Genomic DNA, 72089 nt, shown 5'->3' on the forward strand with positions numbered 1-72089 from the left:
ATTCTTTGTTATAAGTTAAATAAGATGCAGGGAGATGCTAGAGACGATACAGAGTACATGGTTATATTCAAAAGCCCTCAGCAGCTGAGCATAGAAATAGAAAAAAGGTGCTGTTGTTTAGACGGGTACTAGCATTTCCTATCTTTTAGCAAATAAGCAACACATTTCCTTCATTGTACTGTCGAAATGTCTGACTTGGTTTTTGAAATTTGCTGTTTTGTTCATCACCCACAAGGAGTGATGACCTGTGCTCTTCCACCCATACCCTTCCCCGGCCCCTGTGCTAGCCTCCAATACTAGTTGATAGAGCATTGTAAAAAATGAGGGATTGTAGCAGTAAACACTCACTGGGATATTTGCAGACCCACAATACTTTGCAAGCAAGGCTTATTGAGTGGCATTATGTGCATTTTAAGAATGTCATGACTCTGCATGTATGCAATTCTTTTGCAGTGCATACACGATTGCTTGCAACATACCCCACCCTAATATCTTTTTGTAGGATTACACAGTGCTCAGTGAAACAGTTTTTGCATAGCAGCGAGTTACCATATAATGTAAAATGGTCTATGCCCAAAGGAACTCTGAACACTTGTAAACAAGGGAGATTGTGTGAAAAGCATTCTCTTGTCTGAATATCCGGTGCCCTGATACTATGGTACTATGGACGAGTAATCCAGGCATAGTCCATATTCATTATCCCTTGTAGTTAAAATAAATTATATTGCAATGTTGCTCTACACTTCTGGGGTAATGTTAGTAATGCTAAAGTAGGAGATACTGAGCATAACATTTATCTTCTCAAAATCCTTACAGGGCAAATTAATATTTGAGTTTTATAATTCGTTAACTTGCAAGGGGGCCGCTTCAAAGCACTTGCGTGATATATGTACAAAGAAGAGGAAGAATGGGATAAGGTTACACATCCAGGTAGCCAGCTTACTTACAGTCAGTATCCGATATTTCGATTGTATTGTGTGGGTGACGCTTTTGGTGAGGTACAATGAGTAACAGAAATTCTGGCACGTGAACTCTATTCATATTATTCATATTACAACAAACATAAAACAAGTGGATGTAGGTACACGTCTGCTAACCTTTCGCAAAGCCAAGAGTGTTGGAGTCAAGGTTGTCGGTTACTATCTTAATGTGTTCTGGGACAGAAGTTAGAGTCATAAGGTCAAAGTGTGGTAGAATCAAGCTTAGGGTTCATGGATGGGAAGGGGATATTATTTGGTTAATGTGTGCAGGCATATCTTGGTTAGAGTCTTCTGTTCATGGAGTCAGTTTCTTATATTAGTTTTTAACCTCATGTGTGTATTTTGATGTTAGGGATTTTAGGTGTTTACGGTCATCCTTGCATAGTAGTGTAATGCAAATCAGCAGAATATCAAGACTAGTTGCTTATTTTAAGAGAAATCGAATTCCAATTATTTGCTTTGGCTTGTGCCTTATTAAATATTTTGAATAGGTGAGAATTGTCTGTGTGCGCTGCTAAAAATCTTCTGAGCGGCACCCAGACGGAAGCTGGGCAAGCGCACATGCGCACAGCTTAGAGGGAACACTGATTGTGACCCTCGAAAGGAAAGGGTCAACAGCATTCTGTATGGCCTGTGAGGCAGATGGGGTAGAGGTTGTCACCCTGCTTCTCTCTGAAAAAGGTACCTCCTTTTTCAGAGAACCCTGGTGGCTGAATCTGGTGTGGTGGTGCATGGAAGTTGTCCCAAAGGAATACAGCCCATTTATCCGACGACTGAGTACAACTTTGCACTCCGGATGGGGATGGGTAGGAGGGAGGGCCATGAGTGATGCCATTTCTAGCAAGATTGCATCTCCCCCCAATAGCTCTCCAATGCAGGTGCTGTCTGCTGGATTGCCAAATTGAGAATGACTGAAAGTAATGGGTGGGTCTCTTTAGAGGAGTCATCCACCGTCCGCATGACTGTCCGCGGACAACCAAGTTGAAAATAGGCCTTGAAAAGTTGTAAAAAGTTACCAGATCAACTAATAATTGGTCTAGGATTTCTGGAAGAGTAATCGTTCAACTTCAAAACCATAGAGTTTTGGAAAAAGCACTTTTAGACTGTCCGCAGTGCATAGACACCGTCCGCAGTCAGGCCGTCATGCTGCACAGATGCAGTCATATGATGATTTCCGGGGACGTCCAAGGACATCCGCAGCACTGATGGTCATCCGTGGACACCCATTGGGCAGGAGGCACAGGGCACATGCACGTGGGTGTCCGTAGAACTGGCATGCTATCCGCGGACCGTGGCCTATTAATTGGGCTTTTATAAAACAATTATGAGAGAATACTATACAAAATATTTATATTATATAAAATACATGTATTTAAGAAGGGGATGAGGTAACGAAATGGGATTCATAAATGGGAGAATTTGGAATTTCTCTTCAATAATTATCAGGGGAGGAAGGCATAGAAGTTTCATTGAAGCGTCGCTTTCATTTATATTTTGGGAATTTGATTGAGATAATTGCTGGTGACAAGGGGGGCAGGTGCAAGAAGGACAGTGATAATCAACATGTTTAATAACATGATTTTTAACATCATTTAAAAGTTCCTTAACTCCATTACTAAGTTTATCCAATTTTGCAGACAACATCATTATTTAATTGAGTACATTTTGGGGATACAGATTGTCTTTGTGATTCTTGGGATTCTCCTTAATTGAATTGGGGATGCTGTTTCTTCATGTAAACTATGTACTTGTATTATTTCTCTGAGGTCTGTAGAAATTAACTTGTTTGTTTGTAATAAAGATGTATTGTTTACCATAAGAAATATCATCATCACTTCTGCTGGAAAGTTTTCTTTCAACCATTGAAGTGTGTTTGCCATTTCTGCTAAAATAAAAAATAGTAATATTTGCTTATAAGAAATGCTTACATAATGAATGGTAATAATGCATAAATAAATAAATAAATAAATAAATAAAACAGTGTACTTACTGTTTATTGAGAGATTGTTTAGGAGTAAGTGGGTCTCTATATGAGGTGTACAGTTATGGTGTATGCTTGGTTCATTCCATTATATTGTGTTATACATAAAACTTTATTAGTACGTTTTAAAGTAATAGTTTGTACAAAAAGGTATATTTGGGTACAGTACATTTAATTGATGTTGTTTTATGTATATCTGTTTGTTGGTTGATGGGTAGAACATTTTGTGTTATCCACTGTGCTTCTGAGATTTGTGAATGCTGCTTTCAGACCACCACATTGTCCAATGACTCTACAGCTGCTACATAAGAGTTGAGTACAATATGAGGAACTTGTAGCAACTTAAGGGTGCACTGGTAAAAACCTATGAAATTCAGTGAAAAAACGTAACAAGGACGTTATGGTTAAGTTGCACTAATTAAAAGTTATGAAATTCTGTGAAAAAACGTTGTTAAAGGGATGTAATAGTTACAAGTAAATCCAAAAAAACTCTAGCAATTCGCCAGTTATGGTAAGCTAAGCGATGTGAATTTTTGGTGTTTGTTGGTTTTACTTGTAACTATAACGTCCCTTTAACAACGTTTTTTCACTGAATTTAATAGTTTTTTATTAGTACAACTTAACCATAACATCCCTTTTCCACTTTTTTTCACTGAATATATCACACAGCCTGTGGTAGCGGACGTGTAGTTAATGTTAAGCTTCTCAACTCATAGGAAGAGCATTTTTTGGGTGGTTTATAACTTCGCTCCCTCTGTACGAATCCTTACCAAACTTTGCAAAAAAAGTACATGGCCCACTCTGAATTCTTCTGGCATGTTTGGTGAGGTTTTGTCAAGGGGGGGGGGGCAAATTTATAGTGGGGGACCCACATTTCTTTTTTCCATAAATGCAACGGAAATACATTTTCTCACGCCTACAGCCCAAACCTCTGGACGGATTTTAAACAAATTCACGCCAGTAGCAGGGCTGGGTCCCAAAAGCATGCTTTTGTAAATTTGGAGTAAATCGGTCCCATTTTTTTTTAAACCACCAAAAAGTAGTTCAAAAGAATTAGTGATATCTGGGTTTGGTACTCTGACACATATCCCTGTTCGGTCCGTCGACAGGCAACCAATTGGCCTAGAGGGTGATGTGATGTTCGCGGACATCGGATGCACCCACTGATTGGATGATGAAAAGCGTGAAGTGAGTTAGATTTTTGGAAATGCCCACCATGTTGGATTCACGGACATTCGCCGGTGTCCGAGGACACTACGGTAAAAACATATAAAGAAACACACTATTGCACTTGTCAAACTAATAAAACAATCTCCAGGAAGGTGGGGGGTGATGAGGAAGGGATGTGATGTGGGTGTAAGACGCCAAAAAAACTGTGTTTTTCATCCCCCAAGTACGCAAACATTCTGGATGTTCAGGTACAGTCCTGTGATGTTTGTGAACACTTCAAATGTTCGGGGTCATCTGTGCCTATTTCTGCATTACAAGGTTGATGAAAATCAGTTCATTGATGGCTTATTACTTTGATACCACTCAATGAAACTGCATGACATTTTGGAATGTTATGCTAAACTTGATTTTGCATACTTTTGGAAAGTGTGGATCTGTTTTGTTAAGAGGAAACAAATTTAGCGTGGGGTCCCAAAACATTGTAAAGGCTTATACATGTGGTGCCATTTGACGAATCTAAACACAAGTTTGCAAAGTGATTTTAAATCTAGATATACATGTTTTTTGTAAATATTGGTGGGATTTTCTCAAGAGGGGGCTAAATTAGAGGGGGTCTCAACATTTTTTTGTTGGCTTATAACTTTGTTGCTTGTTGCTTCTTTTGGATTGTTTCTTGCTGGTTACTGAATTTCTCAAGCATTATTGCCCCTTTGTTTAAGTGTTTATTCAGTGTGTAATAGTGTCATGTTTGTTTCCATGTTTAAAAAATAGAGACACATACATGCTTTTTCCTTGTGCATGCTTCCCCTTTTTGTCATCATTGAACATGCTAAAAACAATTAAAACTATTTGTAGTCTTAAAAAATGTAAAAACACTAAAGACGACACCTTTCTCCATGTGTGTTTGTCGTGTACTGTTTTTTAATGTATTGAAATAGTAGTTAGTATTACACTTTATTCCGAGACTAAAATCCATAAAAGTACAAAACACAGATATGAAACACAATCATGTAAAAATACATACATAAAACATTAAAGTTAAAATTAGAATAAAAATTCAGCCACCCCCTTCAGATTACGCAATAACACAAACACATCCAAACTCTGAAATAGTAGTAATAGTGTAATTATATTAGTTGTAGTTTTGGTTGCAATTGTAGTTGAAATATTAGGGCTGCTCTGTTTATCAGATTGCATCACATTTGGGTTATGCTCTCCGCATCTCAAGATACACATAATGATCGTGTACGGCAACGTAGCAGTGGGCAAAGACATACAAAGTTCTCAGAGTTTCTATTAGTGGCAGTCAAGGTTCACCTGCAATGCTAGGAGGGGAAGGAGATGAAGGTGGGGAGAGGAGGAGGAGTTTATTGATAAGGTGGCGATGAAGCTATGTGTTGTGGCCCAGTACTTAGACCCGGGTCAGAGACCATTGTCAAACCTCTAGTTTATTGGAGGAGGCGAAGGCATTGGGGAAGTTTCCATTAGTAGGCGAAGTGTTGGGCCATTACATTTAAGTGACAAACACAGAAGCAGTGAATGCACGGCCCCATGTAGACATCGCCACAGAAGAAGTGGCAGAGTAGGTAGGCATGTCCTTTGTGCTGGAGGAGGGGATGCCCAGAGAAAGAAACATGGAGGAGGTGTTTGGGATGGGTCCCGACTGGGTGGAGCATATACGAGGAAGTTGCCTCCACCAAGTATGGTGAGGGTTCTGATGTATGTGAAGGGGAGGACTGTCAGAAAAGCACAAAGGTGAATTAACAGCTTGTGGAGGTGCTGACATAGGGTAATTGTTGCAGGATTATTTTGCCCTGACAAAGTAAAGAACATCAGGGGGACAAGCCTACGGACTTCTGCACAATAAAGGGCTGTGGGAAGTGGGCCAAGCAGGAACTGAAGGCAAGCAGTGTTGGGGACCAACCCTAGATCTGGACCAGTGGAACAGCAGGGTATACAGGGTCACCTGTCCTTAGAGGGTAGTGAGCAAACAGCACACATTCCCTCTCCAGTGGTGTGAGGAGGAGGGGCCTAGTACATCCCAGAGACAGGGTTCAGCATAGGAGACACATTAGGCATACCATGGGCATGCCCAGGTAACTCTCCAACCTATCCAAATGGCATTAAAGGCACCATAGAGTGTGATATGCAGCAGCCCCTTTTGCTGGTGCCACCGCCTCTACCACCTTTTCCCCCTTTTTGTTATTGCACATTTATCATTTATGTAATTGTTTGCACCACAGTATAATCCTATGCCACTTTTAAGTGTCTGACATTCGGACAAATTGTATTCTGCACAGATGAATAGGGGTAAAATGGCCCACTCAGCCCTCATACTTCTACAAATGAAAACCCAACACAATCATAAAGGTAACACAGGGACAAATAAGAGATATACCTCCTTCACCTTTTGTGGTAATGAGGTCTAAGGGAAGGCTATGCTCTCAAGAGTGGTGTTAAGGTGAACCAGTATTGACCCAAACAACAGGTATCATAGTCCAAAATAAAGGCAATGTCCAATCAAGGTTCTATAGAAATATACATACCTTAATCAAACACACAATCTGCAATAGAACAAATGCAGAATACTGTACAAAAGCCCTCCCTGAACAGAGAAGATGCAACAGACTGAGGAACATAGCACCCTGAGATGTGTTCCAGGGGCAGTAGGTAATTTACTAGCCACAAAAAGGATGTTTCTTTTATGAAACCAGCATTGATCATGACCTAACCAGTCTCTAGGGCCTAAGTGCACTGAGGGGGCAGTTCAGGGTCAACAGTACCTGAATTCAGTTCTTGGTGGGTTGACAGAATCAGACCTGCTCTCAAACGTATATGTGAGTGCATCAAACTCAGCTCAGGCACATTGGATCTTGTAGGCCCAATCAGCAAGCAGGCATCGAGCAGAGCTGCATGCGGTCTCTCAGAGCATTAGAAAGATATCTTTCAAGCATGCAGGTCAGGGCTGTCCCAGGTTTGCTTTGGAGGTAGGCCAGACTGAGTCAGGCTTTAGCCGCCTGGAAGGGTGGATGAGAGATGCTCCAGCAGTTTGAGTCAGCGGGTGGCAGTCATCGAAGTGGTAATCTTGAGTGCACCAATATGCAGTTTTATGCGGTTCGATGAATGTAATCCCTGGTCGGAGTTGGTTTGTTACTCACCATTGATTCGGATTGTGTCCTTGGATTGAGCAGTCGATTTGGGCTTAGTATGTGACACAATTTGTTATGGCACAATGCAGCATTGAGCTGGTTCAAAGTGCAAGCAATAGCTCCAAATTGTGGAAGAAAGCAAAGCCAGAGCTGGCGCCTTCCCTCTCAATCAAGGTACAGTGAACATGGAGCGATAATTCTGGTGTAGTAGAACAGGGAGATTGAGCAGGTCTGGCACTCTGGTTGCTGTGAATCCCACTCAAGAGAACTCGAGCACATGATGGTTCCATTCAGTGTCTGCTCTCCCAGCTCATGGAGTGTCTGGTGCAGAGTGGTAGATCCTGGTCCACAGCAAAGATAACACCAGACGTCCCTGGGAGATGGTAGGGGCAAGAACTTCCTTCTACCTTGGGTGGCACCTTCTTAAACTCAGGCCGAGGGCTTTGAAAGGTACAATTTTCCCAAAGGTGGTCCAGTGAGTTCTTCCAGAGCAAATCTGCAGGTCTTAAGAGGAACCGGAAGGATCTGGAATCTGGAGGGAATCTGTGCCCTTAAACGAAGGGGGAGACTCCTTCGTTTAAGGGCACATTACCTCAGGTGATTAGCCAAAAGCTAGCCTGCCTTAGAGGTCCAATCCTTGCTCCAGGATGGAGTGGACTTTGCCCTTCTGATGTCACTTCCAAAGTGCTTTGCTTCAGAGGAAGTGGAGAGCACAGGAAAGGGAAAGAGAGACAGGGACAAACAACATGGTGGCAGTCTTCTTCCAGCTACTAGAGCCCTCTTGTCTATCCCAGTCCCACCCACTCCCCTTTTTGTTAACAACAAAGGCCTTTGGAGATGAAGCACTCTGGTGTCAGGCTACTCCTTTTGAATGGGTGTGCTCTTTTGATGCCTGCGTACAGGGTAGCTGTCCTGTCCTCTCTGGAGGTTGTTGTTACCGGCCCTCACAAAGGGATCAAAGAAGATGCTTGGTACTCTGGGTTTGGATCTGCCATTTGGCAGTTTCAATCCGTCTGACCAGAATACACATCACCTTCTACAGCAGAGCAGACTCACAGGAGCTGACACAGGTGGGATGTCTATTGGGATGTGGCAAACATGATCATAAGTAGTACCATGCACCATGCCTAAACTCAGGCATAGCTATTTAGATTTTACTCTGCCACCAGCATGTGATGTTTATGATCATCATAGTTTTTGTATAAGGGGCATATTTTAAATGGTGTCCTTGGGCTGAAGCGACTTGGCTGTCACTGCAGCTGTCAAGTGGGCACTGTGTGAACTTTGAATCTGCTCTACACCACGACAGAGCGGGCACTGTGGATCAGGTTGCTGATGCAGCAGGGCACTATGCTTTTGGCATGGAGTGGTTAGCAAAGGACCCCTTTGGAGATGGAATTACCTGCCTCATTTTATGTATCAATAAAAATAAAAAAAGCCAGAACTTTCCTCCCTTGTCAGGTGGTAGTGCCTCACAAAACATATACTGGGTAATAACCAGTGTCAATATGATCCAAGTAGATGAGTTGGCCATGGGTAGATGTTGTTTCACAGTCTTCTGGAAGGCAATGCTGGTTCATTTTTATGAATATCAATTGTTCAACATACAATATTGTAATGCTTCACAAATGGTTAGAAACAATAGTCCCTGGAGCATTAAACCTCTTTTGGATTGTACAATTGCAGGGGACATGTTGGTGAATCTACAGGAACTCCCACAGATTGACCATTTAGGATAGCAATTTTGTAGTTGTTCCACCTATCTCACCTAGTTGTCTAATAGCTATGCATCGAGCATCTATGTGGATGGCGACCTATTGTCTATTGTTTTTGATTGTGTGCCCTCAAAAGTTAGATAGCTTTCCACAGGAGTCATTGATTTAATGTCAGTTGATGCCACCATCATATGTGAGTTTACCATATTTGGTTTAGTGTGCAACGTTTGGGCTAGATTGGTGTTGTTCTTAATGCCTGCTCCCTTTTATCACTTAATGTTTCACGTGCTGCAGCAAAGCATTCTTGCACATTTTCACAAAGCCATCCTTGCTGCGAGACTGAAACATATAGTTGAAAAGCAGCTAAGCCTCTTTGAAAGCATGGGTCTGAAATTGAAGCCAATAGGTACTCAATTGTAACTTTAAATCCAATTACCTGCAGACACCATTCAATCTTAACAGCAGGTCTCACACGAGGTGTGCTACATCGGTATCACCTGCCATACCCTGGGCCCTTGCCATGTTAGCTAGTTTGGGGTCAAGCAGGTATACCAGAGGGAGAACTTCATTCAGGGTGCCTTCTAATGCGTAATCCTGTTGGTGGCCTCCTCAAAAGGTTGCACAGAAATGACATTAGACAGCAATTGCCACAGTGTTCAAAATGTCCTAGCTGAAGCAATGTTGTTAGTGGTGTAGTAGTCTGTTCAGGCATTTCACTGTTAAGGTAGATGCCCTGCATTGGCAAAGTAGATTTATGATGAGTGGCAACTGAGGTATTTAGGTTATGCAGTTGCAAAATATGGTATTGTATTGTATTGTATTGTATTGTAAAGATATTGCATAGAGTACAAACACGCTAGTGTCTTTCAAATGCATAATGCAGAAAGGACATTTGCTTAACTGTGTGCTGCAACAAAGCCCAAATCCATACTACAAGGCATTAGCTGTTTTGCTGACATCATCTACAACACCGTTGAAAGATATCAACACCCCTGTGGGTTTTTACCTGAAACCTTTCTCAAACTGCATAGACCTTTTATTCCCTTGAATTACTGTGGGACCTCTCTTGGCTGTTGGAAGAAGGAAAACCAGTGTGCTGTGACTGCCATGCAGTCAATGCTCTTACCACTGGTCCACATGTACCTGGTGAAGTGGACATTTTTGGGTATACACTGCTGTAGTTCACCTAAACCCCCATTTTAGCCATTGTGCTATTGTACAATTCTGGCATGTCTTTGCGAGAAAAATAAATGTCAGCCAGGAACTTCTCAGCAGTGATCGGCTTTTCCAAATACCAGAAAACAACTTCCACAAATAACTAATGCAAGAGATCTATTGCCAAAATTATAGCCGGGTTAGCCTTGAACAGGCTCTGTCAACATGGGACTGTTGATATTTGTGGCCACCATCAGATGCTTCAAAAACACTGCCCTAAAGCACTATGGAATCAACGCTAAGTGTTCCTGGGTGAAAATGGTAAAATTGGTGCCCTACTTCCAAAGATAATCACTATTACAGCTGAAGTATCTTCATGGGTATGGCATATCATATCCTATCAGGGGTAGTTGTGTTGACTGGTGGACATAGGTGCATTTATTGCTTCCCCAGAGCACACAGCATGCTCTGGTGCTGGAATTAAAAGATTACAAGGAACATTTTCAACCCTGTCTTTCACTTGGTTAGTTTCTGATACATGTTCTACATAAGGGTAGCTCTGAGTCACCCACCATCTCCCCAAATATTGGCTAACCTCTCCCAGCAAAGTCATGAGACCATGACCCACCCACAATCCCAATCCCCTTCCCAGGTGTCACCCAATGGCACTTAACGTGTGCACTTATTTTAAGAGATGTGCAGTGGCTGTTATGTCACATGCAATTTGAATCTCTGTTTCTCCCTCCTAACTACCCATCTGCCCTCAGGGATACCATGCTCCTTCTGGTCTTCCTTCAAGTGTTCACACTATGGCATGCGTCTTGTCCAAGCACTTCAAAATGAGTGTCACTCCACACCTCAAAACTCTCTTCTCCAAACCATCACAATCAGGTTAGAATGACTCTCACAAAAGCAGCAATCATGGATACATCCTCTCACTTCTCCTCCCAGTTGTCACCAGATGGTGTGTGGCTCACCTGATTACTTAAAGTAACTGATATGGACGTGTGTGTCACCAGCCTAACAAAATATCTGCTGTCTTTCCCGGATGCTTCACTTAAGGGTGCCCAAGTCCTCCTGCTCCTACTCCTAGGTGTCACATGATGGAACTTGTCTTGAACACTCACTCCAAGAGATGGAAACTAACTGTCGTTTGTGCCACCTGCCACCCTGAAACTGCTCACTCCCAGTGAAATCAGGCCAATGTGACTCTCCTACAAGATGCCCCCTCGGAAGCCCTGCTTCTTCCACTACTCCTCTGTCTCGCATGAACATACATTTCTTTTACACCTGCTAAGAGACAGACACTGACTCGACAGCCACTTGCCTACCTGAATATCTGCTGCTCCCAACTTGCTTAATCAGACATGTGGGACTCCCTGACAAGCTATCCTCAGGGATTCCTTGGTGCTCCCACTTCTCCTCCCAGGTCTCACCCTAAGTCAGATGCCTAATCCACTTGCTTCAAAAGATGGACACTGATGGGTGTGTCAGTTGCCTCCCTAAACCTTTGCTGCTCCCTCCCCGCAACTTGTGTGCCTTTTTCCCATGCACTGCCCTCAGGGATTCCAGGTTCCTCTTGCTCCTCTTCCAGTTTTCAAACATGGGCAAGTGTCTCATCCACTCACATCTGGAGACAAGCACTGACTGGCATGTCACCAATCATGCTCAATATGTGATGCTCACTCCCAAGCAAAATGAAGGGTGCTTGACTCTCCCACAATCTGCCTCATGGATTCCTGATTCCTGCTGCTCTTCGTCCAGCTGGAGTCTCATAAATGTGACTAGACATACTCTCACAGGGCGAGGGATCCTGGAAGAATAATAGGAAAAACAATCAAGTAGTTTTTTTAAAAGGATATTGTAATCATAGAGAGTAATAATATTAGCTCTATCACTTGCCGGTGAGTTACTCAACATAATTGAATAATCACAGTAAGATTGTACCTTTCAATCCACTGCGGTTCACAGACATGACATTTGGATGCACTCAAGTGAGGGAATTATTAAAGGTTGTAATGCTATAAAAAGATGAATAATGTCTTGTTACAGAAACTATTGTTTATAATGTATACACGATACATAATTAGAACGTTTCAGATAATTCAGTGATTAAGGAGAGTACCTAAATAGAGTAAAGTCATATGTATATAAATGATGGGTACTGATAGATACCATATTCAATATAATTCTCATTAGTCTGGAGCGTGATCACGATACTTCTCACCTGTGAGTGGCAAAGTTAATGCAGTCTATGTCGGACTCGGTCTGTCTGCCATTTGTGTGCTAGAAGTCACCATGACAGTTAAATAAGTATACATACAGAACTTAATGGCGTAAGCCACCAGTAATTACATAACCAACTTCATGGAAGCAGGCCTGAGAAGCAGGCCTGAAGCATAATCATATATATCTACCACTATGCTCATTCGCAACTTTACACCAACAAACAATAGAGTGCAGCTATACCCCTCGATCAATTTTGGCCTAGCTGCACACATAAAAACAATTCTCCACAAATACCTCAACAACCTGTTAGAACGCAGCCATACCCAATGAATGAATCGGACTAGATGCATACATAACCATCCTGCACAGGCCTAATGCCACCAGAATGAAGTCACGGAGACCTATCACCTGACTGCACACATTCGACTGATCTCTCACTACCACCACACCTAGTGTTTGGATGCAGCCACCATCACACAAATCACACTGGCTGCACACATAGTGAGTGCACCCAAGCACTGTATTCTACCCTACTCTCTCGACAGACCTGGACTACGGTCCCCAAGGTGTTCAACCGTCAAGCGCTTTGAGATCATATCAATGATATATAGGGCACTATATAAATGTCAAATAACATAACATAACATAACATATGCACTGATTGATTGACTTCTTTGTAATGTGCAGGCTGAGCACACTAAACTGCATAAAGGTACAGATGGAAAAGTAGGATACTCCTTATATGCATAATTCAACCATTATCAGTCGAACTTGGGTTATTTAAATACCATCTTTGGAACCATATACACATCCCCTCCACAGTATCTCATTAGGTCAGTGGTTGAAGTGAGCGGGAGCGGTCAGGAGCGGTGCTCCTATACTTATTAAAATTACCTTGTACAGCTCCTATACTTTTATTTTAAAAGAAACCGTTCCGGAATGGTTTCGTTTTTAAAATAAAAGTGTAGGAAGAAGTTGAAACCTTCACTTTCAGTGCACTGCACTGGACGTTCCCTCAAACAGCAGGTGCAAGTGTTTGGGGGGTGTATTGTGTATGGCAGGGGTTGTGGCAATGGGGTTTGTGCAGAGCACGGGCAGACCTGCAGGGAACATAGTTCCACTACTTCTTTTCGTACACTTGTGTGCCCAGTAGAGCCTGACCTGCCTGTGTTTTTGCACTTTATATGGGTTCCGTGTTCAGAGATCTGCTGACTTACCTGTCTGGTAGATTTTCAAATGTGGCTAGGGCCGCATGGACCTTAAACACAATACATCACACCATAGATTTTACAATTGGAGAAATGGGCAATGGTCAATTTATAATTTTCTATTTTGATGTTCTCAGTGAAGTTACTTACAATGCATGAATTGCAGGGGTGGTGTTCATAGTGAGGACTCAATTCCAAAATGTGCCTTTGGTTATTTATGTGCGTTGGCCAATTCTCCTTATAGTGCACCAACTTGCCCCTTAAGATCTGGTTTCTTTTCAATGCAAACAAAGGCACTTGTAGATTAGGAAATTACATGTGGATAAGGGGCCAATGTTGCTTTATAACTTGTTTGATTTGGCCATATTGGTCATATTGAAACTGAAGGTACTGGCACATACTAAGTGGTCTTCATTTGGACACATGATTTTTTCCAAGAAGAGAGTTGCTCATTGCAAATATCTGGCTCACTTGCTGCATTGTTTAACTAGTTTGATCGGGTAACCTTGGTCTATCAGTGTATCAGTAGTATTTTGATCAGTGGAGCCTTGTAAAAAACTGCAGTTTCTGCAGATGCATAGAAATGGCCCATAGAAACATTGGGGGTCATTACAAGATTTGCGGTAATGGAAAAACTATGCCGTTAAGGAAATACCGGCACCACATACCGCTCCAGCCTATTACGAGTCAACAACCTGGTATCAGCGTCACCGCTGAGACCGTGCACCCCCTCCGGCATGCGCGCGGGCCCCCGACCCTTTGATCCTGCAATACAGGGATGGTGCTAACAGGAGGACATCACTAGTCATGCGGACATGCAAATACTGCCGGCACCACACCCCTTTCCACGCCAAAATGATTTCACTTGCAGTTGCAATATTGGGGCTGCACCAGCAACAACAACAACAGGCACCACAGAGGAGATGCAGGAGGAGCAGGAGGGTGAGAAAGGCCCAGCAAGCCCCAGCAGTGAATCCAGTGCTACCACGCAGGCAGCCCCCAATCCCTCGCATCAGAGCCAGTCCATTCAACCTAACCCCTGAGCACATCCACACCCTGTACCGCCTGGACTGGGACACCATCACCACCATTGTGGACATGATACACAACAACATTGTCAGCCTGATTGAAATCTCCACTGCCATCGCCCCTCTACTGAAGGTAGTGTCTGTGCTCCACTTCCTGGCCACAGGCACCTACCAGCACACAGTGGGGCAGATGCATGGCATATCACAATCCTTATTTTCACGCATGCTGAACCAACTGCTGGATGCCCTCCTGAAACACTCAAGCGACTACATATCCCTACCACGGACTGCCCAGGAGATCTTTGACACAAAAGTTGGCTTCCATGCACTGGCAGGCATGCCAAATTGTATTGTTTCCCTTGACTGCAACCATGTGAAATTGGTGGTCCCGCATGCCACGGAGGTGGTGTACCGCAATTGTAAGCTAAATCACTCCATCAATGTACCGATGGTATGTGACTCCAGCAAGATCATCACACATTATTGTGCCCGATTTCCCCGATCAACTCATGACTCAATGGTCCTCAATGGTCCTTCGGAACTCCACGCTAACATGCTACATGTAGCTACATGCAGGATGACGTGCCTGGCTGCTTGGTAAGTTGCATGACAGAACACTGTGCCCCAAAGCACCCCAAACTGAACATGGCAACCAAACCCCATAGTAGTGATGGAAGCTGCACACAAGTGACAATATGCCTGACTTTCAACCAGCCCACATCACACAACACGTATCATCAGACCTCACCCTCTGTAACACAATCCAGCAACATGCTGTGAGTATGCACAATGTAAATGTCTGTAGCAAAGCACAACACAGGACAAGCATCCATGAGTGCGCACAAATCAATCCCACCAAGGGAATACACTGCTTGTCACTGGGCCACCACCACAGTAGCGCTCTATGTCACCATGTTAATAAAAAGCGCTGAATGAGAAATCATGCTGAGACTTGTGCCAATGCCGCTAGTAATACAATCATACCTATCACTGCACATCACATTATGATATCAAACACAGTGGCATGCATCCACAATGTATGAACACCAATAAAGGAAGTGAACACCCTGTATCATCTGGACGACGCAACCCACACCATTAGACCATGGGACAGCACAAATTGTGGCAAGGTAAAATGTATGCATACATCCAGGGGCATGTGCATGTGAACAACAAATATCTGCATGCAGGTGTGATAAGTCCAGGTGTCTTGCAGCAATTGACTTACACATATCTGATTTTGCACCCATGCAGGTGATAGTGGCTATCCCTTGAAGTTGTGGCTCCTCACCCATGCCTGGAACCCGCAGAACAGGCATGAAGGGGACTACAATCGTGCCCATACCCGTACCCGTGTGGTGATCGAGCAGACCTTCGGCCTGTTGAAGGTACGTTTTCGCTGCCTTAGCAGGTCGGGTGGGGCACTCCATGAGAAGGTGGCCAAGATCATCATGGCATGTGTCATGCTGCACAACATGTGCATCTGACGGACTGTGCATCTGCCCCCTGACATTGAACACAACCACCAGGTGAGGATGAAGAAGATGAAGAAGATGGGGTTGCACATCATCCAGGTGGCGATGCACAGGAGGGACGTGTTGTGCGCCAGTCTGTGATAGGCCAATATTTCTAAGACACATGGATGCAGAGGGTGCCATGAATGTGGGACTCAGGGCACTGGGTGTGGGGGTACATGGACACTATGCACTGTAAACCAATAAATCACACATACACAATAAGGAATGTCCAGTCATGTGATTTGTTGGTACACAACGGGTGTATTTAACAGGAAATAAGTAACAAGTGCTCAGACCCTCGACCTCACACACACCCCCTCCCCGCATCTCCTCCCCAACAACTCCCCCACACACCCCTCCGCCTCCCCCATGCCCACAACGCCCCCACACACCTCCGCCTCCTTCCCCTCCCCCTCACAACTCCCCACACATGGTGTGCAATCTTATGCCACTGGAGTCTGCACATGCAGGCTGACCCTGCTACTAATGTCCTGTGTCTGACTCTGGGGGTGGCATGTTGGGCCACCGCATGGTGCGCACAGACCTGCGCAGGGGGCTCATCTGTGTGGAGCTTGACGATGACCCTGTGGGCGCATGCTCTACTGTCGGGGCAGGACACTGAGCCTCCAAGGCATCTGCAATCCTGGCAAGGACCTGCCTCATTGCCAACAGCTCCTCGCAGATCTTTAAGGTGCTCGACTCTATGGCCCCTTTCATGGCCGCAGTGTTCTCTCGGGCCTCCTTCCTCGTCACATCACATCAGAGACATATTGTTTAACAAGCCCGGTCAGCTCCTGCTACCGCGCCTCCATTTGTGCCATCCTGAACACCCCATCCCGGACCCCTGTGGAAGTGGATGGTACGTCTGACAAGGGTCCCATTTCAGGTGGGTCCTGTGTGGGGCTCCAAGCCTCTGGTTCTGCCTCTCCTCCAGACTGGACATGCAAGGTGCCATCAGGTGTGCTAATTGGGGTGGACTGGGGTGTTTGGGCGGGGCAGGGTGTGCCACCAACTTCCATGGAGCAGTTGTCCTCCCAGGGACACATAAATCACCTTGGCATTGTTCATCATCGCCACTCTGTGGCGCTGGTGCACAGAGTGGCTGCCTCCCCTACCAAGCTGTTAGCTGCAGACAGGGTCCCATCTGCCACTGGCTCGACTGCAGTGGATTCCACAGGTGTTGGCACTGTTGGTGTAGTGGCTGTCCTTTGACGCCCCTGTTCCCTGCAATCCTGTGTTGCCTTTGCCCTCGGTGGCTGATGTGCCTTGCCTGTGCCCTTGGACGTGCAAGGCCTGTTAGTGTCTTCCCTGGACCTAGCCCTCTTCGATGGAGTGGTGGCCTGTGCTGCAGAGCCCTGTGCATTGCTGTCGGTATCATGGCCTGTGGGGGACCGAAAGAGGGGCGGCATCAGTGATGGTTGTACATGCATCATGCATACAATGGTATTAGTGCAGTTGTACACATTTGCTGACGTACTTTCTTACAGTTATGGCATACAGGTTGCATGCCATTTGTGAGGTTGTTCAGGCATATGTTAGGTTCACACACTTGTGAGGTGGTATATGCTGTGTGACATGCCTTTGTGTAGTGGACTGCGTGCAGTGTGACACATGTCGTTTCCTTGTTTGTGGTGTGCGTCTCAGGTATGGCATTGGCATGCTGCATGCATGTGAATGTGATGGTGCTGGGGACAGCATCTAGGCCAGGATGTGTCCATGTGTGTGTGTGATGGCCCATGCATTGCCTCATGGCACGGTCACATTGGTGGAAATCATCATACTTTGCATTACTGTGTTTTTTTTGGACACTCACCTCCATCTGCCGATGACGACGATCCACATTCCATATATCACACTCCTTCTATGGACTCCATTCCAATGGTGCTGGCACACATTTCTTCCCAGTGGGTGAGTTTAATGGGTGAGGTAGACCCACCGCCAGTATCCAGACCCTGGCTCCGATTAGAAGACAAGATATTGCGCACTCGCAGGCGCAGGTCATCCCAGCGTTTTTTAACATCCTTTACATTAATATTAACATATCTTCAGAATATTTTCTTAGATGCGAAGCTGTAGATCCTGTACTACACAGTTTTACGAGTGTGAAAAGTCAGCTTGTGTTACAGTAGCCTCTGATTAACAGCACAAATAGACTTTTAGAGTTGAAGGATTCATCTGAACCATTGAGCTGAACTGAGTTGTTCACAAATGGATTGCACTTCACATCTTGCTGCTCTGCCATGCCTTTTTCACACCCGCCAGTAAAAAACGACTGCTGGCGGGCACTTGCATCTTTCAGTGGCAACGGGAACATCAAGCACATGCTCCATTACTGGAGGAGAAGTTTAACTTGAAATGAAAAAAGCAAAGGTTTAACCTATCCCTGACATCTTCATCCAGCACTGAAATTGTCCATTGGGGCACGCATGTACATTGAATGGAATATTTCCACACATATTCCACAACATCTTCAACTCCCCTCATCTCCCCACACACTGCTTCATAAATAAAACAATTGTAATGCAGTATTATTTAAGGGACCGAACATTTCATTTGGTTTAATGTCTGCAAACATTATTACCTCCAAGCTCTCAAACATTTCACAACCATGCATTTATTCCTCCCCATCATTGCCATCCTTGAGCTCCCCAGATATTGTTTCATATGTACAAGTGTAACATTGTCTTTTCAATCATTGTCTCACTGTCCTGTTTGTGGACCATGGGCCTAAGGTGCAGATCCAACAAGGCATCTGTTTAAAAATGTTTAAGGCGCATGTCATTTCTATTGAACAATCAGCACCTTTGTGTGTTGTCCACATCTGATAAGCAATTTACTGATTGGACCAGATGCATCCTGGGACACCGATCAAGCACCGAGTCCACGGGCCAGAACAAGATATAACTTTTGTTAATTAATTTTGGGGAATTAAAAACAAAATCTGGGCACATTAACAGCACATTTGCAAACACACACTTCGAGGATTAGGGTGTTGCTCTTTCTGCAAGTTTGCAAAAATCCTTCCAGCGGTTATGATATGATATGGCATTCATAACGCGTCTATACTCACATGTTTCAAGGCGCAACGAGGCAAGGGAGTGGGAACAGTGGGAATACAAAGACAACGATCTCACTAGGCCAGGTGACATTGAGATTGCAGAAGTGCAGGGGAGGGGGGAAAGGGAAAGTGCAGGGGAAGGGGGGGACAGTGCAATACATAGGATAAACAGTAAATAAATAATAAATAAATAAAAACAATAGGTAAAAAGTGCAGCCAGCTTGTGGCAAGTGCAGGGGTAAGTGCACACATCAAGTGTCAAGAGCTGGATGGGATTGTAGAAACACAGAAACATCGCCCAAGTGCAAGGGTTGCCCGGGAGGCAGTGCAGGTGTGCAGCTGGTGGGGGAGGAGACCTGGGCCCGAGGTCAGAGGGTAGCCAAGTGACCAGGGCAGTTTCAGTCAGGAGTTCAACAGGTGAGAGGAGAAGAGAACGCAGAAGCAAAGAGGAAGGTCTTGAGGTGCTTCTGGAACTGGAGATGGTTCTCCTCAAGTTTCAGGGAGGCAGGGAGGCTGTCCCAGAGGAAGGCCCTAGCTGAAGAAAGAGATCTACCACCAATGCGTTTCTTGGAGAAGCGACTAACCCTGAGGAAGTTGGAGGCGGATGAGTGAAGAGCTTGAGAAAGAAGATATTTAGGAAGAGAGATTTGAAGGTAATGAGGCCCTCAGGCCCCAGAAGGCCTTGTGGACAATGCAGAGGGTTTTGAACGTTATCCCTGCAGCCCCTGGGAGCCAGTGCAGAGATTTCAGTCCTAGAGAGATACAATCCCTGGACTTGAGGCCAAGGACAAGTCTTGCAATCCTGTTCGGGATGAGTTGTAGAGGGTGGAGAGTAGAAGCAGGCAGATTCAGAAAGAGGCTGTTGCAGAAATACATCTTAGAGACCACCAGAGCTCTGAAGACAGTGAGCTTCTAGGGGGAAGGAGATGAAATGAAGAATACCTCTGAGGAGGTGCAGCTGGTAGTGTGACTTCTCAGAGACGTCAGAGATGTGAGGAGAGAAGGAGAGAGTAGAGTTGAAGATGACCCCAAGGTTTTTAGCCTCACAGATGAGAGAAGGAAGAGGGCTCAGAGAGGCGGGCCAGAGAGCGACAGGAAATGAGGGAGTATGTGTGCGATGAGGAGAATATCAGTGTTACTGGCATTAAGGCAGAGATCATTGGTGGCACACCATTCTTGTATAGCGGACAGACAGTCAGAAATGAGAGAAGGAGAAGAGGTGGACGAAGGGAGCCTGAAAATGAGCTGGGTGTTATCGGCATCGCACTGAAAGTTGGGGCAGAGAGCGGCAATGCGGTGGGCAAGAAGTGTCAGGTATTGATTGAACAGCCGGGGAGAGAGGTTAGACCCCTTGGGAATTCCACAGGCACAGATACAGATAGAGGAGAGGAAGGACCCAAGTTGGACCAGGGAGGGTTGATCGGTGAGGAAAGAGGTCAGCCAATCCAGGGCCTGAGCGGTGATACCCTGTTTATCACTGAGACGGTTGAGCAGGATGGCATGGTTGACCGTGTCAAAGCCAGAAGAGAGATCAAGTAAGATGAGGACACAGTGGGTTTTGGAGTCAAAGTTGGAGAGCAGGTCTTCACAGATGTTTAGAAGAGCAGTTTCCATGCTTCTGGCTGCTCTGAAGCCAGGCTGATGGTCATGGAGACGATCAACTGATCCAGTGTGAAGAAAAAAGCTGGGAGATGGCCAGCTTTTCCAGGAGTTAGTCCAGGAAAGGAGTGATGGAGATTGGGTGGCAGTTAGCAGGACAGAGGGGTCAGCTGAAGGTTTTGTAAGAAGAGGGTGCACAAGGGAGTGCTTCAGGGGGGGAGGGAAGTCTCCAGTGACGATGGAGTGGTTGCAGAAGTCAGCCAAGGTAGGAACCAGGGTGTCAATGCGATCCTTGATGGTTTTAGAGGAACAGGGGAGAACCTGTTTTGAAAGGCAGCGAAGGAGGGAGGAGAGGTGGCCACACAAGGGCTAGAGGAAGAGCAGGGCGAAGAGCGAGGAAGAGGAGAGTAAGAGAGAGAGAGAGGACAGGATGTCCTGATTTTTAGAGATGAAATGAGAAGTCGGGGCCGTACAGTGGGCCTGGGAGGGTACCAGAGAGGTAGAGACTGAGTTTGGCCAAGTTGTTGGATGCCGCAGAGACGCAGGCTTGGATGAGGGCTCTCTTCTTGGTGTGGACAGAGAGCCAATATTGCCTTTGGAGCAGGGGGCAGGCCAGTTTGTCAGAGGATGTACAGGAAGCACTCCATTTCCTCTCAGCAACCCTGCACTTGCATTTAAGCGTGATGAGGTATGAGTCATGTCAGGAGTTACACTTGGCTTTGGGCTTCAAGCAGATCCTCATGACAGGGCCAAGAACATCAAGAATATCTGATATAGCAGAGTGAAGCATAGAAATGGCTGTGTCAGGGAGATAGTTTGCCGAAGGTGGATGAGGTGTGAGAAAGTGGCGGTGAAAGACTCAACTGACGCAGGTTGGACAACCGAGTAGGTAGGTGATAGTGATGGAGTTGGCTTGACCTGAGAGGTGAAGAGAGTGAGCTGGGAGGAATGGAGAAAGTAATCATTCCAGGAGAGAGGATTGGTGAGAGGGATATAAAGGGGAAGGGCATTAGAGATTAGAACATCCAGAGTGTGCCCTGCAGTCTGGGTCAGGCCAGAGGGGAAGTTAGAGTGTGAGAGACAGTTGGATAGTTTGCAAAAGAGTACAGAGGAAGGACAGGAAGCATCCAGGTCGATGTTAAAGTCTCCAAGAAGGAGGAGTTGAGTGGTCGAGACCAGGAGGGAAGCGTAGCGGTTTGCCCACTCAGAGAGGAAGGAGGAGATCTGACCAGGTGGCCGATAGATGGTAGCCACAGTAAGGCAATGTCTAAGAGAAAGAGAGAGAGCCTGCAGACGAGGCATTCAAAAGAGGACATTCACTCAGGGAAGATAAGGGGTACACCCCCTCCAGAACTATTGGACGCGGGCGCAGAGAGGATCTTGTAGCCATCAGGGAGGAGAATGTCAAAGCTTGTGACAGAGCCGGCTGTCAACCATGTCCCAGTGAGAGCGATGACATCCAGGTCAAGCTCCTCAAGGAGTCGGCAGATGTCAGAGGAGTGTTTTTCAGCTGAGCAAGAGTTTAGAGTGGCAAAATGGAGGAGGTTGCCATCTTTGAAGGACTTCCGGGGAATGGTATATGCCCTGCGAGGTCTAGAAGAAGCCAGAGGGGGGTAGAGGAGGAAGGAGGAGAGGGCAGGGTAGCCAAGGAGGATTCTGCAGGGGGAGTCAAGGAAACCGTGGAGGGAAGAGAGGGGACAGCAGGAGAAGAAAGGAAATTGATGAGGCGTGAGAACCATCTATCAAAGAGGAGGTGGTTGGCCTGAGGGCCTTGGACCAAGACAGTACCATTCAGGTGAACATTAATGATGACTTTCGAGGAGTGGAAGGAGACCATTAGGGCCTCCCACCGGGTGCCACCATTAATGGGGGAAGAAGAGAAAGGAGAAAGCAGAGAGACCATATGGAGAGTCCACAGGTTAGGTCAGGGAACGAAAAAGAGGATGTCGGTGAGGGTTTGCCTAGAGGAAGCACTGGTATAGTTGTCAGTGATAGGGAGGCCTGGGTTGGAGACCAGGATGTCCTTTTTAAACTTCTTTTTACCAGATTTAGTGAGGAGAGCAGGGTAGTCAAGAGAGAAGCAGTTAGAAAAGATAGGAGGGACAGAGAGCACCATTGAGTAGATAGGGAGAGGAGAGAAGAGGAAGAGGGTGGCATGGGGGGTGGGGATTGGGTGAACACAAGGGAAGGACACAGGGAGGGGCACAAGCAAGCAAGACAAAGAGACACGAGACAAGAGTAGACAATTGAACAAAACAACAATAGCTCAGACAATAGTAGAACAGTTTGCTAGATGAACGGTTGGGCCATAGTTGCAAAATTATTATTTGGCCCAGGAAACAGGAATCAAAGTGCACACCCTACACTAAAGGACTACCCTCAACCATGGTTTTGCATACCAAGTGGCCTTTGGTGCCATGATTCAGGGAAGGGGGCAAAGTTACAGTAGCCAGAAAGAGACCCGCATGGTTGGAAAAAGCTTCAACCATCTTATTTCTCCATATATCTCCTTCCTTCCTGTCTCCTCCACCTCTTTAGCACAAACCACCTTGGGTATGATGCAAGAAGGCAGAGATTGTTACGCTCACCTGGCTCCCACAGGGGTGTCGGTCGGACCCGGACTGCTGCGGCCTCCACCCACGTGATGCGTAGTGCAGCGGTGACTGACTGGATCTGCCCTCCTAATCCTGTCTGCTTCACCCGTAGAAATATTCTCTTTATATTCTTGAATGATGAGCCCTCCATCCTGCGAAGCACGCAGGGGCGCGTTGATGACCAGTTACTTCACTGGCCTGAAGATATTGGAAGAGTTGTAGACGAATCCTGACTCCAAAAGGTCCTGGCGAAGAGCCGTAAGTATATAGTTCGTAAGAGTTCAAAATGTCTGGAATTCACTCCTGTCCAATTCCTCTTTTTATCTTGCAGCTTTGACCCAATAAGAAGATTCACAGCTGAAAGCGCTCCAGTAAAAGTCTTTGTTACCCAACACTGTCCGGTAAATAATGCCAAGGGTTAAACTTACTGCTTTCTCCTTATCTTACAGGTGCGGCATGAGAAGATGTGGCGTGCTGATGAATAATACCTCTGGCGGTAAAATCAGGTAAGCATATGGCGGCTAAAGAGATTGTCTCTGTCTGTTCTCCCTGCTCACCTTGTTGTTTCTTGTCCCCCTTAGGTGCCGGGATTTGGCGATGTTAAGATGGAGACAGCGCCGGATCGAAGAGATGCTGCATGGAATGGTGAGTATGGCGCGGCGCTGTTGCTGGCGATGCGACGCGTTTAAAACAAAGTCCTTCCTCTAGTTTGAAGATGCAATGAATCTGGAATCAGGTAAGAAATCAGGTAATACTCTTGTTCTAACCTTTGCTTCTTTCCTTCTTTCTAGGTGCTCCAGGTTCGAGGCGGGCGTGGCAGAAGGCTGGATGCTGCTGCTGGCATGGTGAACGTTACGCTGCTGGATGCAGAATAACGCAAAGCGTGTGCTGCTCTTCGGGCGTGGTTTAAATAGCCTCCAAAGTAGTCCCAGGTAAGTATTCCTCCCCGACCACACCAGAGTAACAAAATAGTCCCTAAGGTAAAGTAGTCCCTTCCAGGCCTCACATGGGCATGGATCTTCTTGCAGCATGGTCTGCATCAGGTAAGTGTGCACCTATGAGCCTGGCACCTATGACGCCAGGACTGATGTCCCATATGAGCCTGGCGCCATAGACGCCAGGACTGAACCCAGACAGCCCCTAGCAGGGGTTGCTGGCTTTTCTCAAGGCAACATGATGCCTGCTCCCGGGGCTGATGGACGTGGTCTGGATGCCTGGGGGTATGCATCATGACAGCACTCCCCCTCAAGGCCCCTCCTAAAGTCGTTCCTCCCCTTGGTCCTGGTTTGTCTGGGAAGTCCCGATGGAATCTCTTCACTAATCGTGGTGCATGCACGTGGTCACTAGGCTCCCATGACCTTTCCTGTGGCCCGTAACCTTTCCAATCGATTAAGTAAAAAAGTTTTGATTTAACCACCTTGGAGTCCAGGATGTTTTTCACCTCGAATTCAGGTTCTCCATCTATCAAGATAGGATCTGGTGGTTTGGTTAATCTTGTTCCTGGTTGAACTGGTTTCAAAAGTGAAACATGAAAGACAGGATGTATTCGCATATTGGAGGGTAATTCCAGTTTGACGGCCATCGGGTTGATAATGGTCTTGATGGTGTAAGGTCCCAAATATCTAGGATTTAAAGTCTGAGTTCCTTTCAGAGGTATGTGTTTTGTAGCTAGCCAAACCTGATCTCCAATTTGGTACTGTGGAGTTTCACTTCTATTTAGACCAGCATTTTTCTTGTATTTCTCTTTTGCTTGCTTCAAATGTTCTTTTGCTTCCTTGAAGGCTTGTGTAATAGTAGAATGTAAATGACTAGCTGCAGGCATTTCTAAGTGCTGAGGCGAATCGAGTTCTGAAGTTCGAGGGTGGTGTCCATAAATGGTATAAAAGGGGCTTTGTCCGGTTCCTGAATGTACAGAGTTATTGTATGCATATTCGGAAATCCATAAAATATCTTTCCAATTACTTTTGGTCTGGTGAAGCATGCAACAAAGGTACTGTTCAAGGGTCTGGTTGGTCCTCTCCGTCTGACCATCAGTCTGGGGATGGTGACTGGTTGATAACCTTACATTGATTTGCGCCGATTGGCAACATTTCTTCCAAAAATGTGAAATGAATTGACTACCTCGGTCAGAGACCAATACAGAAGGAAACCTGTGTATTCGAACGATGTTTTCAAGGAATTCCTTGGACAGAATTGAAGCAGAAGGTAATCCCTTCAAAGGAATTAAGTGGGCCATCTTGGAAAAAAAATCCACGATAACTAGAATGGTGTTAAATCCATTACATGGAGGTAGATCAGTAATAAAGTCTAAAGATAAAGTGTGCCATGGTGTAGGTGGAATATCCAAAGGTTGTAAAATGCCAGCTGTTTTTTTCTTCTGACTCTTGTTTTGGGCGCAAATGCAGCAAGACATCACAAAATGACTTTATATCTTTTCTCCAGGTGGGCCACCAGAATTGCCTCTTAATTTTAGCTTCGGTTTTTGCGATACCTGGGTGACCTTCCATTAGGGTATTATGATAATTGGAGATGACAAGTTCCTGTATTTCCTTGTGTGGTAGAAATAGTCGTCCTTGATAGTAGGGTAGGTCATTGATGACTGAGTAATCCGGGCCTTTCTTTACCCATTCCTGCAGGGCTGCTGGATTGAAGAGTTGTTGGATTTTTAAATGAATTTCTTATAGTGTCTGTAAAGTAGTTATGCCAAGAATTCTTTGTTCAGAAATTATAGGCACCGGCTCCGGGTTTGCATATGCTTCTTCCATTCCTATTCGGGATAAGGCATCTGCCTTGCCATTTTTACAGCCTGGTCGATAAGTGATCACAAAATCGAATTCGGCAAAGAACAATGCCCATCGAAGTTGGCGCGATGATGTTTTTAGATACTGCAAGTTCCGGTGATCAGTGATTACAGTAGTGGCATGCCTGGCACCGAGAAGATAGTGTTGCCAAGCCTTAAAGGCGGATTTGATGGCTAATAACTCTTTATCGGAAGCCGCATAGTTTAACTCAGGTGCCGAGAACTTTCTGGACCAAAATGCCACTGAGTGAAGTTGACCAGTTTCAGGATTCTTCTGGGACAGGACAGCTCCCATGGCAAAACTGGATGCATCAGTTTCCACTACGTAAGGAAGCTCTGGGTGTGGATGCTTTAAGACAGGTGCAGACGTGAATTTCGCTTTTAGCTCTTGGAAGGCCTTTTCAGTTTCTTCGGTCCACAAGAAATGTTTGTTCTTTCGCAAAAGTGCTGTGATGGGATGTACAACATGTGAGAAGTCCGGAATGAATCTGCGGTAGAAATTGGCAAATCCGAGCATGCTTTGTACCCCTTTAACTGAACTAGGTGATCGCCACTTGAGAATTGCGTCCACCTTTCGTGAGTCCATTCAGACTCCTTTTGGAGTCAAGATAAATCCAAGGAATTCAACTTCCGTAACATGAAAAACACATTTTTCCAATTTTGCATATAACTTGTGCTGGCGTAGTTTCTCAAGGACTGCACGTACGTGCTTAACATGGTCTGATTCTGAGGAGGAGTACACAAGGATATCGTCTATGTATACGACAACACAGACGTCAATGAGTTCACGAAAGACATCATTCATAAAATACTGGAAGGCTGCTGGTGCATTGCACAACCCGAAGGGCATCACCTGATACTCGAATAATCCGTACTTGGTGCGAAAGGCTGTGTTCCATTTGTCGCCTTTCTTTACACGTACCAGATGATATGCCCCTCGGAGATCTAACTTAGTGTAGATACAAGCATCCTTTACTTGGTCTAGTAATTCGGGGATCAGAGGCAATGGGTACCGTTTTTTACCGTAATCTGATTTAGTGCGCGGTAGTCTATGCACGTTCTAAGGTCACCTTCCTTTTTTGGCACGAAGAACAAAGCTGAGGATACAGGAGACTGGGAAGGGAGAATAAAGCCATTAGCCAGCTATTGGTCCAAGTATTGCCGTAGGTGAAGATTTTCAGGTTCCGTGAGGGCGTAGATTCTACTGCATGGGGGTTGTGCACCGGGTAGAAGGTCAATTTGACAATGGTACGATCTGTGAGGTGGTCATGTATTGGCCTGTTCTTTTTGAAAAACATCCTGAAATTCCTGATACTGCTGAGGTAACTGCATGATTGGGTTGATGACTGTGGCCAGGCCTTTGTTCGGGGTTTTCACCGGGTAACAGGTGTGTGCACAATCCGGGAAGGTTATTCTCTTCTCTCGCCATTCAATACAAGGATTATGTGTTTCCAACCACGGCATCCCCAGTATTATTTAAAACTACGGGGCTTTGATTAAATCAAACACAATAGTCTCTTGATGCCCATCTTGACCCAACAGTGTCACCTCTGTAGTGGAATGAGTTACAGGCCCAGAGGCAATTTCAGTTCCATCGACTGTGGTGATGACATCCGAAGTGGTCTTTTTGCAAAGAGGTAGATTCATCCTTGAAGCCAATTCGTGGTCCATATAGTTCCCTACGGCCCCGCTATCAATGTATGCCCTTACTGTGTGCATACGTGAGGGTTGTCTAGGATCAATTAGGACCATTGGTATGATCAGATGCGAGGTCTGAGTGTCCTTCTTTAAGCTCGGCAAGCGGACCGCTACGCTTGTCGGGCGTGGTCGTTTTCCAAATCTGGCTCTTTTGGGCTTTTATCAGCAACTCCTACCACCTTCTTGGGTGGTTTTATAGGGCAATCCTGATGGAGACAGCGCCGGATCGAAGAGATGCTGCTTGGAACGGTGAGTATGGTGCGGAGCTGTTGCTGGCGATGCGACTTGTTTAAAACAAAGTCTTTCCTCTAGTTTGAAGATGCGATGAATCCGGAATCAGGTAAGAAATCAGGTAATACTCTTGTTCTAACCTTTGCTTCTTTCCTTCTTTCTAGGTGCTCCAGGTTCGAGGCGAGCGTGGCAGAAGGCTGGATGCTGCTTCTGGCACAGTGAACGTTACGCTGCTGGATGCAGAATAACGCGAAGCGTGTGCTGCTCTTCGGGCGTGGTTTAAATAGCCTCCAAAGTAGTCCAAGGTAGGTATTCCTCCCCGACCACACCCGAGTATCAAAATAGTCCCTAAGGTAAAGTAGTCCCTTCCAGGCCTCACATGGGCTTGGATCTTCTTGCAGCAGGGTCTGCATCAGGTAAGTGTGCACCTATGAGCATGGCGCCTATGGCATCAGGACTGTTGTCCCATATGGGCCTGGCGCCATAGGCGCCAGGATTGAACCCAGACAGCCCCTAGCAGGGGTTGCTGGGTTTTCTCAAGGCAACATGATGCCTGCTCCCGGGGCTGATGGACGTGGTCTGGATGCCTCGGGGGTATGCATCATGACAGCGATTTGAAACAGGCTTGCTTTTGTCCCATCATCTGCAGGCTTTTATCTACAAAAGAGCGGCTCTCCAACTCCTTTTTATGATACATTTTTGGAACATTCAGGATTTAGGGGAAGGTAATCTTTCCAAAGCCCTCAGCCAATAAGGTGAAAAAGCAGGATTCCAAAGCAGAGGCAAGATCTGCTCCATACCCACTCCCAGGGTACATTGGCAGTGACTCTTGCTGAGGACCAGGAACTGCCACTCTAAACTAAGCCTTTCTGGGCTGGAGAGCTGTCATCAAACAGCATCTGGAGCCTCAGATCAGCCAGGATCCCAGTTCTACAGCATCTAACTGACTAAACTACTTTGGATCTTTGTTAACTGCACTTATTGCAGAGTGTTCTGTGAGGTCTGCTTTTGGCACTTCATGAAACATATAATTTACTGCTGCCTTGCATCAGTCTGACCAGCTTGTTGCTGCCTCATGCCAAGGGGAGTATTTCCGCTCTGTAGCTCAATCAACCTGCTTGCAACTATGAATCAACTGGAACCACAGCCTCTTACTACCCTGTATTGGAGCCCCCAGGTCACCGCATTGAACTGACAGAACTCAAATTGATCTACCAAAGCATCATGTCAATTGTCGACCTGACCCAGTGGTTACCAACATCTGGAACCAACTGAACCCTTGATTGGACCCTGGTGAACCATCCGACTGCACCAACCTTCTGCTTGAACTAGACACTAGCTTGATGCTTGGCACAGCACGACTCACTACATCTGAACTTGGTTTGACCGTCACTGCAACAACGCTCAAAGCCTGGCTTAACATTGTTGAACCACAGAACATTGCATAAAGGTAGTGTAAACTGACCCTCTCTCACGCATCTTCTCTCTTGGGCTGTAGGGACTTGCTAAGTCCCTTTGTCACCTTTTCCCACTGAATGAGACATCATTTTTATATTAGGTATTGCATTTCTTGCCTGTTTTCCCTCCTGCTAACACCCAGAACTCTGCAGCATTGCAATCTGATGTCTCTGTCTTTCCTGTACAGGAATGAGTTTATATAGTGGTTTATAGTTTTATAATAACATGTTCATGTTTTTCTTTAACCAACCTTTAACCAACCTATTAAAGAATTTTTATAGAACACTTATTGGACATTCCTTTTATTTTGGAGTGTTTCAACCTTCTTGTTTCGGTTGATATAAGATCACATTCACACCCATTCTGAGAGTATAGAATTAGCTGTCCCTGTTTTACCTTTTTGATTGTGATCAATGTTTCTTTGAAGCGTGGGATTGTAGTTATCCTAAACTGTGTCTAAAATGACGTGTTGCCCAAGGTACTGGGCCACTATGTGTACAGCACGGTATGATTAGCAAGTTGAGAGCTGAATGAAAACACATCTCCAAAATGTATTTCTGTTACCACAAAGAATTTAATACAGGTAAACATATGTTTAACAATACCAAAGGCCTACTGTCCAGGTACAATGGATCCTGCCCAAATCAATCTACATTAAACTGTTTCCCAGGCAGCTGTCTCTACAAGTACCAGCATGCCCTGATAGTCCTGGAGAATCATGAGGCACTGATTAGGGTCTGCTTTCTCTCCACCCTGGAGACCATACCAGGAATTGCACTCTTTTGTCATCAGAGCTCATTTTGCAAATAATCATAAATTCACTTATTAATTTGTATTTATTTTTTATTTATTTATTTATTTATTTATTTATTTATTTATTTATTTATGTATTTATGTCATTTATATAATGCCCACACCCATGGGTATCACAGAGTTTGTTACATCAGCAAATAGAAACACAAGTAAAGATTATATTTAGTCATTATTCATATTTGTCAAAGAGACAAGTTTCAACATGTTTTTTGAATGCACTATATAACTGTTAATTTCTGATGGATGCAGGTAGAGTGTTCCAAAGTGTGGGGGCTGTAACAGCAAAACATGTGCCTCCAGCCCCTTTGCTTTTGTAGCGGGGGATGGTCAGTGTGAAGCTAGAGCTGGATCTTAGTGTGCGCCCCGGTATTTTCTGGGTGATACTGGCATTGAAATATGAAGGTGTCCCTTTGTAAATGCACTTCTGTGCAAGAGTTAATGTCTTGAAGTCAATCTGCGTTTTGATAAGCAGTCAGTGAGTCACATCTGATTGCTGAAATATGGTTGCCACCTATTAGCCCAAGCGCAGCTCGTAAAGCTTTGTTTTGCAATAATTGAAGTTCGGCTAGGTTAGTAGCAGATGTCCCCATGAGGAGCACATTACAATAATCCAGTTTGGAGGGGATCAAGGCTCGAGCTAGTGTGAGGCAATTGCTTAGTGACAGTAATTGTCTGCTCAGCAAAATGAGCTTAGTGGTGTAGGCCGTAGTTGAGAATAATGCATTCATAAATCTGGTCATGGAGAGCCGAGCTTCCAAGTAGAACCCCAGAGTTTGATCCTGTTTCTGGACTGTGATGCTTATGTTTGCACTTACATGCAAAGAGGTGCCCTGCAGGATATTTACAACTTTTGCACTGCAGATTGCATTAGGGAGGTTTAAAATGTTAGCAGATGTTCCTTTACGCCTTCCTTTTGCACTCCACAGTGCAAAATGTGTAAATACTGCCTGCCATGTATGCATTACACAGGAATCCATTGGTTGTACACCAGCATGAAAATGTCACAATGGGGTAACACCAAGTGGAGTTTGGAGCTGGAGGCGGGAAACAGAGAACTTCCATTCCACCCCTGATGCTTCAAAAAGCACAAAAATAAACTGGAGCATGAACAACTGTGTGAAGAGAGGAAGCACACCTTCACGCCTGTCTTCAGAACCTTTTATTATGCACAAGGGACTTTGAAAATGATTCCCTATGAGTTTTGGTAAATTCAACCCTTTGACCAAGCCACAATTCAACAACACCACAGAAGCCAAGCAAACATGGGTGAAAGAGATTGAAAACATGAATGAGTGAAAAAACAACATTAACTTTGTGTACAAAGCAAGTGTAAATCAATATATATATTAGAGTGCATCATTGAAGTAGCACTTTTTCATTAACTTTTTACTTCTGCGTGAGTGACTTAACTCTCAGATGTAGTTGAAGTCATTGAATAATTATCCAACGTGCGTGATACTTATCGAAAAATAAATAAATAATTGAACTCCTTTTCTAGTGTTTTTGATTCTGCCAATCTCTCCACTCAAGTACCAAACCCAATTCCCCCCACCGCCCACCCCGCCAGGTCGAAGTAGGTTGTCTTGTATTATGCCAGTGCCAAACACTTTGGATGAGGGATTGTGTGCTTGTTACTCCACTTATATCATTGGAGCCTCATTGAACAATCAGATGTAAACATCCACATGGGCAGCATGGAACCAATATGAACATGACCTGGTGCTGGCCAATGTTGTTAAAGCTTGCACACTGAAATCATTCCATCGTTTGTGGTAACATCAACTGATAATCCAGCTACATGCAAGGACTCACAGCCCAATTCCCAAAGCACAGCCTTGCCGCAATCTCAAAGAAGGTTGCAGGGAATGATAATGATGCATCCTTGTTAACATACAAGTTACTCAGAATAATGTGGTTACTTTAGTCATACCTGGGTGCTATACTGACAATCCACCAAGGTTTCAATGATGTTTGACTCAGTGTCAACTTCACTTTCTAACAAAGTCAAATGTATTTACTTCAGCTCAAGCCTATGTTTCTTTCTTTTTGTATGGATATGTGGAGGTTTGGGTGATCCCAATCAGTAAAAAGGTTGACTCTTTACTTTCTAACTGGGGTAAATTCAAGGGCAAATTCAAGAGAATGTTGATCAACTGAGTACGTTGTGATCCACAGATAGAGAGTTGTCAATCTGAAAGCAAAGCACTGCAGATCTTGTCACTTACATAACACAATTGATAATATTGGCAGGGAAACATGTGACATGCAGAAATCATTGATTCATCTTGACCAAAACAGTGCTTGTTAATCAGAACCAGATCTAATGCAGATTGGTGGCAACAGGGACAGACATATTTTGAAGGTAATGCCTTACAATGTATTGAAGAAAACCAGATATTTTATTTTTTCGAGAATGTCCTTTTAAGCCATATGGCAAATTCAGTAGCCACTCATTGTGATCAGGGAAATGCATCAGCGTGGCAAGAGAAGGGGTTCCAGTGAAAAGTAACACTGAAGAAAGCCCACATTTAGTAATGAGCACTATTCAAAGTTCAATCCAAAATGTGAACTTCGTAAGGTGTGTTTTAACGGTATGAATTATTGAATTGTATTAGTGATCGATTTTGTGGTAACTGATAGTTACATTGACATGCTAATGCTGTTATGCTGCGAACCTCAAATATAATGTAAACAAATAAAAAATAAAATTGGCATATGTTGTGTCCATGTTGCTATCTGGACACATAAGCCCAACATGCCCAACCTGAGGAGGTGCTTCCAACATGCAAAGACTAGCACAAGGAAGTGATTACATTTGATGTAATTTTGTCTGCATCCAGTCTGGGGTTATCTTTGTCATGCATTGGTTTACCATGCACAACCCAAACATTGATTAGGCATCAAGAGCATTTTCTTTCTCTAATAATCACTGTTAATTCAGTTGTCTGAATCCATTTCTAGTAATAATAAACTATAAGGATAATCTACCTTTAGATCTTGCTAAAAGACAGCACTTGATCAGATGAGTGCCACAGAAGCAACACCCCTGAAGTGTATGCATCATACCAAGATACATTTAGTAAAAAGACAGCAGAGACGTCAACCACCTTATAGTGGGTGTATGATGGCCACATAGATCTAGCGCCCAGTACTGATCATCTGTGTAGCCGGATCTACAACTTGACAGATGTGGGAAACAGTAATATCAAAGAACATATGCATATACTTTGATAATGGACACATCTGTCATTCAACTCCACCATATCCTTACCTCTGGTTTGTACCCGAGTAATCCAGGAAATTGCACATGTGGATATACTGCTGCTCACACAAACTGGAATCCTGTCCAGTCAGACCAGGCGTTAAGGATGGGACCTGCTAAGGGACCTCGTAGTAGGGCGGTAAAGGTATTACCGGCAGCGGTCTCCTTACCGGTGCCCGGTATTCCTTACCGCCCTACTTGGAATGAGGGCCATGGACTGGTTTCAATGCCCAAGTCAAAATGTTGTCTGAACAGATAGGAAAATTATGTGCAGTTCAAAAGCAACAGCCCGGTGAAGGTGCAGAGGGTCATAGGAGTGATCTTGTACATAGCAAAAACAAGTGATTAGCTGATGCCCTGATGAAAATACAGATGCCCATGAAAAGCCTGGTTTGCTTGCCGATTTAAAAACAAAAAAACAAACTCATGAAAGTGAGACAGGGAATTTATACCACACACAAAAAGGGAGTGTGTTTAATTTGGAGTTGAACCAGAACAGAGAAGGGAAGATTTAAAAAGAATATCCAAGGTGAAAATGAAACACAAAATGAAGAATTAGGATGAACAGATAAGCTATCCTTACTTGATAATGAAAATACTGTTTATACTCCTGCAGAGGAAACAATTTCCCAAAAGACAGGTGCATGTCCGTCACCTGAGGAGTATTTTCAACGACAAATGTTCCAAGGGACAAAAATTACAGGCTCTGTACATAATGCAGACAAGTGTCACACGCCAGAAACTGACATGCTTTCACGTGACATTTGTGAAAATACACAGCCAATAGGTTGCAATATGGACATAAGTAAAGAGAACCCAGACAATGGGAACGGTACAATGAGAAATTGTGGTGTGAACAGGTCAGAGAGCCAGCCAGACGCCACACTCCAAATGGGCTCTGACCCCAGGAGAATAGACAAAGAAACTCAAAATGAAGTTGGCAAAAAGGAAGGTAAAATGTCATTTCATATGCCCATTTCCCTAGCAAAAAGTCAAAATGAGCTAAGGAAAGTAAACCATGAAATTAGTAAATATGTAATGCATTAGCAATGATTGGCACAGGTGCCCAACCAACAATAATGTCAAACGAACTAGAGACAAGTATCAATGAAGGGAGATCCTTACAAAATCATGTAAAATTGAGGAATAGTGAATGGCCCTGTGCACAATTTCAATGGGGAAGAAATACCTATTGAAGGTGTCACGTAGGTTGACATAAAGTTAGGGAAGCATCGGAGGAGACAGGCAGTTTTGGTCGAACCCATTAGTGAAACACCCTTCCTCATAGGGACACATTGCCTGAGGAGATTTTTGTCCTCATTGATGGGGTAAATCAGGTATTTTGGTCCTTAGCTAAAAAGCCATTGAAACCTAAGAAATAAATGACCCAAAGAAACAGTGTAAAATAATGCCACACTGTTGCTAAATCAGAAACTGCAGTGGAAGTATATCTTCACAATGGCCGTGTGCCTAGTGACACTGTCATTCTCATGTGTCATGATGAAATGTGAGGTGAAAAAGAGAAACATTCTTTGGAGATTTGTTTGGATCCTAAGAACAACTTGCAAACAGAAATAGATGAAAGACCATTGCGTTTTTATCTAAATGAAGAAAAATATAAACCAAATATTACTCCAGAGTAAAATCAGGAAAAACACATTTCAACAATTGCAGAAATACAAATGGGAGAAGGGCAGCCATGGAACCCTATCCATGTGAATGGGCATTCTGAATCGATTGAAGCCACTTTGGTACTAAAGCATGAAAGGAGTTTCATTAGTGAAAAGGTACTCCAGCAATACTTGACAGAGAGGAGATTCCAAAGTTTAAAATAAAGAACCACCACATATATTTGGCCTAGATGACCCAGAATTGGGACAAAGAAATGTAGCAATATGATTGCTAAAGATTACAATTGGCTCTAAAAGCCTTCATCTCAATGTGTGGATCATGAGCGAAACACAAAACAAATTCTATTTAGGAAATGGCATCTTGCACAGAATGTGTATGGTATTAGACTTTCTAAATCAAAAGGTTTGGGTGGAGTCGCACCTGCATTTGAAGACAAGAGACAAGCTTATCATTGCACCCCAAATGATGCCATATGCAAACGAGCTACAAGTGAAAAAGCGTGTTACCAGTCCCACATTCATCAGACAATTTGGAGTAGCACCAAAATACAGGAAGGGACGACAGATAAAAGATTTTGATGCATTTTTGTGTTCCTAAATGAGTCCATAAAGCAGCAAGGATTAGGATGTGAATATACACTATTGATATAGATTGGGGAAGGACCTATTCAAATCCTGGTGGACAATAAAGGGTGTCAAGACATTCATTTGGAAGATAATACAGCATTAGGAATGGCAGTACAGAAATCTTACTACACTGCTGATTTTCTGTAAACGTGTGATCGGTAGCATCCCTAAAAGGTATGTGACTACACAGAATAATTGGAGTCTAAACCTACGGGAATATTTAAAGTTCAGCCTGTGTACCCTTATGAGCCAAGTGAAATGGTATGCTGTCATCAGGATGATTGTATCCTATTCAAATTAGGTGAATATAAAGAGAAAAGCAACATATTGAAGTGGAGGTCAATATTCCAAAATATTTGAGTATAGCGACACTGCCACACAGTTAGAGGAAAGTACAGAGGTTCCTCCTTTGGAGGATTTCCCAGAGTTTTCTAAAATGGTAGAGGAGCATATTCAAGCGGCAGATGCATGCACACATGAAGCGGAAAAGGACCAATTGAGTGTGGCCAAGGCCTATACTGTTGGGTGCATGGCCAAAGGCCGTAGGCTGTATGCCGTGCACCCAACAGCCTAGGCCTTCATCAGAGCCACCACAACATAATGCAGCAATGCATTTGCCACTCTGCATGCATTTGAAGTTGGTGAGTAACACACAATGGTTGCAGAGGACATTGTGCACTTAGTCGAACAGCAGAAGTGAGCTGCTATGCGTACATTACCATATGGTGTTCATCATTGTCCCTGTTGCACAATAGGGAACCACATGTCATCATTTGCATTTGCTATGGTTAGGCCTTTATAAGACCCTTGCTTGAGAAAGTGTTTGAACACATTGTGCCATGAAAGACATCAGCATCAGAAAGTTGCAATATGGACACTGTACACAGCCACTCACATAACATTTAGCACAGGGAACACAATGTCATGGAGCCATGCATGTACAGATGTGGCCAGGGTGAAGTTGGCAGGCACAATTACAGATGGGGAGTGCATTACACATGACATGAGGAGTAAAACATGGGTTGTACTAGGGTGTGCTGTATGTGGTGAGGCCCTAGCTGTCAGTGATGGTTGAGCAATGGCAGAAGGGGAGTAAAATGAAGACCACATGAAACTTGCAATGTACACTGCAGTACGGTGTGCTGCATGTGCTAAGCCCCTAGCCCCTTCGATGAATGGGTGGCCACCTTGCACTGCCAAATATGTGCCCTGGGGTGAAGTAAGTTTCACATTGTTGCCCTCAGTGTGCAGTTTGTGACCATTGCATAAAATGTTGCTTTCATGGTTGTGGGGATTGGTTGCAATTCTTGCACTGTGTAGTACATGCCTGGACCTGATGGAGTGGTGACTCCTCTAGTGTATCCTGTAGGTGCAGTGGTGAAGTAGTGGATGCTTAGAAGTGGCTGGGGTGCACTGCATGTACCTGGTTACTTGTTCACCTGCATGACTCTTTTTTGTTATGCTGGGTGTGGCCAAGGCCTACACTATTGTGTGTATGGCAAAAGGCTTTAGGCCGTAGGCCAGGCACTGAAGAGCCTAGGCCTGCACCATAGCACCCCACCATAACGCAGACATGCAGTTTTAAGTATGCATGTCGCTGATGGTGGTGACGTTAAAAAATTGTTCTGCAGGACCTTGTAGATGTGGCAGAACAGCACAAGTGACCTGATATGCAGCCAGTACCATATGGTGTACATTTTGTAACCACCTTGGACACTAGGCAGGCTATTTGCGTTTGGCATGAGTTTCCCTTTGCGCCACCCATCCTATGTTACATTTGTGGATTGTGTGTATGCGGCAAATGTTCCTCTTCATGAGGCCATTATGTTGTGCTGGGTGTGGGTAAGGCCTAGACTATTGGGTACATTCACTTTATTCCTCACAGCCACTGGGAGCTATTGGCGACATTTCAGTGCAGTAGAGAAACCATCCAAAGTCGCTGGATGACAGCTACTCTGTTCTGAAAAACTGCAAACAGATTGCACAGTACCTCTAGGTTGCGCTCTTTTGTAGGGTTGCTGTGGACAACTTTCACCCTGAAAGCAGGCCTACATTGTTCCAAAACATACATACATGTTCAATGGCACATTGGGGTGTGTTTGTAAGCGTGTACTTTCCGAAAAACACTCTGTACATTGCTCAACTCTGCACTTTGCCGCTGTTTGAAGGTCCGGCTCCTGTCCCCGCAATAAGGGCCCATTTGTGGGGGGTGGTTGCATGGTGACGTTGCCACTATTCTCCTTTGGGACGGCTATCCCATGGACGCGTTTTGGGTGGAATCCATAGATGGGTGTCCTATGCACACCGTTGCCTCTTCTCTGCTGACTAAAAGTGCACCACACGCGCACCGACCATTTTTAAGAGACGCTTGCTATTTATAGGGTACAGCAGGTGGATGTTTATCTGCATATCTACCTGTAGGACGTGGGTGGACACCCCAACCTAATTAACGTTCCTTCGCATATGCTACACAGTGGCGATATTACCAAGGCACAGAGGAACAGATACACATGCATGTACTTGCACTACACACAAACGTCCACTCTCACACTCATTGATAGGTGGTGGACAACATGCGGACATGCAGAGTCTGCAGGCGGCATGCGGATGCCTCCATTGTCATTGTGGATAGGCCGGACAGCTACCTTTTTCTCAATTGTGGTCATTGCAACAAGGACTGTGTGCCGCTAAATCAGAACCCCATTTCAGGTAAAAAAAGAATACCACACAAACACTCAGCAACATTCTCATTATTACTGTTTACTTGTACTCATGCTTGCATCCCATTTGTAAAGGGAAGGGGTAGCAGATGTAATATTTATTGTGGGGAAATGGGGATTTATCCAACTTGGTTGTGAGGGGAGGAAGAGATTGATGTATTGCCGTAACGTCTCCCATGAAACAGTTTCTGAGGAAATGTGGGGCTCCTACATAGGAAAGGAATACACGTGCAGGTGTGCCAGTGCTGTTTCATTTTGTCCAAAATATATTCTTGTATGCAACCTTTAAAGTGGCACACTTGTTCACCAATTTTTCCACTTTGACTTCCACGCTCTCCATTTCCCTAGACACAGAGTTTATTTTCTTTCCTATGCTGTTGTGGAAGGGTTGCGCTTGTACTGCCGTGCTTTCCTTTCCAATATGTTCTCTTACCGATAAAGAGAATGTGTTTGGTGTACATGCAGCAATATATATTAAATAATTTACAGTTCACCGCACTGTGTGTACCAATGGGGTTGCTACATTGCGTCATGATGGAAATTTTCTTCCTGCCACTTTAAGGTTCTTGCCATCGCTGCGTTACAAAAAGACACATATGCTTCTCTACTATTCCATACTGCAGCACACGTGCAATCATTTGTGTCATCTTTGATGTCATGGGTGTTAGTCCTTGCAGTGCACATGGGTAGCAAGAGTTATGTTTGCTTACCATACCTGGCCAATTTCTCTGGTTTTTCCGTTTTACATGTAACCATAACATCCCTCTAACAACGTTTGTCCATTGAATTGCATAGGTTTTTACTAGTGGAATTTAACAATAACGTCCCTTTTGCAAAAAAAGTATATGACCCACTCTGAATTTTTCTGCCAATTTTAGTGAGGTTTGGTTCAGGGGGGGGGCAAAGTTATAGGGGCGTCCCAAAATGTCTTTTTTTCCCTTAGACATAATGGGAAAAATCTTTGTGCACGCCTACAGCTCAAACCACTGGACGAATTTCCACCAAATTTGTGACAGTAGCGGCGGCTTAGTCCCAAAAGCGTGCTTTTCTTAATTTGGTGTAAATCCGTTTTTTTTTTTAAATGGCCGAAATGTAAGGCAAAAACATTAGTGATATCTATGTCTGCTCCGCGGACACACTTCCCTGTTCGCCCTGCGTACAGGACACTGATTGGATAATCGCCTTACATCATGTCCGCGGACATGCAACGTGTTTGCCGATTGGCTGGGGGGAGGCGTGAGGCACCTCACATTGTTTAGATGCACCCGCCATCTTGGATTCACTGACAGCGCAACGGCAAACAGAGGCAAAATGCGATTTTGGGGAGTGTGTTGGTGTGCAGGAGGGATTGGGGAGGGTTGAGGAGTAAGAGATGGGTCAAAATACTGTATTTGTTTAGTTGACAGGTGCCCTTGATGTGTCCGCCATGCGGGTTCGCCATGCCTGCAGTCGTAGCAGCTTTCCATGGACATAATGAATGTGCCAATAGCTCATTTACTTTAGTATGATGTTGGTTTTGAGTTGTTAGTACAGCATTGATTATTATTAATATGATCTATAAGCAGCCGACATATCACAGTCAAAATGTTTGGTAGTATTGGTGTGTTATGCTGCGATGGTTGTGGCCTTCGGCCATGCACCCAAGACTCTAGGCCTTGGCCACAACCACCGCAGCATAACACACCCATAGAATCAAACACCCATCAAATAAGCACAACCCAAAATATGTGTACTGTTTCATTTGAAGAGTTTGTATGTGAAGTTTTGGCTAGGTTATGCAGTTAAGATTGTAGAGTTTGTAACAAGGAGTGCAGAGTTTATGAGTTTATTTATTGGATACTTACTGGTTGTATGCAGTTTGTTCAAGACATGGGTAACTGGACCAGACATACTTTTTCAATCTCTGTGATCAAATAAAAGATCATAAGTTAGAGCAGGTAGTTCATTATGAATTATTGCATTGCATAATAGACATTTCTGTATTTTTTTTACCCTGATATTTAGTACTTTACAAGCACTTCAGCTCAAACCAGTGTACTTCGTAATTTGCTCAGTTTCTGTGTTTGTTTTCTAAATCATTGGGTCTGTGGGAAAAGAAATCCATGCTAGATAAAAACAAAAACAAAAAAAATCTATGTTGTGGTACAATATATTTCTTTCATTGTTTTACTGTTTATTTCTTGTTTCTTACTAATCTTCTAACTGTTGGCTTGTTGCAGACTTTTGGGGCAATAAGATACCTGTTGGAGTATTCTAATTGTTCATTTTTACTTTTATGCTATTCATCCATCTCTTGGGTTGTTGCAGATTTTTTGGGGCAGTTAGGTATCTTTTGGCGTATTCTAATTGTATATTTCTTGTTTGATTTTAGTAGTATTTGTTTATCTGTTTGCTTGTTGCAGAATCTTGGGGGAGTTAGATAATTGTTGGCGTATTCTAACTGTATATTCCTTGTTTGATTTTAGTTGTATTTATTTATGTGTTTGTTTGGGCAGAATCTTGGGGCAGTTAGATACATGTTGGTGTACTCTGTGCACAGTTTTGAAGTTGAAGTTTTGCTAATGTTCATACACAGATTACATGTTAAATTTTGGTTTTAAGAATATTAAGTAAGCATATACAAGATTTGCTGGCAATCTTTGCTGTAGAGTAATGGTACTATCTTTCCATTCAAACCATCCACAATTCTTTTTTTATATATGCAGTGTAGTGACCTGCATTGGTTGTGGGTCCTGCGTGGTAGATTATACCTATTGTTGTGAAGGATTTCTTACCAAGTGATACTTGACCATGTGTGAATCCAGTCAGTTTACAGTTGTTTTTGGTACCATCTGCATTGTAACGTAAAAGCATTACTATTACGTATTTACTATGTGTCTGTATTTGCGTAGCCAATACCCCCGCCAAAAGAAGAGATACGTCCTTGACATCTGTGAAGTTGTGATGGCGTGCGAAACAACACGAAGCAGCAACACAAGTCGGTCTCCACGAAAGGCATGTACAGCGAACTGCTGGCCCCACTCACCTTTAACCCGTGCTGAGGGAAACGCCCACGTGCGTCACTTCACTTATGCGCGTAGGCCCTTTCCCCGGATTGCACGCATTCACACGCGGACGTGCAATTTGTTCACATGCGCTGAACCACTATGCCCACGTCACGAGGGAAACGCCCGTGTGCGTAACGTCACAGAAGCGCTTATGAGCTAAGGGCCTTTGGTCCAATGAAATCGCATACATGTGCTGACGCGCTTACGTGCTAAGGGCCTTTCCTCCAATTACACGCCGACGTGCAATTTTTTCACGTGCCAAATCACTCCGTATCAAGCTGCCCATGAACAACACACGGAAGACCACGCTCCTGCCCAGAAGGCCGAATTACTGCCCCCCAGAGCCCTGAGTACGCTCCCACCTGCCATCTGCTGCTGCCTGACTGCCTGCTGCCCACGTGCCCTGCTATTTGCTGCCTGCACGTCAGCCAGGGGTGCAGTTGCTGTGACCACCCCTGCTGGAACCAAGGGATACCATCACTCAACAGCCCAGCCCCAGGACCCAGTTGCCCACCCACTCCTGCCTCTGGGGTTGCCATGCCGGGCAGAACACCATCTGGCACCACTGGCAACCCCCAGCCAGAGAGGCAGAGGGCCACCAGCTTCACTGCCAGGGAAGTTGGTGTCCTGGTGGAGCAAGTCCTGGGGCAGTATGATGCCCTTTTTGGAAGTTCACGCGCCGACTATGAAGGACAGACCAGGATCTGGATGGACATCGTGACTGCCATCAACGCGGAGGGGGTGGCAGTCCACGACTTACAACATGTCAAGAAGATCTGGGAGGACTTCAGGTCCCGGACCCTCAACAAGGCCCGACGCCTCTTGAAGGCAGCGGATGCCAAGGGGCGCCGGGGCCACCTGTCCGACCACCAAATGAGGGTCCTGGAACACATACACCCAGCGCTCCACATCCAGGTCCTTGAGAGGCAGACCCATCTGGAGTCGAGCGGTAAGTGTACATGCATACTGATTGGACGCTGTGTGTGTCGTGGTGTGCCAGTAGTGTGCAAGTTTCACATGTGTTTTTGTAAGGCCATGTAGGGATGTGTATGAACAGGGGCGTGTTGCTGCCACATGTGAGTCCTCTCAGGTGTGAGACACATCAATGGTGTATGTGTTAGTAAGCATGCAGGCCAAATGCAGATGTGGGAGCACACATGTTTGAATGTCTGTCTATGTAAGTTGGCATGGTTGTGGTGTCACACATGGATGGTGGTTCCAGCTGCATGTATCTGCACTGTGTACATGTGCATGTGTGTGTATTTGACAAGTGTGCAACTGTGATGCAGCATGGATGCACGTGACACTGATATGTAGAAGGCTGAATGCCAGATGTGACATGGATGGCGATCTCATCAATGCGACAGTTGGTGGAGATGTACACATGTATGTAAGTGTGGTGGCGTGTGTGCATTTCTTGTGCACTCCCCGTGTTTCATGTGATGTAAGGCTCACCTTTGGCTGCTCATGCTGTTGTATGTGTATGGATGGTGCTGCCTGGTGCAATATTGCTGTGGAATTGCTCATGTGTGTGAGTTGAAATGACATGTGTGTTGGGGATTGTGATGCCATATCTGAAGTGTGACACTGCCACTCATGTGCAACTGTCATGTGTATATCAGTCCATTGTACAGTGCCCTGATGCCTGTGTCCTATCTCTCCCTGTCTGCAGCATCAACTGATGAAGAGGGCGGAGAAGGTGCTGTGGAGCAAGGCAGCAGGGATCGCACCGCCAGCTGGAGACGCAAGGCCTGGCTCCCCTCCCAGGTTGTCATCTCGTCAGGGAGTGAGGAGTCCGGTGCCGCATCCCAGGCCGCAGCTGCCGAGGGTAGGTCCAAGAGGCGGAGGTCAGAGTTGGACTCCTTGGCAGCAGAAGGGGCAGCTGAGACCCCACAGTGTCCGACGGAGGAAGATGGCACGGAGTCATCCAGGTTGGTGGGGGGTTTGGTGGAGGAGGAGGCCGTGGAAGGGACAGTCTGGAGGTGGGGATTCCACTGATGCTAGTGGTGCAGTGCAGGGGCAGGAGGCAGCAAAGGCCGCCGTGGAGGTGCCTGTGTGTAATCCTGTCCCCGATCCTGTGACTGCATCATCCTGCACCAGCAGGGATGCCTACCCCCATACCCGTTTTCAGGGAGGGGATCTGCTTACAACAACTGGCCTTCCTCTCCCTGTGGACGTGGCTATCTGGGACCGGGTTGAGCCTGTCCTGAGTGGGATGGCGTTGCGTCAACGGGGCATGCGAGGTGACCTGCAGTGTTTTCGTGAGGACACTGCACGTCATATCGAATGCCTCGTTGACCTACTGGGATGGGTCACCAGGCCTGGATTCCTCCGTTTGCTGGACCTTGTTCCAACCCCCTCCTCACCTGAACCCCCTATGCGCCAGTCGTCCTCCATGCCATCTTCCCACCCATGTATCACCTGGGTACCCTGTGGAGCTGCCTCTGACCCTGCGGCCAGGCTGGTGGAGGACACATCCCTGCCACAGTCGGGAGTCGGACATCCAGAAGGGGTGGCCACCTCAACAACTGCACCCTAGTGGAGGAGGACGTGCAGGCAGCAAGAGCCAGGGCACAGGCACAGGCACAGCAGCAGCAACAAGGTGGGAGCAATGATGGCTCGGGGCCTTCAACATCGGAGGGGCAGGCATCGGCCAGAGGGCAGGAGGACCCAGGATTGGAACTGTCTTCGGTGTGGCAGCGGTTGGGCCATGCCATAGATGCAGAGCGGCAGCGGGCGGAAGAGGCACAGCTCATGATGGTCAGGGCGGAGAACTCCATGCAGAGGGCACTGAGGCGGGCCGAGTGCCTCGAGGCAATTCGGAGGGAGTTGGAGGTGAACATGTCATCGTCCCTGCGAACCCTCAGGGCAATGGAAGAGGACCGCCTCCAGGACATTGAGCGGGAGTTCGATGATGCCCTGGCCCGGGACATCGAAAAGTGAGCCATCAGACTAGCCCGCTGCCATTGTAAATAGTTTTTAGAGTTAGGTTTCCTTTTCCTTTTCCTTTGATTTGTGGTGAATGGACTATGCCACACACATTTGTATATATTTTTTTTATTAGGTAGTTTCTTAGGTAGGTTTCATTTCTTTCGTTGGGCTCATGGACCCTTGACAATGGATTGTACATAGATGGACAATGGATTTATTTGGACTTTTTCTTTTGATTTCACCATGGATCAATGGATTTTTCTTTTTACGTTTCCTTTGGATTTGCGTTGGTGGAGGGAGAGTTTTGATTATTTTTCTTTAGGATTACTTTGGATTGGTTGTACTTTTCATTTACTCATCTTTTGCACATGCTTTTCATTTCATGTTTGCTATTTTGTATGCTTTCATTTCATTGCTTTATTTGTGTACATAATACATTTTCATATTTTAGTTCCATGTGTGGGATTTGCTCATTGGGTTAATGCATGTGAAAATGTGGGTTTACACAATCAATGACAACCAGTGTGTGTGTGTGACGGACATGTGTTGATGTACATAGTTGACTTTTGGTTTTTGTCTTGAGATAGGCATGTCAGTGTGGGGTGGATTGGAAAATCATTGCGTCTCAAGTATGGGGTGGCATGCTGTGGTATTTTGGTGTAGAAGTGGGCCATGATTGTGCATCTTTACTTCATTTAGGGGGGACATGAGTGGGGGCCTGCTGGCAGGTGCCCCTCACTGCTGGTGGGTGGAGGTGCTGGGGGACATGAGTGGGGAATGCTGGCAGGTGCCCCTCACTGCTGGGGGGTGGGGGTGCTGGGGGACATGAGTGGGGGCCTGCCGGCAGGTGCCCCTCACTGCTGGGGGTGGGGGTGCTGGGGGACATGAGTGGGGGCCTGCTGGCAGGTGCCCCTCACTGCTGGGGGGTGGGGGTGCTGGGGGACATGAGTGGGGGCCTGCTGGCAGGTGCCCCTCACTGTTGGGGGTGGGGGTGCTGGGGGACATGAGTGGGACTTGAGTGGGGGCCTGCTGGCAGGTGCCCCTCACTGCTGGTTGGGTGGGGGTGCTTGGGGACATGAGTGGGACATGAGTGGGGCCTGCTGGCAGGTGCCCCTCACTGCTGGGGGGTGGGGGTGCTGGGGGACATGATTGGGACATGAGTGGGGGCCTGCTGGCAGGTGCCCCTCACTGCTGGGGGGTGGGGGTACTGGGGGACATGAGTGGGACATGAGTGAGGGCCTGCTGGCAGGTGCACCTCACAGCTGGGGGGTGGGGGTGCTGGGGGACATGAGTGGGACATGAGTGGGGGCCTGCTGTCAGGTGCCCCTCACTGCTGGGGGGTGGGGGTGCTGGGGGACATGAGTGGGACATGAGTGGGGGCCTGCTGGCAGGTGCCCCTCACTGCTGGGGGCTGGGGGTGCTGGGGGACATGAGTGGGGGCCTGCTGGCAGGTGCCCCTCACTGATGGGGGGTAGGGGTGCTGGGGGACATGAGTGGGGGCCTGCTGGCAGGTGCCCCTCACTGCTGGGGGGTGGGGGTGCTGGGGGACATGAGTGGGGGCCTGCTGTCAGGTGCCCCTCACTGCTGGGGGGTGGGGGTGCTGGGGGACATGAGTGGGACATGAGTGGGGGCCTGCTGGCAGGTGCCTCTCACTGCTGGGGGCTGGGGGTGCTGGGGGACATGAGTGGGGGCCTGCTGGCAGGTGCCCCTCACTGCTGGGGGACATGAGTGGGGGCCTGCTGGCAGGTGCCCCTCACTGCTGGGGGGTGGGGGTGCTGGGGGACATGAGTGGGGGCTTGCTGGCAGGTGCCCGTCAATGCTGGGTGGGTGGGGGTGCTGGGGGACATGAGTTGGTGATCACTACTGCAAGGTGACATGTGGCTTGGCTGGGGGGCATGCCCATGGTGGATGGGTTGCCTGCGGGACATGACCAGGGGTGCAGGGTAGTCCCCTGTGGTGTAGGCTGCCTGCAGGGGCCGTGGAGGGGGTAGAGGGCACACCTGGGAGGACCCACACTGCCAATTCACGTGTAGGACTCCCCGCGCACCCCCGAAATACACGTACCCTGCTCCAATCGCATGTGAAATTTACCGCAAACCCCAGTTATACACGTACCCCACTCGCACAGGGCCTACCACGTGTGAAACTTCCCGCGAACCCCAGTAATACATGTACCCCACTCGCACAGGGCCTACCACGTGTGAAAATTCCCACAAACCCCAGTAATACATGTACCCCACTCGCACAGGGCCTACCGTGTGTGAAAATTCCTGCGAACCCCAGTTATACACGTACCCCACTTCCACAGGGCCTATCGCGTGTGAAACCTCCTGCGAACCCCAGTAATACACTTACCCCACTCGCACAGGGCCTATGTGTGTGAAACTTCCCGCAAACCCCAGTTATACATGTACCCCGCTCGCACAGGGCCTATTGCGTGTGAAACTTCCCGCAAACCCCAGTAATACACATACCCCACTCGCACAGGGCCAATCGCGTGTGAAACTTCCCACGAACCCATTTATACACATACCCCACTCGCACAGGGCCTACCGTGTGTGAAAATTCCCACGAACCCCAGTAATACACGTACCCCACTCGCACAGGGCCTACCGCGTGTGACACTCCCCGCGAACCCCAGAAATACATGTGCCCCACTCACACAGGGCCTACCACGTGTGAAACTCCCTGCAAACCCCAGAAATACACGTGCCCCACTCGCACAGGGCCTACAGCGTGTGAAACTCCCCGCGAACCCCAGAAATACACGTGCCCCGCTCGCACAGGGCCTACCGCGTGTGAAACTCCCCGCAAACCCCAGAAATACACGTGCCCCACTCGCACAGGGTCTACAGCGTGTGACACTCCCCGCAAACCCCAGAAATACACGTGCGCCACTCGCACAGGGCCTTCCGTGTGTGAAACTTCCCGCGAATGAGCGGGGTATGTGTATTTCGAGGTTTGCACGGGGAGTTTTACACGCGATTGGCCTAGCGCGAGCCGGGTACGTTTATTCCGAGGGGTGCGCAGGGAGTTTTACACGCTTTTTCGTGGTTGGGGGGCTGTATGCTGGTCCACTGTCCTGTGGGCCATGTACTGGATTTGTGCGCTGTTCATGGCGCACGGGGCGGGGTTGGAGGGCGTAACTGGCGGTGCTGCAGGGTCGCTGCGCCACTCTGCGCCAAGGCTGCTTAGGGATGTTAAAATCCATGAATACGCTGTGTGCCGAAATGGGTTTTGGTGCACGCGGCTGGCGCAGACTGCCTCACGCGCACACTGTGCGCCAGCCGCATGTGCCACTTGTGCGCTGAATTCTATGAATTACCCCCAGAGTCTTGTTGTGGCTTGTTGACATATGGGTAGTGTCTGACCATGCACGTCCAGTTTATCTGTGCAGCAAATTTCAATTATTGGTTGCATTTCTTTTTTCAACATTGTTTAACCCCTTAAGTGCCACTGACAAGCCGGCTCGTCGGTGGCAGGCGATCCAGGTTGCCACCAACGAGCCGGCTCGTCGGTTTAGGCACTCTGTTTTGCTCGATCCCTGCAAGGCAGGGATCGAGCAAAACTGTAATCCAACCCCTGGGCTATGTGAGGGGGAGGTCCCCCCTCACTGACAGGGGGCTGGATTACCTTCAGTTTCACGTCGGCGTGTGTAACGCACGTCGGCGTGAAACTGAAAGTAAATTCCCTGCAGCAGCCATTTTCGGCGTGCCGGTGAAGACAGAGGGTAAGAGACCTTCTTCTTCCGCCTCGATCTCCGGCTGTATTTCAAGCCGGAGATCGAGGCGGGTATTGTTGGAAAGGGGAGATCCTGGAGGTGTGCTTGCAAATAGCGAAAAGCGGGCTGGAAAAAACGATTTTTGATGGGAGTAGCGCGGGTGCATCAGCGCTTACCGAAATTCTGTAAGCAAGTTGCTGGATCAGTGGATGCCCCCGTAGGTCCTCTGCTCCTGCAGGGACGTGTCTTGGAGCTCCTGCTCCTCAGGTGGGTGGTGGGGAATATACCACAAAAATACCACGAGATACCAAAAAATATAGCCAAAAAGATCTCTAACAAAGTGAAGCATAAAATAACTGTTCTTACCGATCACAGAAATGTACAATTACTAAAGTTGGCCAGAATGCTTAGGGCAAAACATGCAATGGTGTTTTCATTTTGACAACTTTGATTTAGTAGTAACTTACCATTCAGGAAGAGCAAACAGGAAGGCACATCTATCATCCTGGTACCAAGAAGAATCAATGACCAAAATCTCAAAACATATTAACACATGACTGTGCATGGAAAGATAGTGGGGAAAAACCTCCAAATTATTAAAAGAAGAAGGGAATGTTTGAAGCACGCAGGAATATATGGGTGATGCTAGAAGGGACCAGATTGTACTGTAAAGAATGATTTGCCCTTTTTGAGGCAAGGTTATACCTACACACCAGCCACGGCCAAACCTTGTCCTTTTTACAGTGATATGTTTGTTGCCTATGCATGTCCAAAACTGTAACCCAATGTGCACATTTGTGAAATGTGTCCATAAGGTAATGTCAATCTTACAAAAAAGGCAAGATGATTGTTTCTACGACCCACACAATCCGATTCTTGTAGTTGAGTTGCCCATTGAAAGGCATTGTAACACAATTCTGGGACCAGATTAGAGAACTTTTTTTGCACAGTGTTTGCTTCAGGGCAACATTTGCCTTAGAGGAAAACAAAACAACACAGGGGCAATATTAGAAAGCCTTAGCACAATGCCAAGTGAAGTTTGGCCTGATTTTAGATATATGACCTAGTGCAAGAAAGCATAGGTTTCAATGCATTTTTGCGCCAGGCCAAAGTTCACCCTAGTGCTAATAACATTGCATATTAGCACTAGGTGAAACCTAGCATGGTGCAAGCATGCATTGAAAGAATAGATTTTTGCATGCGGGCAAACTTTACCCTTTTGCTAATAACAATTTGGGTGTGTTTGGGACTTGCGTTCTGGTGTCCAGGGAAGTGGTGGAACCTAAGGGGCGAACAAAGGGTAAGTGTACTGTGGGAAAGTACTGTAGTGTTCCCCCCACTCCCTTCCTTTAATTCCCTTAAGCTGTGAGGCTGGCTGGAGCACGTGGATGCGGCTCACCTGTGGTTCTGTGTCTGCAATCGCGGCTCCGGAGATGGGTCCCAAAGAGGGGTTGAAGCTGGTAACAGTCTCTGTCCCAATTGTGCTGTCTTTGTTAATTGTCTTATGTTCTTTCTCTCCCTCCAGGTGTGGGGGTGGTTCTGATGGGCGAAGGACGGAAGATGGACACTAACCCTGTTGCTTGCTTTCGAACAGGGCATCGGAAACAAAGAGCCGAGGGAGCTCGGAAGACCAAGGGCAAATAGCAGGTCCCCGCGGATGCGAAGAAGATGGAGCCCGCCGCGGAGTGGCGTTAAACAGGAGGCTGAAGGCCGAAGACTGTGACGAAAGGCAAAGGTCCTGAAGATCGCTGGAGGATGCTGAAGCACTGAATTATGCTGAAGGACCAAAGGATGCCGAAGGACCAAAGGATGCTAAAGGACTGAAGGATGCTGAAGGACCGAAGGATGCTCAAGGAGCCCCAACTGGATGCAGAAGAATGCTCTTGGTCGAGGAGTTCAATACAGGAAGATTCTTGAGCGCAGGAGTGGTAAGCGAAACACTACTCTTGTTAGGAGAAGAAGCAACGTGAAGCACAGGGTGCGGTTTGGGGTGCAGCTGTATAGTCCTGCACCACACCCTGATGGTGCTAGATGCGTAAGGGCATTGGCTTCATGCACGTGCCAGGTGAATTACTGCATGTGCCCCGTGCTTCTTGGCTGGTGATGGGCAGTGCACTTGCCTTCCGCTCTTTCCTGCAGGCTGCAACCAGACTGCACCCACCCACACGCTCGTGCCAGCCAGCCACCATCCCTGTCCACCTTTTCCCTATTGTATATTCGGGAGGTTCCCTCCACCTGTTAGCCCACCACCCCTGGGCCTGTAACAGGGTTGTGACAAGGTCACTGGGGACAGGGTGGATCCCTGTGGGACTTCACATGTGATGGGTAGAGTTGGTGATCTGTAAGAATCCATTTTTATGAACTGTTGACGGTGTGCAAGGTAGGATTTGAACCAGCTGAAGATGATATTGCGGACCTCAATGTGACCATGTAGATTGCCGGTTAGTGTCTGGTGGTCTACTGTGTCAAATGCTGCTGAGATGTCAAGGAGAACTATGAGGCTTAAATGTGTTGGAAGAGTTGCATGTCTACTGTTTTCTCAAAGTTCTTACCTAGGAAGGAACGATGGAGGTAGTCGCTGAGAGCATCAGGGTCCAGTGTTGGTTTGTGCTTCCTCCTAATGTCATCAGATGACTGCTGGCTGTCCCTTACATAGAAGACCTCACATGGTTGCAAAATATGCTGACAATATCATGCACCCTTGTTCTATGCACAATACCCCATTCTATACAAACGGTGGATTCCACCAATAAATGGGTTCAAAGGTTTTACACTCTGTTCATATGTCAGCCATGGACCAGCCTTGTCAGAGGGTCAAATCAGTTAGCAAGAACAAATCTGGTTCAGTCTAAGACACAATACAAAATTGTATTTAGAATGGACTGGCAAGCATGTCCCATTCTATCAATCAATTGATTCTGCGTGGTTGATAACTAAGTATCTGTGAATACAAATAAAAATAAAAATAAAACCTAAATTCATTTGCCCATTCCAGTTAAAGAATACAACATGTACGCCTTACATATGCATACAGTTTACCAATTCCAGTAGATCTCTGATGGTTTCTGAATCCACCATCATTAACGGTGGAAAGGGAACCTGAAATACAGAGAAAAGTACATTTTGGACTGGATAATATACAGAAATCTCCATTGATTAGTGGGGGTGCAGACCCATGGAACGTTCATGACAACTGACTCAAATTGGACATACTCCTCAGAAAGTTCATATTTTTCTCATGTGCCATCCGGAAAAACTTGGGATTCCCAGTCTGGGAGGATGCCTACAAGGATTGAGCACTGTCACGAGTTGTCAGATACTGTGGGATATTTTTACCCATGCCCCTTTGCCAATGGGGAAAGAAACAGCCAAAAATGGATGCGCTAACCCCTGTGCACTCATAAAACTGCAAAACTGCACATCACAAAAGGCTGCACACCCCTGTCACTCACAGTCAAAGTTGGGGTAAAAACAGAACTCACTGCAGGAGAATGCCAGTGGATGCTTTTACATTGAATATGAAGCAATGTCACAGAATTCAGCTAAAATCCGAAAATGCCTTTTAAATATGCAACCAATTGCAAGCTTCAAAGTACTGTTTTGGTGTAGACCCAGTCATTTTTCAGTGAACCATTGAAATTAAAAGTGTACTGAAATCACAGATCCTCCAGGGGCTCAGAGAAACCGGGCCTCGCTGACTGATAGCAGCTAAGAAATGTATTTCATGAAAAAGGCAAGTCAGCAACTTTATTTCAAGTTCCACCGGAGAAATGCGGCTAAAAGTGGCAGCATATAACAATTTCAGCTGTGCAGAGAACACTCCAAGCACAGGCTGAATACTTATTTCAAGACTACAAACAAATTCCAGCACTCAAGGACAGAAATGGTGCTGAATAGATGTGTATGCTGCAAAGGAAACTCTGATGTAAAAGACTGAGTTTAAATGTGCTGTTTCCATGAAGAAATTGCAAAATAAAATGTGCCTGTTTAAAAGCATGTTTTTTGTGAAGGGCTTAATTCTTCCAATTGTCAAAATCCCCTATATACTATGTTCACTTTATATAGTAAAAGAAAGATTTTAGGTGAATCTTAAAGTAACCTAGTTTAGATTTAACTGGTTAATTCTGACTTGACAGTGCCCAGCCTGGGAAAGATGACACTTCATGTTGACACTCTGCTGCTACCAGGAAGGCATAATTGATGCTGGGGGTTATTGCATATTTAGAACCAATACTTCATTAGACATTCATCTTTGGCTGAGCCAAGGACAATGGAAGGCACCCCTTTAGGGGAGGGGCAGGAAACTTCCCCCTGGACCCCCCACCCTGATCAAAGGAATGTGACAGCTGTTGCCTGTTGAAAGGTAAAATAAAACGGCTGAAAAATATTTGTTGTTTAAAATGCCTATTTGTGATTAAGTTTTGAAAACCTTTAACTTTGCAACATGAAGGAGGACAAATCTAAAAATGGGTAGTTGTAAATCTAATTTTATGCTCTTTCTCTGGAGACGTTAGTGAACCCTGTACTATATAAGGGACCAAAGCTACATGAAAAGAGTAATTGTGGCAAAACTATTGATGCTGCAGATATAATTCTATTCTATTCTTCTATTTCCTCCTCCCTTGATCAACTTTACCCCCTTTCTCTCTTCTGCCCAACCCGGAAACCCTCTCAACCTTCGCTTACTCCTCAACTCCTCTCTATGCGGTGCCTTCACCGACATCTGGAGAGAATCTGGCTCAAAACTCACTCGCTTTCTAACCAAACCTCTTACTTCTCTTACCACGCACTCTACGACTCTTGTCTTGCCTCGGCTAAATCCTCTTACTACTCTAACCTACTCCAATCTCAAGTCACTCACCCTCGCCATATCTTCCAAACACTCTCTCGACTTCTCTCTCCCCCACTCCTGATCCTGCTCCAATTCTACACTTGCTCCTTCTGACTTCGCTAACTTCTTCTCCTCCAAGATTCTTACCCTTCGGCAAAAAATCCACACCCCCCTCAGATTTTCCCTCTCCCCCCCTCATCTTGCATGTCCATCTTCTCTCCCGTCTCCCCTTCCGAAGCCTCCACCCTCCTAACCAAAGCCCACCCCACGTCTGCAACAACTGACCTTCTCCCATCCCTTCTTATCCCTATGATTACCGTCTTCTTATCCCCTACCTCACCTCCTTCTTCAACATCTGTCTCTCCTCAGCAACCTTTCTGTCTGCTTTCAAGCATGCTACGATCATCCCTATCCTGAAGGAAGAAACCTTCTGCCGATCCACTTCTCACCTCTAACTTCAGACCTATCTCTCTTCTCCCACTCCTCTCCATGCTTCTCGAGCGCCTCACCTACTCTCAGCTCTCACCCTTTATCACTAATTTCTCTCTCCTACCACCCTCCCAATCTGGCTTCCGTCCCAAACATTCCACTGAAACTGCTCTCACCTCTATCTTTAACTCCCTCCTCTCTGCTCACCATGCCAAGCAATCCTCGATCTCTCTGCAGCCTTTGACACTGTCGATCATCCCCTCCTTCTTCACACTCTCTCCTCCTTTGGGCTTAAAGGCTCTGTTCTCAACTGGTTATCCTCTTACCTCTCTTCCCGCTCCTTTATGGTCTCCTGGGGTGGCCAGTCCTCTCCTACCTATCCCCTTGAATACGGCATACCCCAAGGTTCGGTGCCTGGTCCTTTCCTCTTCTCTCTTTACACCTCCCTCATTGCCCCTGTTATCTCCTCGTTTGGCGTCTCCCACCATTTCTATGCTGATGACACTCAACTCTTTCTCTCTTTCTCCTCCTTCTCAACTGACCTTCACCAAAAACTCTCTTTCTGCCTTACTGCCATTAAGAACTGGATGTCTTCCCGCTTTCTGTCTCTTAACACTGACAAGACTGAAGTCGTATTCTTTCCCTCCAACTCTCTTTCCCCTCCTTCTCCTCCCCCATTCATTCACTTTCCTCCCTCTAATCTCCCTATCTCTCTCCGAGCTCATAATTTAGGCGTTCTCTTTGACTCCTCTCTCTCCTTCTCCCAACATATTTCCCTCACTTCTCGCACCTATCGCTTCCACCTCTTCAATATTCGCAAAATCCATCCCTCTCTCACTTTCCATGCTAAAAAAACTCTTAATCTTCTCCCTCATCTTCTCCCACCTCTCTACCGCTCTTCCCTACTCTTAAGACTACCTACTTCTCATCTTGCCCCTCTTAAATCCATCTACTACTCTGCTGTTTGTATCCTTTGTCTCCTTACCTCCCGTTCCTCCATCTCTACTTCTCTCTCTCTGACCTTGGCTGGCTTTCACTCCCAACTTAAATTTCACTTTCTCTGCCTTGTCTTCAAATCTCTGCATGGTCTCGCCCCCTTATCTCTTCTCCCTTCTCTCATTCTACTCCCCCTCCCATTCCCTTCGGTCTGCTGACCATTTCCTTCTCACTGTACCTCCGGTAGTGGACATGTAGTTATGGTTAAGTTGGTGTTTCAATAGGAAGAGCACTTTTTGGGCGGCTTATAACTTCGCTTCCCCTGGACGAATCCTCACCAAAATTTGAAAAGTTTGGTGAGGATTCGTCCAGGGGGGCAAAGTTATAAGGGGGGTCCCAAAACTTTTTTTTCCTCTAGACTGAATGGGGAAAAGACTTTGCTCGCGCCTACAGTCCAAACCGCTGCACGGATTATCACCAAATTTGGACCAGGAGTAGCGGCTTGGTCCCGAAAGCGTGCTTTTGCAGATTTGGTGAAAATCTGTCCAGTAGTTTTTTTAAGAAAATGACCAAAATGTAGGTCATAAAAAATGAGTGATATCTGTGTTCGGTCCGCGGACACACTTCCATGTTTGCTCCGCGGACAGTGTCCTGATTGGCCAATCAGTTTGTGTGGTGTCCGCGGACAGGCGACGTGTTCGCTGAGTGGACGGTGTGGAGCGTGAAGCGCGTCAGATTTTCGGTAGCACCCGCCATCTTGGAGTCACGGACGTCCGTGGACAGTGCGGTGAAACTTGGTTCAAAATGTGTATTTAGTAGAGTGTGTTGGTGTGTAGGAGTGTTTGGGGAGGGTGGGAGAGTATGGGATAGGTTGAAAGTTGTGTTTATTATGTGGTAGACGTTCTTGTTGTGTTTGATTTGTCTGCGGACATCATGGGTGTTCTGAAATGTTCTAAATAAACTGAATGGGGGTGTTCTTAGGACTCAATATGTGTCCGTTTTGTTCGCAAGCAAGCTGAAACTGTTCTAAGAACACTTGTGATGTCCGGAAATGTTCGTAAATAAACAAAATGGGGGTTTCTGAGGGCGCTGTCCGTATTGTTCTCTAGTAAGTTGAAAGTGTTCTAAGAACTCTCGCGGTGTCCTGAAATGTTCGTAAATAAACAAAATGGGGGTCTTCTGAGGACGCTGTCCGTATTATGTTCGTAAATAAAAAAAATGGGGGTGTCCTGAAGACGCTGTCCGTATTGTTCGTTGTCAAGTTGAAAGTGTTCTAAGAACTCTTGCGGTGTCCTGAAATGTTCGCAAATAAACAAAATGGGGGTGTTCTGAGGACGCTGTCCGTATTGTTCGATGGCAAGTTGAAAGTGTTTTAAGAACTCTTGCGTTGTCCTGAAATATTCATAGGGGGGGTCCTGAAGACATTGTCCGTATTGTTCTCTGGCAAGTTGAATGTGTTCTAAGAACACTCGCGGTGTCCTGAAATGTTCGTAAATAAACAAAATGGGGTGTTCTGAGGACGCTGTCCGTATTGTTCGATGGCAAGTTGAAAGTGTTCTAAGAACTCTCGCGGTGTTCTGAAATGTTCGTAAATAAACAAAATGGGGATGTTCTGAGGACGCTGTCTGTATTGTTCGTTGTCAAGTTAAATGTGTTCTAAGACCACTTGCGGAAATGTTCGTAAATAAACAAAATGGTTGGTGTTGTTGCTAATTTGGTTTAAAGCTATTTCATTCTGTAAGTGGCTTTCACTTCCAAAATATTTTTTCTGGATATAGTCAATTTCCTCAAGTAGGTCTTTTGCTGTACCATGTAGAAGATTGTTATTTAAATTTGCTAGTGCTAAAGCAGGACTTTTAGCATAGTACAGTTTATAGACTAGATTTCTTATAGTTGAATGATGTGTTGATATCCTTTTGATATCATGGAAGGTGGTTTTACAAGTAGGTCCTGTAATGCAGGCCTATGAATGTCTTTGTAGTACTGTGTACTTGGGCAGTGGACAGGTATCCTTATTTTGCAGTAGTTTAATTTTGATTTTGTCTTTGCTTTTTACATATTGATTGAGGAATTGGCGTAAAGACTTGACAAATTGTTTGGGAATGTTACACATTGACGTGCATGGCCATTTGTACACTAGATGTTCTGATTCAGTTGAATGGAGGGGTAATTCTAAGATTTCAGGGCATATTTTTGTAAGGAGTACTTCTTGTTCCATTATGGTATTATTCACTTTTTCATAACCTCGACCACAGCTATGTATGGCAATTCTATTTGTTTGCTTTTGTTTGTACGCTTCTTCATTAAAGTATGGTTCTGTGCTCCTAGTGTGATTCCATTCACCTCCGCAGATACTTAAGAAGTTCTTCCTGTTGACATTTCATTTATGGAGAAGTCTTTTTTGTAATTTAGTTATTAGTTTTGTTAGTGGTTTCATTTTGGTTAACACTAAAATAAATAACTTTCTTTGAGAAGAATTGCACTGTCTATCAATGCACCTAAGATTAATTTCCTACGATAGGTTTTAAGCATTGAACCTGATTTTTCTCCTGTTTTTATAAGATTTTGAAGGACTTTGTGACGGTACTTTTTGGCTAAAATACTTTTCCTGGTATGCTTACTTTGCACTATATCAAAATTTAAAGAAGCAGTTTAATGTGTTGTGATAGCTGATTTTCTGTTAATTGTTTTTTGGTTTGTTTTACATTTTGATAGAGGAGGCAAAGTTTTTGTACTTGGAACTTTGTGTGTTTCACTAAATGACTGTATTAGCTGTTTTGTTTCAACTTTTTTTACAAATTCTGCTAGAGATGGATGCTTATGTTGGACACTTTTATTTTCATTCTGCGTTGCTTTCTACGGATTTGACATTTGGTATGCATTCTTTAGGGTCTGTTGAAAAAAATAAAGAAGGTATGGGTTGGGGTGTTCTGCAATGTATGTGTGCTGTGTGCATGAGTGTTTGAGTAAGATGATAAAGATGTATGAAATGGTGTGCGATTGTGCATTGGGAACTACAACTAGTAGGGATGGGTATTCTTGAATTTATGTGCTACTAAACTGGGGTTCAGATGACAGAAAAAAGAAAGCTAGTGGTGTGGAGAAGTACAAATAGTCAATCTAATGTATACAATTAAAACAGTTGTTTGTTCTATAATATCAAAATTCTAGCCGGTGAGTTGGGTAATTTGTGTGTCCAAAAATAGGAATTTGTGGGCCATTCTGGCTGTAAATCGCTGTTTAAGACATGGGGATTTTTGAACAGAATGGTGCACAATCTCTATTTTTAGGCACAGAAATAGCAAGAATTAACTTTACAGTGTGTTTGAGTAATAATACAAATATTATGGTGATATTCTACTTACTTTTTTTCTAAAATGAACAGGTTAGTTCTTAGTTCTTCTTTGTTCTTCAATTTCGGCTGCTTCTTTTTAGGACAATGGTCTTCACTGCAATTGTAAAAGAAACAAATTAGTAACTTTGTTTGTATATAGCACTGTTTTTAATTTAGACATTGTTTTTTTTTAATTGAAATCCTCAGCGCCTTCCTCAGAACCATTAAAACTATTTTATTTCCATAGGATACGTCACACCAGTTCAATACATATGATATTTTCTTAATGAACAAATTGCATTGAAATGACTAACTGTAGCAAACAAAATATCTTTACTATGTCTTGTGAAATTCATAATGTTCCACTGAATACCACTATTTCTGTAATTAAGCTCTTCCAGGTAAAGTGCCTCAATGTCATACTTAAATTAAAGTAATTAAATAAATAAAGAAATAAAAAAAATAGTGCTGGTAGTAGGGATTTCCTCTACCTCATTCTCGTCATCCTCTTCTTCCTCCTCTGCATCCTCATTCCTGTTCCCCTCTTCAGGCCCTTGGGAAGGTGGTGGTGGTGGAGGGGGTGGGTTGGTGCTGAAGCAGGTGCAGCACCAGTTGGCAGTAGTGCAGCCATGGATGCCATCTCGATGATGGTGTAATCTGCAAGTTGCAGGAAAAATAGCTGTGCTCTGAAGAATATCCAGAAACACAATGAGAATAAGCTCAAGGGCGTGGTCTTTTATAGGGGTGCTTGTACATGGTTCACGGACATGCACGCTGTCCGTGGACAGATCAAGCACAGAAAAAGGTTCAAAAACTTTCAAAAAGTATGTAGAAAATCAGGATTAGTATGTGGGACTTGTGCTATGGTGAGTTTGTATTGAGAAATATTGTGGATTACTTGAAAATGTACTTTTAAATTGTTCGGGGACACGAACAGTATCCGCATTCAGAACACGCGATCAGCATGGGCGCGATCACATGATCGCTTCGTGAACATGTTCACGAAGGAAGCGGCTGTCCGCAGGACACCAAATTCAAGGACATTGGTTTGCGCATGCGCGTTGATGTTCTACGGACACTGTTCGGGTCCTGAAGTAATTAAAAGTGCGTCACACGTCAAACGAACATTTCTGGACACTGCATGTGTTCTAGAACAGTTTGAAGTTGGTAGCGAACAGTACGGACAGGTAGAGTGTTCTTCAGGACATCTCCATTTTCGTTTATTTACGAACATTTCAGGACACCAATTGTGTTCTTAGAACAGTTTCAACTTGCTAGCGAACACTACGGACAGGTATAGTGTTCTTCAGGACACTTTAATTTTCGTTTCTTTACGAACATTTCAGGACACTGCATGTGTTCTTAGAACAGTTTCAACTTGCTAGCGAACAGTATGGACAGGTATAGTGTTCTTCAGGACACCTCCATTTTCATTTATTTACGAACATTTCAGGACACCAATTGTGTTCTTAGAACAGTTTCAACTTGCTAGCGAACACTACGGACAGGTATAGTGTTCTTCAGGACACTTTAATTTTCGTTTCTTTACGAACATTTCAAGGCACCGCGTGTGTTCTTAGAACAGTTTCAACTTGCTAGCGAACAGTATGGACAGGTATAGTGTTCTTCAGGACACCTCCATTTTCATTTATTTACGAACATTTCAGGACACCAATTGTGTTCTTAGAACAGTTTCAACTTGCTAGCGAACAGTACGGACAGGTATAGTGTTCTTCAGGACACCTCCATTTTCATTTATTTACGAACATTTCAGAAAACCTGCGCTGTCCGCGGACACCTATATTGTTTTTTTTTAAACAGAAACTAATTACAACACAATATAATAATGTAACTTTATTTAACATATATTAATAATTTATGATAGAGAAGGTGAGGCACAAACGGAAACAAAAACAGGAGAATTAGGGGTTTCAACATGATTGGTATCAGGTGAAGAAGGGATGGAAGTCTCATCAAAATGTTTTGGGTTATGGAGAGGGTTTGGGGATAATTGACTGGGATATGGTGAGGGGGGACAAGTACAGGTGGGACAATTGTATGAGGTTTTTGTTTTAAAATGATCTTCAACAAAAGATTTAAAATTATTAAAATTGGTCAACAATACATCAATTTTTTCTTTTAAGCTGTCAAGAGTGTTATCCATAACATTTTCTTCAGAGGTATTTTCTCTTTTGGTATGCTCTGTACAAAAAAATAGATATATGTTAAATGTATATAAAATAATAATAATTACATGGTTTATATTGTGAGTTTACCATTCGTTTCACTATCTTCACTATCTTCTGACATTTACTCATGTGGGAAATGCTCCTCTAGCCATTCCAGAGTACTAGACATTTCTGTGAGAAAAAAAAAAGATAATATATTTTTAATCTAATACAGAAAGTTTATAAATATATGAGTACAATGAAGTACACTTACTATTTCAGGTAAAATATGTTCTAAGTACTCTGTAGGTCTGGTCTTGCTCTTAGTCCTGTAGTGTCTGTGAGGTAATTATGTTGGAAGCCAATTTATCTTCTTTTGGTATATTCCATTTTAGAACATATTGTATTTAAATGAATGGTTAGTGTGTTACATATATGGGTTACATTTCTTATGTATTACTACATTTAATGTGTATGTGTGCTGCTTTTTGAATTTGTTAAATGTTACTATGTTATGATAGAACAATCAAACATACCCCCCCACAGTTTTTAGGTAGTGGTACTGTTCTCCGAACATGTCCGTGGACAATAAAAGAGTTTGCGGACATCAGGTTCAGTAGTAGGGGTTCAGTATGTTCCATATTACATGTACATAAAGTCAAAGTTATTATTGTTAAGTTGCGCTACTAAAAACCCATGAAATTCAGTGAAAAAACTTTGTTAAAGGGACAATATGGTTAAGTTGCGCTACTAAAAACCTATGAAATTCAGTGAAAAAACGTTGTTAAAGGGACGTTATAGTTAAGTTGCACTACTAAAAACCTATGAAATTCAGTGAAAACACTTTGTTAAAGGGACGTTATGGTCCCAAGTAAAACCGAAAAACCCTTGAAAAATCGCCAGTTATGGTAAGCTAAGCAACCATAACTCGCGCCACCACCGTGCACTGCTAAGCCTAACACCCAGGACATCAAAGATGACATCACAAATGTCATTGATGACATCACTGATGACATCACATGTGCATTTACCTTTCATGAAAAGTCTGTACAAGGGATTCTTAGTGTAATGTTAATAAAAACAGTGTCAAGGATTATTGGAATACATATCAAGTGCTAATCAGTGCATTAAGCTATGCATTGATATACATAGCATTCTATTATTAATTTCAATCCAATATACTAAGATACTCGTGTAGAAACCTAGGCATTGTGTGCAGCATACATGATGGAGATGCATTATTCATAAACTTGTCATGTTGAATAGTGAAATGATAACTGTTTTCATATTAGAGTTTTGCGTACAGTGAAACTTGTGATAAGTAGGTAATAAAACCCACTTACTACATAATTGCATTATTATAGACAAATCACAAAGAGACAACATCACATACAAATATGAATATATACAAGGGTATTGAAGTAAGAAAATAAAACAGCAGTAGTAGCAGAAAGTGTTCATAACCTAACTGATTACCTTTATGCAGAGAAATGATTGCTCAAAGCTGTTACTTACCCTATCTATATATATCACATGATGTGTTTGGACCCTAAGGAAAATAGTGTGAGTACAACATATAAAAATATGAGCATATACAGGGAAAGTACAGTAATAAAAAAACATCAAAACTATCAGAAAGTGCTGAGACATCTACTGATTATTTTAATGCACAAAAAGGATTGCTGTCTTTCAAGATTGTGTCTTCCCCTATGTATATGTTTCATATGATATGACTGGACCATAAGGGAATTATTGTAAGAACATACTTGAAGGATAAGGCTATGAATATAGTACATTTACAATGTTTAATTCCTGACTGTTACTGGAGAAAATCATGTGGCCTAGTCAGACATGTGATGTCATCAGTGATGTCATCAATGACATTTGTGATGTCATCTTTGATGTCCCGGGTGCTAGGCTTAGCAGTGCACGGTGGTGGCGCGAGTTATGGTTTCTTAGCATACCATAACTGGCAAATTTCAAGGGTTTTTCATTTTTACTTGGAACCATAACGTCCCTTAACAAAGTTTTTTCACTGAATATATATATATCTATGTATATATATATATATCTCTTTGGGGCACTGATTTCCATCAGGCAAAGTGAGTGGCACTCTTCACAGTCGTTTTGATAAATAAAGCATCCGGATTCCAAAATGTCGTTTGGTAGAAAAAAGTTTTCTTTTTTGGATTTACAACTCGGCAAGCAACATTTAAAAGTTAAAATTAAAGGCCTTCAAAATATGGCACTCCCATAGTGCAAAAAAGTGCGCGTTTTCGGGCGTTAACGCGTTTCGCGGCAAATCTCGCCGCTTGGTCACAACTGCAAGCCACCAACAACCAGTGAGTTTTAAAACATTAGTGCAGAGCATACGGGAAACACTGGAGATTATTTTAGTCAAAATAGAAGAAGGACTCCCTTTGCCAATGCACATCTTGTCTAGCGAAAGCATGGTGGCCATCTTATAATGTGACAGAGGTAGTGCTTTTGACTCTTATATGCAGCTTTTCTACACAAGACACATGCACAGTACCCCTCGTGTATCGAATATGTTGAATTGTGCTTGAGTATCCTATGTTTTGGGGATTCCGTGCATTTTTAAAACACAGTGTCTGACATTTCAAATCTAATGTCATATAGATGCCTGACATGCCACAGAATTGTAAACAGCCAAATAGACATTTAACGGTATTTTAACACAGAGTCTACCAAACAAGTGCACAATGCACTAACAGGGTTATGGGCCACCCAGCCCCAATGTGCGATTAACACCTAGTGGCTTCATTGATCAGCATAGCATTGACTTTCTCAGAAACCTTTATATTTCATGAAATGCATATTGCACCAATAGCTACGTTGGTTAGTGATCCAGTTGTCCCATCTCTGGCTTACAATCGGCAGCACAATTCTTGTTCTACGCAGTACATTGGGATCCTATGATATGTGGGTAGCAAGATGATACATACTACAATGGCAGTCACTCTGATAGTGTGGCTGTCTTCAATGCTCTCCAATTAATAAGGTGCATAGTGGGGGGGCGTGGCCAACTGCGCAATGCAGTAGACGTGTGCCTCTGGAGCTCCCGCTGCCGCGGCCTAACATCCTGTTATAAACGACTACTTAAGACCATCTGGTGACCCCCAAAATACGCTCTCTGGTGCGTGATACCCCAGAGCACATCTGGGGCGAATTCCAGCCTGAAACGCTCTGGGGTTGCAGAGGTGGGAGTACGGGAAGGAGACGTTGGTGAGGCCCGACGAAGAACCAAGATGGCCGCCGGAGCGCTGGGCGCGCTTTGAGCGGGGACCGGATCATCCACACGCCCTGTGGTGGTTGCCAGCCTGAGTCGGGGACAGAGCTCCGGAAGACTGGCGGGGGCCGGGAGTGAAGGCGAGGCCCCATGGGACCCCGACTGAAGGAATCGGTTTGCCGGACGCTGAGCGCCCCGCCTGGACGAGGAGAGACGGGCGCGGCCAGTTGGTCACAACGACGAAGACCCGTACACAGCGGTGAGTGCCCGGCAACGGACATGGGGAAAGACAAAGCTAGACGGCCCACCATGCAAAACAGAATCGAACAGTACACGATCCCTTCTTCGCAACCCCCCAATTCCCAACTGTTGCCGTCGGTAGAGGAGGAATCGGCAACTGGACTCTCCTTGAAGGACATCATGGCGGCTATAGCAGACTCCCGCACATCGATGGAGCAGAAGATGTGTCCCTCCTCCGACACGACTTGCAGAAATTGTCAGCACAAACGGGTGAGGCAGAACAGCGTATTTTCAACATGGAGGACGGGTTGCACGCGGTGCAACAACAGCTTCAAGGGGTCACCGCCAAACTCAAAACTCTGGAAGCCAGAGTCGAAGAAGGAGAGGGCAGGTCCAGGTGCAATAAGGTATTCTAGGTATTCCCGAGAAGGCTGAAGGCCCCTGTATGGAGCTCTTCTTGGAGCAGTGGCTGATGGACCTGTTCGACCAACAATCCAACATTTCCAAATTCTTTTCTATAGAGAGGGCACACTGAATGCCCACTGGTAGACCAGTGCCTGGTGCTCCCCCGCGAACGGTGATAGCAAAATTATTGAACTATCTGGATCGAGACACGCTGTTGCACCTTGCACGAACCAAAGGCACAATCACCTTTAACGGCTCCAGGGTAGCCTTCTTCCCGGACTACACACGGGAGGTCCAGAAAGCATGGCAATCCTTTGAAAAACGTAAAAGACAGTTGCAAGCGATGAGAGTCAAATACAGCCTGCTCTTCCTGGCTCAGCTGAAAATCTATTACATGGGCACAACGGTCCACTTCAACGACCCAACAGAGGCCTGGCGATGGGCAGAGCAGCATATTGAGGGAGACTGGTCGGCACCTCGAACCAACAGGGACAGAAATCCCAGGCCACCCGCGGGCCACCCTCCGGAGCTGGACCAGCCACCCTCACCGAACCAACCGGTGGAGGCTGGGGACTGATTCTGGTGGGGCCCCCGCGGGGGGGTCTGATCCCACAAGCGGGTGTAAGACCGAATTGATACTACTGACTATGCTGGGTGGTGTCACGAAACTGTTGTAAGTCGTTTACCTCATTAATACTGTGGCTAGCGGTGGCGTACCTCCATCGCACCTGGGAGAAGGCTATGGGCCCTCCCCTAACTTCTTTAGTTTTAACCTGAACGAGGGTTTGCAAGGTTGACATCCTACCTTTTTTGAGTGTCAGCGATGATGGGGCTACAGTTACTTCGTGTTGGGGTGGAGTATGAGGTAGGGGAGGGAAGGGACAGTTATAGGGAGTTTTTTGTTACCCTGGGAGCAACACGTCACTGCAAACTCCAAGGTTTGTTGAGGTTCATGGTAAAACGAGGCCACAGATGGTCCAAACAGTACAATACTATGTACTCGGGCAAGCACCGCAATACATCACCATTGACGGGGACACCCTCCTCGCGAATCACCCGCCCGACTCAGAGGTTGTTTTGAACATAGAGGCCCTCATTACAACACCGGCGCTAAACCATGGCGCTATTAGCACCATTGTTGGTGCCAGTGTTCTAATGAGTCCGCCATGGGGAAATGGGGAAATACCACCCCATTCCAAGGTTGGCGGGGCAGTATTTCCCCATGGCTCTTCCCCATTCCCATTTTTGCCCCATAGGGCTCAATGGGAATGGGGAAGGCGGCAATTACGGTACCGCAAATTGCGGTACCGTAATTGCCTGCGAGGTCCCTTTACGGATCCCTACTTTAACGGCTGGTCCAGACCAGCCGTTCAGGTCGGGTCCCGCAAAGGGACCTCATAGTAAGGCGCTAAGTGGTTAACCGCGCCGCAGCCTTTTACGGCGCCGTTAACCACTTAGCGCCATGGTCCTAAAGAGGCCCAGAGACTGAATGCTTGGTGCGGGTCCAGCAGGAATGCGGGGAGGTGTAGCTGCACTATTTCAACAACAGAATACCGGGGACCTTCAAGCCACTGCGAACCTTGAGTGGAGGAGGGGGGTTTGATGTGCAGCTCTCGAGAAGGAGGGGGAGATGGCCTTGTAACTTTTCACAGGTCTCTGTTCACGGAACAGCATGAATGCTCTTACAGGGCCGAGTGGCTGTGGGTTTAGGGAATTATGTAAAGGGCACATTTCTATAATTCACATATACTCGTTTTTACTTAATCAACTTTACTTTGTTGCTTTGATCCCTTGGGCAAAGAATTTACACAGAACGTGAGGTAGAACCGGGTTGGTGGATGCATGGGTCTCAGTGACACATCACAGCTTTAAACATATAATTAGGATTTGTGGCTCAAGGATTGGGGAAACAACGAGTTTGTCTATTATTTTAACGACAGCGGATGTGGCTCAGAACTTCTAATAACCCACACATATCACAATACTCTCAATCATACTATACACGAGCACTAGATATATTGTTCCTTTAATTGTTTTACACTAGCAGCAAATATTGGTCAGTAAAAGGAGGATTTGAGTGTCCATACGCTCAAAACCCTTACACGGAAATGTTCTGGGGTTGGCAGGGGTCGTAGCATAGTAACGCAAGCAACTGGCACTATGGGTTTTGAGCCTTTTAGCACAAAGGCTTAGCAGCATTGGATAAGGCTGGATAAGGCTGGGAGACCCAGGGGTTTAACATTCATGTTTTACACTTCAGCTGGGGGAACAGGGTTGGGGGGTCATGAGCACCATATATCATGGATGTGGGGGGGGTCTGCGCAGGTTCGAGGTGTACTTAATAGTGACAACTTTGTTCTTCCCCTGACCCCAACTAAAAGTCAGGTCACCACCAGGGCAATGATGTACTGCAGAAGGTAAATGATAAAGTGTTTGTTCTGTTACATGTTCACATCTAGTTGCTCGTGAGAACGGGCCTTCAACGGATCTATCATGGGGAGGAGGCTGGGGGGCAAGTGCAGGGCTCGCTGTGCGCCGACGAGTGGGGGTGAGGTGCAGCTTCTGCAGGCAGCCTGTTCCACAGAGTCCTGGGTTCAGTATACTCAAAAATTGAGTCCAATTGTATTACAAAATGGAATCTACATTATGCTACAAGGTGAGCCGTGCAGCCCCACGTGTCGATCCGATGACGAGTCATGAGCCTCACATAGGGGAGCAATGTGGGGCAGGGGGGTTCTAAAGACCTTTCCTCCCATACACAACTCTGGCGACGTTGTGGAGCTTGACATAAACTCTCTGCACACCAGAAGAAATGGTCTAGCCACATGGAAACTCATTTCTAACAGTAAAATATAATTCGAGAACTGGAGCTGGCATATTGCCCAAAATGGATTGGGAGGTAGAAAGTATAATGAAAGCTTTGAATGCTAAATTAAAGAAGGGCACATGAAACGGTATCCTAGGTGTAATTGACAGCACTCGGCTGAAACATTTAATTAGGATCTCTGTGAAGGACATAGGGCCTCATTACACGGAAGGCGGTGATCCAGGGTGCTATTAGCACCCTGGACCATGCCGGTAAATTACCGGCACCGCCTTGGCGGAAAGGGGATTTACCGCCCCATTCCAAGGTTGGTGGGGCGGTAAATCCCCCTTCCGCCATTGCCCTTCCCCATTCCCATTTCTGCCCCATAGGGCTGTATGGGAATGGGGAAGGCGCTAATTACGGCACCGCAATTTTGCGGTGCCGTAATTAGCTCCGAGGTCCCTTAGCGGGTTGGTTTTTAACGCCTGCAAAAAGCAGGCGTTAAAGCACCAACCCGCTAAGGGACCTCGTAGTACGGCGGTAAGGGTTAACGGTCACCGTTGCCATTAACGGTGACCGTTAACCCTTACCGCCGTCCGTGTAATGAGGCCCATAATCTCAGAAAATAGAGCATCGAAGTAAGCTAGTCAAGATGATTTGAACTCTAGGAGCCGGAGCATGCTGTTGCAGGCCTAATAATGTATGCTGTGGAATGCAATGAAGCATTCACAACAGGGGCTCACACTAAAAATGCAGTTAAATGACCACCACAGTGAGTTGTACCCGACCATCAAAAATATGGAGGCTGGCACAGAGCTTTCTGTACAAGGCAATGGTGGCCAAATAGTGTCTGCTATAGCTGGTGAGTGTCTGGTTGTGGGTAATATGATAGCAACCACTTTGCCTTCTTCAACGTGTACACATCGCGCCATGTTACACAAAACGCAAATATGATAGACTAAAAAAGACATAGGAGCTTGGATGGATGGGCAGCAGGGGTCAGTAGACAGTCATAGATGATGCTGCAGGTGGCAAGGGAAAAAGCAGGGTCCTGAATCATGAGGAATGATCGCTGATGACCCCCATCTTGAGGCTGTGAATTCTCTGAAACGTACTGTGCTTGGCACACGGACACAGCAGCCATTGCAGAGGCAAAGGAGCACTTTTTAAGAAAGGGACACTTTCAGCATTCATCAAAGCTCTTCAACCTGGAAGTCAGCTTAGATGCAGGATTCGCTTTTCACCTGTAAGTAATGTAATAAAGAGGGCCATTTTATAAGATCAAGTCCATTCAGGTACTGTCCCATTTTTGAGCACCTCACTATAGATTGCATTACTTTCTGCGATTGTCATTTCCTACATTCTACTCATGCAACGCCTTCCTGGCAAACTTTTATCCAAACTCTGCATAGAACACTAAACAATTCTATCTGATTTTTCCTGGTGCCAAAAAAGAAACATATTGCCTGCTGTAAAATAACTACATTGGTTGCCGATATGTCAAAAAGGAGATTTCAAAATCCTATGTCTAGTTAACAAAGATGTTTTTTTTTCTCTTAGCGAGATACAAACATTATCTGTTTAGTTCATATACACTTCAAGCTCATCTGTATCTGTTTTGAATGTGCTACCTTGAAAAGTGTGCCTAGAGAAATATGTCCACAAGATCTGCAGATGTCTGAACCCCTTGCTATTCCAGAAAAAACTAATATTGCCTTCATTTGATTTCCCATTATTTTAATGTTAAACCTTTACTGTAAGCAACCTTGCTTTGATTGCCACAACTCTGTCCATTGACAAGATACTTGTATGCCTTGAAAAAGACCCTGGGGGATCGAAACACCCTAAGGCTGGGATCTTGCTTTAGATTGTTGTTTAATTACAGGCCCTTCTATATACTTTCAAAATACATGTGCTTACATGTCAAGTTTGACCTTGCTTCAGATTATTGCTAAATTGCAGCATCTTGTATATACCTTCACATTACATGTGTTCCCATATCAATGGCACAGAAATGTTCAGTTTGGTATCAGGTTTGGAAAAGACAAGCACATATATGCCATATGTACTTGGCCTAACCCCTAGTTTGACCCATCTGAAATGATATGTCATTTATAACACGCCTGTACACACGTGTTTCTAGGTGCGACAAGACAGAGGAGGGAAGACAGAGGGAGGACAAGACAAACAATCTTACTAGGCCTTGTGTTATTCAGATCGTCCAAGTGCAACAACGCCAAGTGCAGGGGGAAGCGAGGGGGAAGTGTCAGGGAGAGGAAAGAGGAAGTGCAATCACAGCAGCATTGTTCTGAGTAAGTGCAGGCAGGACAGCGCAGTTCTGGGTAAGTGCAAGGAGGCAAGTGACTGTAGAGGTTACAGTTACAGCCCCTAGGTGCACGGTAGGCCTGGAGGCAGTGCAGGGGAGACTGATCATGGAGGAGCCTTGTACCCAGTGAGACTCTGACGGTAGCCAAGCAACCAGTCGGTGACACAGACAGGTGGTCAGCAGGGGAGGGAGAGAGAGAAAGCAGAGGAGAAAAGGAAGGGCTTTAGCTGCTTCAAAAACTTCAGGTTGTCTGACTCAAGTTTGAGAGGGGCAGGGAGGCCATTACAGAGGGAGGCACCTGCAGAGAAGAGAGATCTACCCCCCATTTTTTTGCCTAGAGAAGCGTCTGAGCCTCAAAGAGTTGGAGGTAGTTGAGTGAAGGGCTCGAGAAGGCAGGTATTTTGGAAGAGGGAGTTGGATGTAGTGTAGGCTCTGGTCCTAGAAAGTCTTGTGGACGATGTAGAGGGTCTTGAACTTGATCCTTGCATCCACTGGGAACCAGTGGAGAGATTTCATGGCTGGAGACATACGGTCCCTGGCCTTGAGGTCAAGGATAAGTCTCACAGTCCGGTTCCAGATTAGTTGCAGAGGGCAGATAGTAGAGGAAGGCAGATTGAGGAAGAGGCTTGTAGGGTTCTGGGTTCCTCACAGATGACTCTGACCTCAGGTGAAGTTCCAGCAACTTCTTTAATTAAGTTCCAGTACATTGTGATAATCATATAAGGTCAAGTACATCTGGGTTCAGGGCAACATACACCTGCATCCTCCCAGGTGGGCTTACATCTCTCAACTGACCAACATAGAACCCTTGAATCATACATCAACATTCTCACAACCCAGATTCTGTGTCACTCACTTAGCATTCTGCTCCTTCTGCACAAGCAACAAAGAAACTTAATCGCTACAAGGCTGTTGCAGTGTTCAAGCCTACAGAGAACGAGGGCTATAGAGACAGTTAAATTCTGGGAGAAAATGAGAAAAGGAAGAATGGCTCTGAGGAGGTGCAGCTTGTAAGGGGGCCTGTGATGTGCGGGGGAGAAGGAGAGGATGGAGTTGAAGATGACGCCAAGGTTTTTTGCCTCACAGGAAGGTGAAGGAAGAGAGCCCAAGGAGGGTGGCCAGAGTGAGAGAGGGAATGCTGGAGCTGGGGTGCCAATGAGAATGATTACTGTCTTACTGGCATTAAGGCAGAGGCTGTTGGAGGCACACCAAACCTGAATCGTGGATAGACAGTCATGAATGAGCTAGAGAGGATGGCAGGCTGAGGGAGACTGAAGGAGAGCTGAGTGCCATCTACATAACGCTGAATGTTAGAGGAAAAGGTAGAGATCAGGTGGACCAAAGGGGCCAAGTAGACATTGAAGAGCCAGGGTAAGAGGTTAGAGCCCTGGGGAAAACCACATGTGGAGAGAGAGGTGGTGGAGTAAAAGGACCCAAGTTGGACCTGGGAGGGTCAGTCCAGGAGGAAGGAGGTCAACCACTCCAGGGCCTGATCCGTGATGCCCAGGTTCTTACGGAGTTGCTTGATCAGGATGGAGCGGTTGACCATGTCAAGAGCAGAGGAATGGTGAAGAAGGCTGAGGACAGAAGTCAGGCTGGAGTCAAGACTAGAGAGGAGATCTACATGGGTGTTCAGAAGAGCAGTTTCCATTTATCTGGCTGCTCTGAAGCCAGACTGATGGTCCTGGAGACAATCAACAGATTCACTGTGGAGAGTACGCTGGGAGATGGCCAGCTTTTACAGGAGTTTGCCTAGGAAAGGAGTGATAGAGATCAGGTGATAGTTTCTAGGACAGGCTTGATCGGCAGAAGGCTTTTCAAGGAGGGGCTACACAAGGGAGTGCTTGATGAGAAAGGGGAAAGATCCAGTGGCAGAAGCGTGATTGCAGGAATCGGCCAAGGCTGGAGTGAGGGTGTAAATGAGGTCCTTGATAGTTCTGGAGGAGCAGGGGATAGCTGTTTGGACGACTCTTTCTTAGATCAGACATGTCTAGAAACCTCAAGGAGATAAGTATGTGCTACCACCTCATTGAGCTAATACCTAATAATACAGAATGGACTAAACATGTAATTCACACAGATTCATACAGCTCAAATGGTAGAAAGCAAGCTGCACCGGTCAACAAGCCGACACTAGCACTGAATCATGAATATGTAAGTAAAAATAAACATGCTGACCATGTGTGCTATAACCTAGAGTTTATTGATCAATTAACTATTAAACAGAATCAAAGTTCCAAACTTTTCCGACAACACAGTTCTCCTTAATTGATTGCTGCCAACACATATTTCGACCTTAATTGTCAGGTTTTCATCAGGACTACTATCGTATGCATTGCATTGAGTTCAAGTTATACCATTTATCAAATATATAAGTTATTACAACAAACAATTGTTGCACATAATTGCTTAATTGCATTACCATCATAACAGAAAGAGAGTGCCATATGTCCCGTTGTATCCACAATAATTAAAGCAAAACGACCAAACATGATTCCCAGCATGGTTTTCGAGAAGTAGGGAGAAAAGCGTATATAAAAGCTTATATTAATACCCGCTGTAAATTAATCTTTCACTATTGTTATAAGGCAATGAGCCATTTGTAATGTTTTTCAGCCGAGAGGCAAACCTTCAATTTCCCACCACCAAGTCCATCTGTCCACCACCAAAACACTACCCAATGTGGGAATTGACTAACGAGCACCAACTCAAGCAATTCATTCCTATTACCAATATTTGGAATTGTCTGACATATAACAATGACAGTTAAAAGCATCAATGTTGTCTTCATTCTTCAAATTCTACAATCTTCTTTGTGCCTAAAAATATAGGAGAGCATTCATACATCTATTCTTGTTGTGGTCCAGACCACACCCAAAATGTGTAATAAGCTATATATGAGAAATTATCTAAATGCCTTAGTCACCTTGTTCCAACCTCACATATCTGTAAGGACTATCTTGGGTAGAACACTACTGCAAATGTTGGGATTAGGAGGGATTAGAAGAATCCAGGTGGGTGTTGAGATCTCTGAGGAGGAGA

This window comes from Ambystoma mexicanum, chromosome 5q (genome assembly GCF_040938575.1).
Source record: "Ambystoma mexicanum isolate Mex_15411 chromosome 5q, UKY_AmexF1_1, whole genome shotgun sequence".
In the NCBI taxonomy this organism is placed as follows: Eukaryota; Metazoa; Chordata; class Amphibia; order Caudata; family Ambystomatidae; genus Ambystoma; species Ambystoma mexicanum.